The 64434-nt window shown below is 45.0% G+C and overlaps 1 pseudogene; it reads left to right on the top strand.

Annotated features, from left to right (window-relative positions):
- Positions 1-6851: 6851 nt before the first annotated feature.
- LOC138248907 (oocyte zinc finger protein XlCOF6-like) lies at positions 6852-38108 on the top strand (annotated as a pseudogene).
- Positions 38109-64434: the final 26326 nt, after the last annotated feature.

Here is a 64434-nt window from a genome sequence, read left to right as displayed (position 1 = left end):
GAGGTTAATACATGGGGTTATTAATCTGCTTATTTCAACATTACAATTCACTTCTTGTTTGAAACACGTTCCAGTAGGCAGATATGAAAAGCTGGGAGATAGTTGCATCCATGAGGTGTGGGAGCTTCCCTTCTCGTACAAATGCCTCAATGGCATGAAGGAGGTCTTTCTTAGCAGTAGTGAATGTGAGACTTCAGTCAGCCTTTCGATGATCTGTAAGCAGCTGTCCTTGCATGGGGCGTGTAATGCCTCAGTTGCAAACTTTGCTTGCTATCTGAAGGGAGTTCCAGTCCCCTTGATTAAACGCATGTTCCAGGTGCTTCCAAACGGCAGCTACGTCCTTCTCAATAGTGAAGACTGTTGTGGCATGCGGGCCGGTATAGTTTACGTTGTTTCGGTCTCTAAGGTTGTTACATGCTGCAGGAACGTGTTGTTTCCCCCCCACTAAATTAAGGGAGGTAGCTGAAATCTGGCCCCATATTGCTACTTCCAAGGTGAATTTTGACAAGTCGAGTAGACCCGAGGCTTTATTGTTTCAGAAGCATGTGGCCCTTACATCTGCATGCAAGACCTACGCGCTTCAAGTGGCAAGATCGTCGCAGCCAAAATGTATGAGGAATATGGGGAAGATAGGGAAGGCTGTTATTATGAGAACCTTACTGGGTCCCTGGAGCAAAACCTGGTCCATGCACTGGACAGGCTGTTAATGATGCTCTAGTGAGAGCAACTGCTCCTCTGAAGCGCCACCTTTGTGGCTTCACTCAGCAGCAAGGCTGGTTGCCCCCCTCTGCTGGGCTACTAGAGGGCAGCAAGGGGATGTCGAAGAGCACACCAACTCCTAAGCCTAATAAAGGGCCCCACACGAATGCTTTTCATAAACTAGCAGCATCCCTGGTAAACAAGCATGCCTATAGTGCACCTCAGATCCCTCTTTGAACCCAGACAATTCCAGTAACTCCTCAAGCCACAGCTCTGAGTGAGGGCACTGCCCTGACTCGAGAAAGCAGAACAGCAAAATGCATCACACTGTGCCACGTAAACAGCCGGGCCCCTTACTTTAGAGCCAGGGGATATTATCCATCTAAGGTCCTTCACATGGGTTCTACCACAGGAAGTAGAGGACTATGTGAAGGCGCACATTTGCCAATATTTTGACAAAGAAGTACGAGCCCACCTTTGCTCTGAGTGCCCCAGACCTGATTTACCAGGCAGGGTAACAGACATCCCAGGGGTGAACCCCACCATTGTTAACGAACTGGCCTCTTCCGAGTCAGGACCGACTGCTCAGGGCTTCCTTTTTGGAACCCCTTTTCTAAAAGACATATCTAAATTTGTGGCAACGTATACCAACCTAGACAAGGCCCAATGCTCTATTAAGAATATCTTTGACCACTTTATAGCAGGGCCGAACGCTTTAGGAGGCAAGCATTCTCCTGGGGATTCCACTGAGGCCCGCAAAGAGGATACTACCAGAAGGGTAGAGGTCGATACCAGGAGTACAACTCCACCTTCTATCCTTCAAGAACCCAGAACTACAGAGAGCAATTCTAAAATAGGCAATTCAGGGGCTCACAAGGATCTTTCCAAGAATTTAACTCCACAGGTGAGAATGATTCCCTTATCAGAGGTTTCATTGGGGGGTAAGGACAAATCTGTTTGTACAAAACTGTCAGAAAGTGTTGCAAGACCCGTGGGGTCTCAAATCTATACAAGGTTTCAAGCTAGAGGTCTATGAGACACCGTTACAAACAGTCCCCCTCATGCAATGTATTTTTTCCATCTAGATCAGACTTTCATTACTTGAGAAATACAAACGCTCTTACAAAAAGATGCAATAGAGATGACCCCCATTCACCCAAACAGGTTTAGCGGCTGTATATTCCTTGTCAAAAAGAAAGGAGGCAGCACAAGCCTGGTCCTAAATCTTAGAGGATTCAACCAGTGGACACTTTACTGCCATATCAAACTGGTGGGAATCAACCTGTTAAGAGACATCTTTCAGGCAGAGGACGCTATGGTTCAATTAGATCTTAAAGATGCCTATCTGGCCAGTCCTCTTTTACCTCCTCACTGACGTTTCCTCCAATTTCTTTGTTACAAATTCAAGGTCCTCCCGTCCCGACCTTCCTCCGCACCTTGGTGCTTCACAAAAGATCATGAAGCCGGTGGTACAATTTCTGAGGGCGCAAGGAGTCCGCCTCATCTTTTACCTGGATGACATCATTATGTTCCAGTGTCCCCAAAGGACTATAACCCACCCGGAATGGACGATCTTCCTCCTCCAAGATCTCAAATTCATAATCAATGTTCAGATATGGATCCTGAACCTGTCACAATATCTGGAGTTCCTGGGTATCCAGGTAAACTCTCAATCAGCTCACTTGATTCTTCCTCCACAGAAGGTGAATATCAAGAAAGAGTTGAAATCAGTGTTGTCCAGGCAGACTGCATCCTTGAGGACCCTAGCTTGCCTAGTAGACGTACTAGGATCATCCATAGAGGCGATATTTCCAGGCCCCCTCACTTATCAAGCTCTTCAACGCCTGAAGATCGGCATCTGAAAAGGCCTGACTTGCATGGAACAGGTATCCCTATCAGAAGGAGCCAAGACAGAAATTTCTTGGTGGGTAGACCATATGGAGGCTTGGAATGGCAGAGCCATTTTTGGCTTGACGCCAGAGATGATCGGACTACAGCTGCTGGGGTTAGGGAGCCTGTTGTGGTCAGGTCTCCACGCAGGGTCATTGGTCCACGACAGAATTTAATCTCCATATCAACTGCTTGGAACTCCTGGTGGGTTCATTTACAATTCAGAGTTTTTCGCCAGCGAGAGCCAAATGCTGCACTCTCCTCCACATGGACAACATTTTGGCAGTCCAATATGTGAACAAACTTGGTGGAACCAAATACAAATTTCTGATGGAGATAGCCAAGAACTTTTGACATTTTGCCTTCAGAATCACATTTCAGTGATAGAGAAATATCTCACATGCTAACACAGTATCGTGGCAGACTGGCACTCTTGCCATCTGCAGTATTTCAGTGACTGGAGGCTTCACCTAAAAGTCTTCCATGCTCTTCTCCGACGCTGGGGTCCTTGCGAGATAGATTTGTTTGCCTTTTGCCTGAATCATCAACTTCCAAAGTACTTCAGTTGGCACCCATACCCGGGTGCTCGTGCAACTGGTGCATTTCTTCAGGACTGGCAACCTGTCCAGACTTATGCCTTTTATCCATTTATGATTATACTCAGAGTGTTGGCTCAAAAGAGATAGCAGAAAGCGGAGGTGATCTTAGTGACTCTGCTGTGGAGAGCACAGGTTTGGTTTCCAACTCTGCTGGAACTAGCGTGTGCCCATCCGGTTCTACTTATGTGGCGTTGGAATCTCCTAGTAGATCCGTGAGGTCTTCTGCACCCACTGATACAAACTAGACAACTCTTATTGGTGGCCTGGAAGGTTTCAGGAAAAGATGGGAGTCTCGCATGCCTTTCTCGAGAGGATTAGGTCTACATTAGTCAAGCCTCGTCTTCAGGTACTCTTAAAAGATATGCATGAGCGTGGAGACATTGGTGTAGTTGGTTCTGTTCAAGAAGTGCAGATCCCTCTGGAACGGATTACAGTATGATCGTAAATTTCCTATCCTCATTGGCAGCTTCAGGCATGGGATATCAGTCAGTGAACAAATTTAGATCAGCCATTTTCAGCAGACCATTCCCTTATAGATGGCAGACCGGTGGGGGAACACCCCATAGTGTGCACATTTTTAAGAGGTATTCGGATATCAAAACCTCCACATCCGAAATATTCTGTTTTATGGGATGTGAACAAAATATTAAAACTTATAGATTCTGGGACAGAGAATAAAATCTTTCCAGGAAACAGTCATCAGGCAAACTGACTATGCTTTTATGCCTCCTTTCCTGTAAAAGGATGTGTGATGTGAGTGCTTTAGATCTGGCGGGTTAATTTTTCTCTCCCGAAGGGGTTTCATTTACCACCTGTAGAACCAAATGTAATTCCAGGTCAGTATCTTATCCAGCTTTTCCCAATAATCCTAAGCTTTGTGTAGTGCAACGCCTGAAAGCATTTGAGGTAAGTACCGCAGAATTCCGTTTGGACATGAAAGGACAGCTATTGATAGCTCTGCAGAAACCATTTCGCCCTGTTACCTCTGCTAATGTGGCAAGCTGAATGAGTTGGCTCCTGGCAGAGACAGCAATCCACATATCAAAATTTGGTGTTCACTCAGCTCGAGGAGCAAAGGCATAAAAAATCTTTCTCTTTAGAGTCTTGCTCAGAAGATAACCAGAAAGCGGCAGATTAGTCACCGGAAACAACTTTTAAGGCATTTTTATTATAAACCTCATATAGATGTAGCGTCTGTGGTGAAGGGCCAGCCTTAAACAAGCATAATTGGACCCTCCAGTGCCGACGTAGCATATACATTTTTCTAGCATTTGCAACAAGAATTCTCAATTCTGTTAAGGACACGGAGGCAAGGATTATCCCATCCAGATGTTTTTTAATATGATGTACAAGAGTATGTAATGGAATTTGTATTAAATGTATATACGTTGAGCCGTCCCCCCCAAACTGTGACTTTTGAAATTATCTTATTGGACCAGTGTTTACAGCTTTGTTACATTTCTTCTTATAGGAAACGATGACATATGAAGAGCATACTTCTCAACCGCTTTTCAAGTTTTGCTATTGGATCCACAAAGACGTTGGAAGTTTGAGAATCCTCTCAGTTTAATGTCAAGAGGAAGGCTATGTTCTGGGATCGATTCTTCCTATCAGTTTCCCGATGGAGGCTGTGTGTGTTTTCCCAGGTTGGAAGTTATATTGTTGGAGTCTTTGGATTAACTGTCTACCTTCTGGAGCAAAGAAAGGTGCGGTGTTATGGCAGTTTGTGAGACATATAGGGCTGCAGCTGTACAGTTAGACATGTGAATAAAGGGGGTTTGTGGGACATGTAGTGTTTGAATAAACTCTGTTTTCACTGGCTGCTGAAAATAAAGGGTGAAGAAAGAGGAGCATAATCCTTCCTTCCATTTCCTTAATAGAAATGAAAATTCTTCTTGTCAATGATATAGTGTTATGTCCTTACCTAAGTAACACTGATAGAATTTGGTTAATTCTCCCTGATGCCACTAGATGACAGTGCCTAATTGTAGACACTGAAAATGATCATTTAAATGGTACTCGAAGAAAGCAAGTCATAGAACCTGTTATACAAAAATGAAATGGTGATAGTTGCGCTGAAGCGTGTACGAGGTCAACTTTTGTTAATAAATATTCTTGCAGCAGTGGAGCTTCTGATGTCCCCACTGTGTCCAGCAGTTCTGTAAATGTGAGACTAATGCATTTTAGTACAGTCATGCGAACACCTGCACTAAAAAGTATTAGTCTAACCCCTGTTGGGTGCTATACTTGGCAGGGCTGCATAAAAGCCAACATTTTGGAAGAGGAAAGAGGGAGATTTTAGAAAAATAATCTGAAGAATAAATTTTTACTGTTTTCTTCTATGGAGCAGAGGGAATTTCAGGCGGGAGACAGCCAAAATAAACCTATTTTAGGCTTAAAAAATAGTCTCCCACCTGAATCTGGTCAATTGGTCTGTATGGGGCATCAGCACAAAAACATACTAGTCTAACCCAGAAGTCTTCAAACTTTTTAATGCCGCGCCCCCCCCCAGCTGAAAAATAAAAATCTTTGGGCCCCTTCCTCAGAATTTTGCACAATTATTGTATAAAGATGGCAATGTTTAAATATGTCTAGACCTATTTAAACATTGCAGTTAAGTACTGTTACCTTTTTAAAGATGCAAAAACATGCTTCTGCTTAAAACAAAGGCCTGTTATTTGTGTAATGCTTCTTTTGGCAAGAGTCTTGCGCCCCCTCTGTCCCGCCCCCCTAGTTTGAAGACCTCTGGTCTAACCCCTGATGCTTGGTTCATTTTTCTGTGATACACTGCGTGGAGACATTGGAATCCATTGATGAAGTGATTGCTGAACTAATGACCTATACACTAAGGGGCATATTTACAAGAAAGTGGTGCATTAATACTGATGTGCCACTTTTCTTGCGTTGCCTCTGTCCCACTGACAACAGCATCTATGTACAATACGGCGCACCATGGCGGTCGTTAGGACAATAACAGCAACATTTTTGAAGCTATTATGGTGCATTTCTACACTAGCGTCCAAAATGTTGACGCTAGAGTAGCAAAGTGCAAGGAGACCCACAGGTTTCTATGGGTGCGTGATTTTAATGCCTGCTTTGAGCAAGCGTCGGAAATTACGCCAAAAAAGGTGCACTGAAATCTTGTCGTTTTCACCGTGCCATTTTTGTGGCCTCTTAACGCCGGAGCCCCCCGCATACATTACGCCTGGCAGAGCATAATGTGGCGCAAGGGGGGCAAGATGGCGCAATGGATACGTCATTTTCTAAACATGCCGCGACAAAAAGTGCCTCCTTGTGCCACATGAGAGTAAAAAGAGTCGCCGCTGTGGCGCAGGGCCCTGTAAAGACGCCCGGGGGCGCTGCGCTGAACCTGCGCTTGTCCTCTGCGGCCCTGAGGGAGCCACGTGTTTTGCGTAAATCTGTGCCTGTCTCTCACAATGTATACATTGTTTATTTATTGCCAGTGCGACAGGCGGTGGGAGACTCGACGCCATAATAACCCGTCGGTTGGTGTCGGCGCTGCTCCGCTCCTCCGTGGGTTGTTTAAGGGTCTTTGTAGTTTATGTTTCAGCCTCGAGGCTCCGCGGGGTCACTGCAGCCTGTGGGGGTCACTCGTGGTCCTTTGTCTCTTTCGGTGACGCTCAGCTCCGTGGCTTCCTTTTCCGGGTCAGCGAGGGCAGCGGCAGCACCAGCAGCGAAAGACGTCACTTCCGGCCTCTTCTTCCGGCTCCTTCAGCTCTAGGGGTGGGAGGATCCTGTGTCTGTGCGGAGACCCCCTCAGGCCTGGGACTGAGATCTTCCCCCTCCCCGGGCTCTGTGGAGGTAGGAGCCCGACTGTCCACACCACTTCTCCCACTGTCCCACCTCTCCTCTCCCACCACCTTCTGAGGCCGGACACCCCCTCAGGCCTCGGACTGTCATATTCACCGTCCCCGAGGGATGGCACCCGTGTGTGGAGGTACGACTCTGACTGTCCCACCGCTTTTCTCCTCTCCCAGCTCTCCTCGCCCTGCCTGTCCCTCCTCTCCTCGTCCAACACTCCCTGTCCCACCTCTCCTCTCCCACTGTCTCACCTCTCCTCTCCCACCACCTTCTGAGACCAGACACCCCCTCAGGCCTCGGACTGTCTGTGAGCAGGTGTCTCTGGAGGTAGGAGTCTGACTGTCCCACTCCCCCTGTCCCGTGTCTCCTCTCCCCTACCTGTCCCTCCTCTCCCCGGCCCAGAGAGACCCCCTCTCAGCTTGGCCTCCCTGAGGAGGTTCCTGGGGGCAGAGAGTGAGGCCTCAGCTCCCTCCTGGTGGAGGGAAGGGGCTGCTGTAGTCCATGGCTTTACCGGTGTCTGCACCCCCCCCCCTCTGTGACCTACTCCTTGGATTCCCTCACTACCACCGGGCAAAAGTGCCCCTCATCTCTCTACGGCCCCTCTCTCACACACATTTTATTTGTTTTAAAGCGCAGGTGAAGGCTGGCGTTACTAATAAGAATCTATATCTAACCGAACGAACTCTTTAAATATATATATATATATATTAGGAATAGATAATGAAAGACTGGGGAGAAAAATAGCATCCTAACCTATTTTGTGCAGTTTGCAAGCAGCTCTTTGATGACAGTCTGCATCAGTCACTGTTCTATATCAGGGTTGTATCTTATGAACTGCGGTAACAAAAGAATCTCTGTGACAAAAGTAGAAATCCACTCAGCTATCCACATAATATACAGATCTGTGCTTATAGTAGTCAAAACTGCCACTAGACAAATCTCCGATCTCTCTCCAGCAGGAACATTAATCACCAGAATTATCTAGATATTTTATTGCTGCCTGAAAGCTGAATGCATAAGGAATTCTGAAGCGGATCATTTCAAATCATACGCTATTGTTGTAACCAGAGCCCACCCACCCCCACCGAATCAGCATCAGGTGCGGCCATACAAGTCTTACTGCCCATAATCTGTGGCCCTGCTGTATTCTGAAGAGCTGTGTGGGCCTCAGTCCTGCTTCAGCTGCTGCGGTATCTTTCATCCTGACCCTGCCAAGTACCACTCATCAGGGAGTCATAGGTGCAAAGTTTTCAGTTTGCTTATGTGTCACATTTCAATATTCGTATTGTGCTTACGTGTGACATTTTAACATCTTCGGAGTGACACTTTATTGTGAGGGAAACAAAGCAATTATTGTCAGGTAATTAGAATGATTCTAAAAAGTACTTCTCTTTATTCTTTGTAGTCGTCTTAATTGGAGGTTAGAACAGTTGAAACACTCTAACGGTGCTTATGCATGATTTAAAGGGAACAATAATCTGAACCAGCAGAGCATCACTCTAGTTTGTGCACGCTCACCATTTACAGAGCTGAGCTCTTTGCTAGAATAATGGTAATGCTGCTAGGAATAAAAGGCTGGAGCAGATCAGCACCAGCCTAGCTCAGCAGTGGAATTGGATGCCTGCACTAACAGGCAGGCCCACAGCTTAAGGTCACAGCGGTAGGCGAGGTTCTCTGGATATTACAACGTGGAGCCCTGTCCGCTGTCTAGATGACTGTTATACAGATACTTGTTGGAGATTGATACAATTTGAGATTCGCCTAGTTTGTTACTTTCAGCCCTCAGGAAGTTGAAGGCTTATTGCCAATACGACGAAACACGTCTTGGCTGTTTTTGCTACACACTGATGCGGTATGAACCACACGGTGGATCAAAGATGAGACTGTCATGTAAAATACATCCTTGCAGTTTCAAATATATGATGGATCTGGAATAAAGCAACAAACAGCCTTACGAATCTTGAGATTGGACAATGACTTACATTTGAACTCTGAGTGCTCAGAAGTTACTGTATTCACTGTTTATTGACCGTTGTTTTATGGGTTAGGTTTGGGGTTGCAAGGTAGCCAACCATAGCACTGGAAAACCATCATTTTTTATACTAATTGTTTCTCACATTCCCAGATACTGGTGAGCGCCCAGTTCCTGGCCCGGCTACAGTGAGTTTTTCAGTATTCACCCAAAATTGGTTAGTTTAACTTGTCTTGCATGGTACTTGGCAGACCTGGGGGTTAGACTAACACATTTTAGTGCTGGTGTCGTGCTACATTGCATTTACATACCTTCTCAACCAAGTGGCGGAGTCAACATGGCGCTGTGCTGTCATAAAACAACTTATGCACAGTGCTTACTGTGTGCTGCCATGGCGCTCTGCATCAGAATGCCTTCTAGGCAATTCACATTTTAATAGCCTGTTGGCTGGGCTGGGTGAACTCGCTCAGATGTTGCTATGGTACTCCCAGGCCAGCCCCATCGGACTCACTTCTTTGGTACAGTATTTCCGCCACAACGCCGCATGGCAAATGCTTGTCAATACATGGTATCACAATATTACTTTTTGTGGCAGAAATGTCCCCACCCCAGCTAAACCTTCTTTTAGGAGTTGAGGGCTGCATATTTTATTTACTTACTCACTGCATTTCACTTTGTTTTTTTTTCTGTCCCGCCATTTTTAAATGTCACCAGCTACCACTGGTCTGCGGAGTGACCCAGGGCTACAGTGACATATGGGAGTAAAGCCACGTTTCTCCACTGCCATGTGTCAGGTCTACAACAAGGAGGCAACAGGGGAGAGCAAGGATTAAAAACAAAAAGTACCAGGATCGAAACCTGAACCATAGAAGGGCATCAATAAAGCAATTAATCAGAACGTTGTCCATGCTCCATCGAAGGGACAAACACACCAGGAAGAATGTGAAACTGACAGGCACTGACCAATGAGATGCAAGGAAAGATGCAAACAAAAAAATCTTGCAAGCGAATCTCAAGCATAGCCTACAAATGTTGTAGAGGAGCAGCTTGAGACGAGATGGAGATGCGCAGTGATCGATGTAGGCCACAAACACCCCCTCGTGAAAAATGTCAAACACCAATAGTTGCCTCCGTACCAAAACCTAGAATGCTCTTGCCTTAACTGCCCGAGGGTCTGAGACAGATAATGAGACAGACATACTAGGCCAGATGCAAAGACAGACAGACAGACACACACACTCACTATTAAACACATTCGCTGACACAAACACTTAAAAAAAACATACACTGTACCTGGAACAGAGGATTTTGAGGCAAAAAGAGGGTGGGGAATGTAGGTTTGTTTTTGTTCAGTAACACAGGCCAACTACAAGGCTCTCTGAATAATGAAATGTTTTATTGTTCTCCAGTTATCATAAGCTCAAATTCTTTAAAAAGTATGTAAAGTTCCCGACAGGATCGGTTCTTTTATTTTCCTTAGGCTTAGGCCCAGCAGACTACTTCCTAGCGCCAGAGACCGACTAGAGCTCCACCTCCAATTAAAGGAAAAGGTAAGTGTCATTTTAACCCAGATAAAGTAAACAAACAAAAAAAAAATTCTTGGATAGCAGAGTCCTCTCAACATCTCATTTATGGCTGTTCTTCTCAGCTATATTTTTTCCAGCTATGTTCTACTTTCTATGTACTGTTTCACACTCTCTTCTCCTCTCCTATCAAAAGAATAATGCCCTTAGTTAAGCCATCAAGACTTGTTCTAAACGAAAAGGAACCCAGGTGGTATTAGGACTCAACCTGTAAGCAGGATTCTATGAATAATTGTCATTATTTTGCCCTCAGTTGCCACCCAACGGCACTGCACCAGCCTCTATGCCCGCAGATTAGCTGACCTGTTCCTTCCACAGGTTAACCCTGTCTCGCACCTGGTCAGCCATGGTCCTCCCATGAACAAAGGTGGGGTGCAGCGTTTCCAGGAGTGCAGTTTTCCATCTTTGTCGTTTGTCTGTATTTCAAGGTTTGACTCTTGGCTCTCTGGTCCTCTTTCCTTCAATAGCAGCTTCTGAGCTTTGATTCCACTTGGCTGTCATAGGTAATGTAGCTCTTCCTCATGTTCCCTGTGCAGGAGGTATCCTCCTCTGTGAGTCGACTCCTTGTTGGCAGTCCTCCGCTTCCCAGGCCTTGGGGTCAAAGATTGCCATCCTGAGAGAACCTTTTATAGGCCTTTGCTGGTTTTCGATCTCCATGTCTTTCCTCTCTGATGCTCTTTCTGTCTTCTAAGTTTTTTCCTTCTTTCCCTGCTTGTCAGTCTTTCTTTTCTTTCTGCATTTTCTTTTGTTCTTTCTTTGCATGCTCTCGTCCACTCTCAGCATGCTGAGGGAGTCATTAGGACTCTTCCTCCTTAGGTAAGTACTATCATCCACGGTGGGGTAGATGGTAGCCTTGTTTTTTTCCTAATGACCAAAACTGCGAAATCATACATTTTTCTGTTAGCTCTCTGTAACCAAAAATACAACACTGTACTTTACTCTCCAGCCTACTAACAAGACGTTATTAAAACCACATGTTGAAAAACTAGCACATACTCAATCCACAGACTGGAGGCTAGTTTAGTATTTGTTTTACTCGACACACAAAAAACAAAACATGAAACAAATAGATAAGCATTTTCATTGACACTGGGACTAATGACTACATATTTGAGACCCTGCAGGGACTACAAATAGTATACATTGCCTGGACACACATGTACTTTTCTTTCTTCAAGGTTATGTCAAATAGTTAATTGACAACAAATGACTGCCCACAGCTCAGAAACCCTCTTGGGGACACAAATGCTATTTTTTTTTCTCCAAATTATGATACTTTCATTTGTGCTCCTCAGACCCAAAACTAAGATGCTCTGCTTCACTAGCCATACTACTAGCAAGACATAATGAATCCTAAAATTCATTTTGAAACTAAACTTTAACTCAACAAGAGGCTTGGGGCCTCATTACGACCCTAGCGATCTAATAGTCTCCAGGGTTGCAGTGGCAGTCAGACTGCCGCCATATTACGACTGCGGTGGTAGCGCTGTGATTGTCATTAATCGATCTCTTGTCCTACGCCACCTAATTCTCTCACCCTTCCGTCGAAGCATCTACTGTATCTAGTGTCTCCCGTCCATCAACCACCTCTGTCCACTCGGGCGCCATAGATCGGCGTCGGACTCCCTTCACCTCTTCCCTCTGCAATGCCCTTTCTTCTGTTCACGCCCAGCACATAAGATCAATCACCCATGTCTCCACACTAGGTCCTCCTGAGTGCCCTCCAGGCCCTGGACACCCATCGCCTACCTAGGGCCAGAGCCAGGTCAACAAATCTATTCTTCACCTTTTTAGGGTAGGTCTGTTGAAGAGGCCTAACGGGCAAACCACAGGTGTGGTGTCTTTTCAAAGACAGATTAATTCTCAAAACCACCTTGTCCCAGAATCCCATGAGGCTGCAGAATGTTTGGTGGTGGATTTCGCTTTCACTCTGGCTATGCAGAGTCCACAAAGAATCAGGCAGATACTTAGGCAGTGGGACTGTCAGTGGGGGGGTCGTTTGTCCCTATGTGGATGCTGTGCTTGGAACGTTCAGCAGGCCACTTGTATCAGGAAGCCAATTAGTTTACCAACAAATTCAGAATCTTACTTTGAACTAGGTGCTATCAGAGGCATTTCATACACTCCCCAACCCACTACAATCTTCCCGAAAGCATCCAGTGAGGAACTTGAATGCCTAAAGTATGGGCACTCCAATAATCAAGCCTTTTTACAGGAATTTAGACCTAAAAGCTTCACTTAATGCATGCTGCGAGGGAGTATTGCATTGTACCACTTATTATAGAAATAAGCATTGGGAAAGCAAGAGGGTTTTGCCTTTGGGACCCATTGGCTTTGCCAGTGCCTCTTGGCAATGCTATACAGCAGTATCATTTTTTAGGAGCATACATGAATGATGATATGTGCACATACAAGTGTCTTTGCTTGCCCGCTTGTCATTACACGCCTTGTAACTGATACGGGGGCCATTTTCTTTTACCTGTCCAAGATGTCTCAAGAAAGGTAAATAATAAACAGAAATAAAATAGCACAAAAGTGATTTTTCTAGGCAGGAGCTTTAGAAGCAATTTCCCGCCCAGTCCTAGCAATTTTTTTTTTTTTTCCAGGATTGCAACAGAGAGGAAAAGCAGTGTGTGATGGAAAGCAACAGGGTGGGGAGAAGCACACACTTCAGAAAGCAACACGGAGCATGGTGTTTGGGGTAGTTTGTTTGGAAGGAGAAGCACATGAGAGAACTTGCAACATGAGGGAGGCAACAGCACAGAAATACACGAGGGTGTCTGAAAACAAAGATGTACTACAAAGCCACTAACGTGAATAGCTTGTTGAAAATCAATAGTTTCTATCCATGACCACTATATAAAAATCTCCCATACAGCCAATTTTCAGAATCCGAAGAAACTGTAGTGACATTCAGGACTACAAACAGCAAGCAGGGGAACTTGTGGAGAAATTGAGGTCTAGAGAAAGACCTGATCATATTATTACAAAGAGTTGTAAACGAGCCAAGAACCAAAACGGAGAAAGACTTTTAGATCCAATAGAAACTACACCTAAGATCAATCCTCTAACTTGTGTCACCACATATAAAGTTGTCTGATTTACATCAAGAAAATAATTAACAACAATCAGCATATTATCAACTCTGGGTCTTTGAACTTTGAGAGACATAGGTTTGTCCACAAAAGAGGCCGGATCATTTGGTCCACACCCAACCCTACACACCACCCACCAACCCTACACACCACCCACCAACCCTACACACCACCCACTAGGATAAAGACTGTATTACAACTTTGGAGTTTACAACCAGTCGTGGCGCATTTTCCTTCCAGCTCCTATAATTTGTGTCATCTGACTAGCCCCACTAAGGCCATTGATCTAGGCCTGCATAAGCAATGAGAGCTGAGAAGACACACCAATTGTCTACACTCAGTCATGTCTAATAAGATCCACTAAAGGTGGATTGAACACACCACTTTAGCATATATGACCTTGAACAAGGTAATTTAGCTGTACTTGATCATATTTGCATGGTAAAAAGAAACCTGTGTAAATAGGATATTCATAAACAGCTGAGAACATTCTCTCAACTGTTCGGTTAAACGCACTCATGAACGTCTGTATCAGTACATTGTTCAGAAGGCAAAAGGGACTATGCGAGCTTGCTAATTAATTAAACAGGGGTTTAAACATATGCTTGCCACACCTCAGACATGAGGAGGCTGTAAATACCAAAAGGATTAAGACCTCATAAACGGAGATGATGATTTGGATGGTCATAGACAAGTAGTTCCCTTGTTATGCCTCTGAAATGTTAACCCACAAACATTGGGATATATCCTGCTCTTTGGATTCTAGCATTATAAGATGGCTCCTAAGTAGGAGCGCTGAAGAAGGAAAGGTTTTCATGTTTTATGTATACGTTGGGAGATGTCACTTGGAATTTTGTCCTGAAAAAAGGTGGTACTATCTGCATACTCCACTGAAAAGAGTCGATGGATACTTTGGACTAAATCTGCTGAAGTTTGGGATGCAATAAATGATTACTACTTGAAAACAGCATGCATCTCGAATCATGATTCAAACAGACTAGTAGTGGATAAAGGCATATGTGGGTTATCTTTTGTGTTTCTCCCCTTGTATGTTTTTAATTATTTGTTTTTCAATATTTTTCATTGTTTGCACCGTATTTTGCTTATGTTTTTTATTTATGCGGGGGGGCGTGGCCTGCGGCCGATGAAGCTGCACGCTTAGCGTGGCGCTCCGGTGCTGTGAACGGGGCCCGGCTGAAATAATAGCACTTCCAAACCCCGAAAATGATCGGCAAGATAGGCCGCGGTGAGCGGAGTCCCGTCCGATAAATGCGGAGTAAACTCTGGCGAGAAAAGAATAGCGGCTGAGGAGGTGAACGGCGTCTCGCCCGACGACCTCGAGGAACCAAGATGGCGGCAGCCTCTGGACCCTGGCCCGGCTGAGTTCGGACCCCAGAGCGGAGAGACCAAAAACCTGACTGAAGCGAGGTGAGATCACCCGCGCCCCTGGAGCGACCCAACGGCTACCCCCCCCCCCACCTAAAATACGAAAGGTCGACGGGGCCCTAACCACATGGTAGTGTACACCGATCGGGACGACTAGACCTTCCCTCTGCCGGGAGTGGTGACTTGATAAACACAGCCCTGGTCCCCGGCAGATACAGCTACCCGCCTGTGCAGGCACTGAGTAACAAGGATGGGGAAGCCCAAGAAACGCGAGGGGCAGGCCCTAGAAGACACAGATGGCACCCAAACTGCAGGACGGCCCCAGAGAATAGACCCCCGAGATGGCACGGCTGACCAGGAAACAACTTTGTGTACTACGCTCCATGCCATCAGAGAATCTCGAGAAGCACTAGAGCAAAAAATAGATAACCTGACTGTAGACCTCTCCCTACTGCGAGATGATCATCGTAGGCTAACGGAGAGAGTGGGATCGAATGAAAAGGGGATTAAGCTCGTGGCCACAACCCAGAAGTCTTCTTCTAAAGAACTCTTGGAAATTACCTTTCGTGTAAAAGCGCTAGAAGCAAGAGCGGAAGACGCTGAAAACCGTGCCTGCAGGAGCAACATAAGGCTGATTGGCGTACCGGAAGGAGCGGAGACTGCGGCGGTAAATATGGAATCCTTCCTGGAACACTGGATCAAAGAAACAATACCTCCTGAAGGTCTATCAACATTTTTTGCCATAGAAAGAGCCCATAGGGTGCCTAGCAGGCCTCCTCCCCCAGAAGCAAGAGCTTGACCAATAGTGGCAAAACTCCTGCACTTTAAAGACAGGGATTACATTCTGTCACAAACGCAACTGAAAGGTGAAATAGCACTAAATAATCAGCGTGTTATGCTCTTTCTGGATTTCACCAAAGGAACTCAGGAGCAAAGGGCCTCCTTCAACAATCCCAAACGAATCCTCTGTGAAAATGGGATAAAATACGGCATGCTCTTCCCGGCCAAACTCAGAGTGGAATATGAAGGGAAAGTACATTTCTTTACATCCCCACAGGTAATCGACAAATGGGTGGAAGCCAAGAATATCACAGCCCTGGGCCCCCACCACGGAATTAGTAGCAAAACCCCCAGAAAGCGCAGCAGATCCTCCAAACGGAATAAAGAGATTGCTCCTCCAAGGCACCAAGCTCTCCAAGAAATGCGCGAGGCTTTGGACGCGGCTGCGGCACTGGGCCGGGGCTCTTTCCCCTCCTCCCAGAATTCTGGACACCCCTCGGACCACGAATCGTGCAGTGGAGACTCATTGAGCTCGTCGCGGGATACCCTCACCAGCCTACCAAAAGTGACTCTGAGATCCTCGGAAGAAATCATTTGACTCTTCATTGTTAGAATGGTTACTAAAGGAACACTGAGAAGCATCAAATAAGTATGGTCTAGATAGCAGAAGAACAACTCTCCGGAATATCCACACTCAACATGCCCTGCGCAACACCTTAATGGGTAGCTAAATATAATCTCGCTGGGTCCCGGAACCGGCCTGGAGCTCTTGGTCGCTGACATGCCACCCTCCTATAGGATTTTAAGACAAGTTATAATAGTTTGGACGGGAATAGTTCTTACCACCGGTCCTGGGGAGTGGGAGTTGGGAGTTGAGTTTACCAAGTTAGTATTAAGGGATAATCTAGCACTTACCATTTATGAAGCTGACAGCTCACACATTGAAATCACGCCGCCACAGTATAATCCTATACACAGTAATTTCCTCATCCTCCCTAGTTTCTACAAGGTTAGCAACCAAAATGGAAACCACAAAGTATAAGATAATAACCTGGAACGTTAGAGGTCTAAACAATATGTCCAAACGTTATAAAGTATACAATTACTTAAAGGGCAGGGGGATTCTCATTGCTCTACTACAGGAAACGCACCTGGTAGAACAGGAAGTTAACTCCCTTAAGAAACGGTGGAGAGGTCAAATAATCGCAACTAGTTACTCAGCTTTTGCAAGGGGAGTATTGATCTGGATCCGACCGGGGGTGCTCTTTCAGCTTCTTCACAAGCACATAGACAGGGACGGGAGATATGTAGTTGCCTCAGGGAGACTGGGAGGAAGAGATGTAACATTAAGCGGGATATATGCACCCAACCAGGACCAGGGGAAATTCCTCGATAAATTGTCCCTTGAAATAGGCCCACTCTTGACAGGTCCTAATATAATCGGAGGGGATTTCAACTGCATAGCTAACGTTTGCCTGGACAGATCACACACCCCCATTTCACAGTCCCCTACTCTAAAAATTGCTAAATCATTTGCAGAGTGGCAAAAACACTGGCACCTGGGAGACTGTTGGAGGCAGCTTAACCCTCATACTCAGGACTTTTCATATTACTCGGCGGTACACGACCTACATGTCAGACTAGACACTTTTTTAGCCTCTCCTGAAATTCAAATGGACGTAATCTCCGCTGAATATCTGTGCCGTACAATATCTGACCATAACCCTCTGATTCTATCGCTATCCTGGGGAAGGGAAAGAACGACTATTCCAACATGGCGTCTGAGGGCTGAAATGCTTGAGGATGAGGCACTCAAACATCTTTTGCATTCAACCATAGTTGATTTCTTTAAACACAACGCACAAACTGCGTCCTCCAGATCCATTGAATGGGAAACATTCAACATAGTTATAAGAGGCACCTGTATCAGTGAGAACATAGGGGCCCGGAAATCTATGGAAAACAAGCTCGGTAGCCTGGAGGATTCCCTCAGAGACCTTGAGCGCAGACGCCCTACACAACATGATCTGGCCCCCCTCCTGAAAGACCAAAAATAAAATAACAGAAGTAAACAATAGGCTATCACAATATGATTACAAGCAGCACATAATCAAACAACACTCAGAGGGGGATAAGCCTGGTGCCCTACTGGCGTGGCTGGCTAACCCACCTAAACAACAAACTGTCATAGTGGAAATAGAAGACACCCCAGGTACCAGCGTATATAGCCAAAAAGAGATTACCTCTAGCTTTAGCAACTACTATTCAACACTATATGCACCCCCCACCCCCCACGGTTGCTATATTCAAATCCCACTGCTAGGGTGAGAATAAGTAACACCATATCTGATTCATTTTTGATGGGCAGAGGAACTAGACAGGGTTGCCCACTATCCCCTCTCCTTTTTGCAATAGCAGTGGAGCCCCTGGCCCAAATGGCTAGAACCGGGCAGCACTTCCAAGGCATTTCAATCAACGACTGGACACATTATATCGCCCTTTATGCCGACGATATGGTGCTTTTTCTCCGTAACCTAGGAGATGATCTACTAAGTGTAATAACCATGCTTGAGAAATACGGAATGGCCCCCAGACTTCGGATCAACTGGAGGAAGTCCACTATATTCCCCATGTCAAGTAGCACACCATAACCGAATGAGACGAGAGGGTTACCCTGGTCTCCTAACACTTTTAAATATCTAGGAGTAAACATATACCATACTACAGAAGACCTCCTAGAAGGAAATATTCATAGAGCAATCAGAGGAGTCAGAACTAGCATGCGCTTCTGGGAGACTCTACCATTAACAGTGTCCGGCAGAATTGCCCTACTTAAAATGATAGTGCTACCCCGAATGCTATACTACTTCTCTACCATCTCATTGGTAATCCCGAAAGCAGTATTCAGAAGCACTGACTCTATGATCGTGAGCTTTATATGGGGTCCTAGCAGGCACAGAATCGCACTAAATTCATTGCAGAGACCCACTGCAGAAGGGGGCCTTGCTGCCCCAGACCTAGAAATCTATTACTGGGCAGGTCAACTACAATGGCTAGCAAAACTTATCAGCGAACCCCCAGGTGCGACAGACTTACAGATTCCACTGAACTGTCCATCTAAAAAGATACTAGGGATAGTACTGACTCCTAGGAAATCTAGATTACAATTACCAGTGGAATAGGAATCAACTAGACACTGCTGGGAGCAATTCCTAAGAAGAACCCGTACAAAAACCCCATACACACCTGAGGCTCCCCTGGGATGCTTGACTTATGCTTTGGGAGACCACACTCTTAGAGGTCCCAATAAGTTGGAAGAACACAACATCACAAAACTAGGTGATATTTACAATAACAGGAGACTCCGCACTTACTCGGAGCTCCAAGATCAATTTAATCTCCCATCAGGTTTGTTCCTTACATATAACGCAGTCACCAGACCCGCACAAAAAATTTGGGGGTCAGCAGCTTTCGAACCTCCAACTCACAGTGGCTGTAACATCCTCTGCACAATAGGAGAAAGGAAAGGAATGATCTCAGAAATATATAAATCATTACAAAGCAGTTCACACACACCCCTAAAAAAACTCAGAGACAAGTGGCAGACTGATTTAAACACAACAATTGAAGATGAGCAATGGACAAAGATCACCTCCCATACTTACTCCGTATCTAGAAACGCCAGATTCAAATTAATAAATCTTTACATTTATCATAGGGCCTACTTAACCCCGCAAATGATAACTAAAATATACAATACAAACGAAGCGAGATGCCCTAGATGTACGGAAACAGCTGCAGGTCTGGTACACATGCTGTGGAGCTGTTCACAACTCAAATCATATTGGTCAGAGATATTTACGAGAATCTCCGACAGCACTAGCAGGAAGATCACCCTGTCCCCACTAGTGGCCCTAGTAGGAGACTCCCCTCGCTTTACTGCCCACAAAATGTCCAATAAATTTATTGACTTGGCTCTGGTCCTGGCCAAAAGAGAAATCACCTCACACTGGAAAGACTCAGTAGGCCCGCAAGTTAAGAAGTGGCAAGAAGCGCTAGAAAAATGGGCAGAAGTGGAGGGTTCTGTGCTGCTAAAAGAAGCGCTACAGGGCCGGAGGCCGAGAGAGGGTGCTACACAATGGGACTCAATACTGGAAAGTTTGAAAAACTTAGACTCCCCGACACCTGGAAAGGATCAGACGACCTCAGACTCCGAACCAGAAGCACTCCCCACACCCACGACATAGAACTTTGGTAGCGATTGATACTCTGCTTAAACCATCAAGAACTGTCAGCTCAGGAATATAATGTGTTGATTTAAGTGCAATATGGGGGGTAGGGGGTTTAACAGCGAGAAATTGGGGATTTACTGTTCATGGTTAAAAATCAATAAAAGATATCTAAAAAATAAATGAAATGTTTTTTATTTATGCCAAAATAGGTGGAAAAGAATAGCAATTCTCCTAGTGAAGACACGGAGGCTTCTATTATGCATATATTCCTTTAATGCCACCCCACCCAGCACTTCAAAGAAGATAACATAAATGAAATATTCCAGAACAGAACACTAAGTGTACATATCAACTTCATGGAGACCGTATTCTGCCTCTTTTAAATGCTTTATCCAGATAAGTAGCTCAACAAGAAATCAGCCAAAAGCAACAACAGTGTAAGACGTCTACCAGCAGTTTGGCCATGTAATAGTCTTGTTCCTCTTCCATTCATCAAACAAGTAGAACACCAGTGGATCTACGCCATTCACTAAAGTAAAGTGTATTACTGCAAATTATCTGCAAACAACGAAAATTGTTATATATTGCACTAATAGACAAATTAGACAAACTACAAATGATTAGTATAGTCAAGCAAAATTTAACACACTTCAAATATTTTTCTGTTGGGTAAGACAAATATTTCTTATATAAACTGTTTAGTTGTTTTTCTTTTCTTTCTTTTTAACATCAGATAAACTATATGGGAGGGTTAGAAAGCGTGACTTTTAATGAAATTCAGATTCTCTTGGCATTTCATTAGGAGAATTACTATATCAAATGCTACCATAATGCATGTTGGTAGCCCTTGAGAACTACATCAGACTTATGTTCAATTGGTTTAAAATAATGTTTTGCAAAAGTAGTGGAGTTAAACTAATCGGCTGCTCTCTAAATATCCTCTAACCTGTTACCTTTGTAAAAGGACTGACTGCCATAGCACCTCTCATAGAATGTGCTTGAAATTACTGTAAGTTGATGCCAGCTGATTGCATAGTCCATTTAACCCATCTAGCAGTCGTGGCTCTAGTAATCGCCTTAAAAGGCTTAACAAAAGAAATCAATAGTTGGCCAGTACCACCCGGTCGAAATCCATTCATTCTTCAATCATATTCTTTCATACAGTTCACCACACAAAGTGTTTTGCATGAATCAAAGCGTGGATAAAAGATTGATTCAGACATAGTCTTGGTTCTTTTTGTAATCTCAAAGGTAACCCCAAGAGCATCATAAACTCTGTGACTTACCTCCAAGACTTTAACGTCTGACACTCTTCGACAACAAATTAAACAGAGTAAAGAGGCCAACTTCATGGAAATCTTTTGAGGTCCAAATACTGATTGCAAGGCCAAGATGAAAACATAGAGAGAACCAAATTAACATCCCATAGAGAACTATACCTAGATCTACGAGGTCTTCTTAGTCTAGTGCTTTTAAGCACCTTGCAAACCAAAACGTTCTTTCCAACCGATCTGTCATTAATGAGTCTGTGTCCCGCAGAAATTGCGTACCTATAACAGTTTAATGTCCTACAACTAGGACCTTTATCACACTGTTCTACTAAGACGTTCACAACCTCCACTGCAGGGGGCTCCACGGGATCCAAGTCCCTTTCCAAGCACCAACATACCCAAACCTTCCATATTCCTTTATACCTACGGTGAGTACACGGTGCCCATGATTCATCCAAGAGTTCTCCAACTCTACCCAAAAGATCTGACATTTCTCTGGATCACCTGACACTTTCCATGCAATAAGGTTCAAGGTCCTATTCAGAACTACAGGATGTTCTTCTCCATATGCGTTTTTAAAAGGTCTTGAACTACAGACATCAAGAAGGGGATGTCACAAGCTAGATCAAGGTACCTCAGAAACCAAATCTGAGAGATCCAAAATGGAGGTCTCAGGACAAGAGAGCACCTCTCTTGTCTGACCTTTTGAAGGACTCTCGGTATCATTGGGAAAGTAGGAAACGCATAAGTCTGGAGGAAGGCATTCACTGCCAGAGCACCTGAATCTGGGTTCCAACTGAAGTATCTCTCCAGTTGAAACGTCAGTCTGCTAGAGAAAAGATCTAATTGAAGAGGGCCCTAGACATGGGATAGACTTCTGCAAAAATCTGGATTGAGTTTCCAATGGCTGAAATCACTTACAAATCTTGAATTCCAATCTACACTGACATTTGCCCTCCCATGAAAATGTTCTGCCTTTAGTTTGATCTTGTGCTCCAAACAAACCAACTAAAGCTTTTTTTGCTAAAGAAGACAGATCTGAAGATTTTTTTCCACCTAGTCGATTGGTATATGCTACTGCAGAAACACTGTCCATCTTTAGCAGTACTACGCTGCCCTTCAAACATTTTGTGGACCTCATAAGAGCTTAGAGCCCTGTTGTCAACTCTAAACAGTTTATATGTTGTTTCTTCTCTAAATGTGACCACAAACCACCAGTGTCATGTGTGCCTAGGCGTGCACCCCAACCAGTAGATGTCGCGCCCCACTCCAAAATGAAGTCTGGAGAACAACCAAAAATTGCTCTGCGATTCCATTCTCCAGCCACCAGGAAAGTTCTATTCTGGCATCCCCATCTAGGATTACCCTGTCTCCATATCATAAGCCTTCCCGAAGAGCTTTCGCTTTTATTCTCTACATTGCTCGGTAATGTAACGGGCCTGGGAAGATGGCCTGGTTGGGTGAAGATAAAAGACCTAAGAGTCTGGATAGCTCTGTCAGTGTTATAGACTCCATTTTGATGAGTAAAACAGATTTCGTTCCGTATTCTTGTGATATTTTTTTAAAGGAAGTTGGAGAACTACATTTACAGTATCAATGGTGAAACCCAAGAACTCTAGTCCTGGACAGGGTAAGAACAGACTTACCTTTGTTTACAATAAAGCCTATATTCTGTAAAAGGGAAATAGTCATAACTGGATCCTTCAGAATCTGCGACTGGCATTGAGACATGATGAGGATGTCGTCCAGATAGATGATCATCCGTATGCCTCTCTCTCAGAGATAGGAAGCTCCTGGCCTCAGACCCTTGGTAAAAACCAAGATGCTGACGACTGGCCAAAAGGAAGTGCACGGAATTGGTAAAGGCGACTCTTCCAGATGAACTGAAGTTAAGATTGGTATTCCTTGGCCATTGGATTCGTAAAATAAGCATTCTTCAGGTCTAATTTCACGAGCCAATCCTCTTTCACCAACATATCTCTTAGAAGATGGATACCTTCCATCTTGAAGTGTCTGTAGACTAGGAATTTGTTTAGACTTAGATTTATTACAGGCCTCCTCCCCTTGTCGGGAACAACTTGTTTTCTAGGGGCACTTGTAGGATGGCTCCTTTTCATAACATAGTACCTACCTCTTCCTCTACAATAACTTCCTGTGAGGATGATAAATTCAGTTCTCTTGAGCAAAAGGACTGGAAGGGTTCTTTCCAGAAATCTATTTTGAATCCTTGAATGGTTTGTAAGACCCATGGGCCTTGTGTAACTGTTTCCTAAACATGGAAAAAGAACCTGGGATGACCTCCCATCTTTATCGGGAAAGAAGGAAAATTTGATGTACTCACCCTGGTATCCTGACGAGGTTTGACTGCATTCTTTGTTGCCTCTTCCACAGAAAGGGCGTCCTCTCTGAGAGAAGTTTCTGCCTTGGTATCCTCTGTAGACTCCTCTTGGTTGTCTATAGCTGGAAAAGTGGGACCTTTGTATGCCCTACCCGGCAGAAAGTCCCCTTCTGCCAGCCTGTCTAAAAACACCTGGACTAAACACTTTACACATGTATTTTGTGCTTTGTCTAGGGCGGTAAAGATTGCAACATACTTACAAGTTTTGATCACGTCCTCCCCATTGAAAGGACCCTTAGGATTTCCTCTGCAAGGTCCCCAAGTTTATTGACTAATAAGTCAATATTCCTTGCCAGAGGTCCTAACACATCCAGAAGACGATCCTGGACGGATTTGCGCGATCTCTCAAGGCCACACCTAGGGTCTCTAACCAGTTTTAAAAGAAATGTTATTAACTCTTGGTGAAGGTTAGGTGTAAGTAAGGTCTTATCGTGTTTGACCTGCCGATAAACTGTGTTTATCATCGTTTTGTTATTAAAGAGGTGGGGCCATGGGGGATGACGGGGAGTGCACTGTGCACTCCCCTCAGTGCGCATGTATGTTTGGCAGGCTTTCTCAGGCTGGCCAAACACACATGCGCACTGTGCTCTCTCTAGCCTGGCACTGTGTTACCGAGCTTGAGAGAGCAGGCACAGGCTCCCAGTCAGCCTGGGAGCGCCCTGGCTGGGCACTCCAGCCAATCCTAACGCTGCTCTGAGCAGCGTCAGGAGCTGCTGCAGGGCAGGCTGGGAGCCTGTGCCTGCAGTGAGGAGGGAAAAAGGAGCGGCACGGAAGCAGGTTAGTTTTTATTTTTTATTTATTAAGTGTTCTGGTTTCCAACACACCACCCCACCGGCCGCGTGCCTCCCTGCCCTTTTAGAGCACAGCGAGCCGCAACTGTTCCTAACTCTCCTCTCAAGGAGGTTACAAATCCATCTCTTGGTGAATTTTGCCATGTGTTCCTGTGGGTGCCATTCTGCACTCTTTGGGTGCTAGATATTATCGGGGAGAACACTTCTTCACCTAGTGGATCTCTAATTACATCCTTTGAGGAGGATGGGAGGTCTTCCTCCATAAGGAATTTGTCTTGATGGAATTCATCATTGTTCAAATCTAGGATATATTCATCTAAGGGGTTCTCATTAAAAGATTCAACTTCATTTGCATCGTTGGGGACATCAGAGTCCACTGTGCCATGAGGGTCACTATTCAATTTTGCGTTGCATAGTATGCCCAATCTTTGTGAGGTGCTTGGACCTCCAATTCTCCTTGAGGTGCATAAGACCTCCATTCTATGCAAGGTGCTTAGACCTACTTTTTTATTTTTTTATAGGCTTCAATCCCTTTTTCAGTGTTATCGAGATGCGTAGTTTTCCTTTACGCTTACCCGTTTGTACTTTGAGCCGTCCTCTCCAAGGTAATAGGAAGAGAATCCCCTCCATCATCATCTGAGTCACTCAAGCATGAATTGGTCTAGTGTCTCTTGAAACAGGACCGCATTTCATGTTGAATTAGTTTTCATTAATTCTGCCCTGCCAACTTTCAGATGTGTGGCCATCTATGTCTGATGTGTGGCCTCCTATGTCAGACATTTTACAGGCTCAAAACGAGTTTGGCTAGTGAAGCAGATTAGTAACAAAACAGCTTTTAGGTAGATAAATCAGAATTCAGCAAATATAGTAATTAAGGTAAATTGTTAAATGAAGTAGAAACTGCAAAAGGGTGCCCATTCTTCTTGGGAAGTCATTTGGAAGGTGGATACAGTTGCCAAACCAAGTGGAGATTGAAACTGTCAAGTTGATGCATCAAGAGTTCCATACGATCCCATATAAAACAAATGGAAGGACATAGTCCCAAAGAAAAATGGAGGTTAAAATCTCAAGCTGATAGACCGTTCCCCATTCCATTCCTCTAACCTCTAATGGTGTACTCAAGGAAGAAACTCTGGCCGCCTCTGTTAGAATGCAGCCTGTTCGTCGAACTTACTAGGTTACGGCCCAGAAGTGAAACCGCTGCTGGTTATAGGGAGCGGCTTGCTCGCCGAAGAAAAGTACTTCAGAGTAAAGAGCGATTCTGAAAGGCTACAGCTCAGAAGTTAAACCGCTGTTGATGTGGAATAGAGATGTGACCTCGTTGGTCGCCTTCAAGGAAGTGGCCTCGGAGGGTGCACCCGAAGGCCGCCTTCAAGGAAGCTGCCTTGGAGGGTGCACCCGATCTTTTGAAATAGGATTGGTTATACCGCTCTTGTAGCAAAACGGAGACCGAGGCGTCTGAGGAGTCACCTGGGCGGGAACAACAGAAGCGGGATGAATACTCCCAGTTAGGAAAACAAAAGCCCTGCAGAGGAAGGTCAATGTTCATTCATTAACAGTAACCCTAGTAAGGAAAAAGTTCCTTAAATTGGAACCTCACATAATTCACTTAAAGGTTCTAACAAGTAATGAGAAAGAGAAAGATACTTATCTGCAGGGAGCAGCATTTAAAAGAGGCAGAATACTGTTTCCATGGAATTGATATGTATACTGCGGGCCTCATTAAGAGTCTGGTGGGCAGCGGAGGCCGCCTGCCAAACTCTCTAGGACGGAAGACTGCCAGTCCGGTCGTCCGCCCAGTGGCCCTATTAAGAGTTTCCCTCTGGGCCAGCAGGCGACTCACAACAACATTGAGGTCGGCTTGTGATCAAGCTCGCGGCAATGTTGTTGTGCAACAAGAGCACCCGTCGCGCTCTTCAGGCAGTGAAAAGCGCAACGGGGCTGTCCATGGGGGCCTCTGCGCTGCCGATGCCAAGTACATAGGCAGTGCAAGGGCCCTCATGGGGCCCCCGGCACCCTGTTTCCGCCAGCCTTTGTTGAAACCGCCATGCAAAGGCTGGTTTACACGGGCGTCATAATCCCCAGGGCAGCACTGCCCTGTCGGATTAAGGCCGCCGGCACCTCCATGCTGTCAACCTGCTGCAACCTGGCGGTGCCGGCGGTCGGACCGTGGAGCTTTCGCCACGGTCAAAATGTGGAGGCCGGACCGCCACATTGGCAGTGATAGGATCTCCACGCAGCCCTGGCGGTCTCATGACCACCAGGATCGTAATAACTGCCTGAGTGTTCTGTTCTGGAATATTTTATTTATGATGTTATCTTCTTTGCATTGAGTGGCATTGAAGGAATATATGTATAATATTAGCTTCTGGTCTTGTAATTAAATTAATCAGTTGACAGCTAGATGATGAACATTTTGTCATTGTCCATCTATGGTATAACTGGATATGTTTTGGCATATGTGGTATTAACCCCTTGGGTGCCCAGGACGAGCTGGTCTCCTCCTCTGCACCGGGAGGACGAAACTAGTTGGCCGAGCACCACCCTCCCCTGGGCAGAGATGAAAGGGGAATCGCTTCCCCTTCAAACCGTGACCCCCATGTGGCATCTGATGACGTCAGCGCTTTTTCGTGCGCTGTCCTCATAGGCCTTTCCTCCGGCGCTGGAAGCTCAGCTTCCAGCGCCTGATCGAAGGAGAAATGCAAAAGCATTTCTCCTCCGATCACGTGGAGGGGGAGGAGAGGCATGAAAGGAGAGGAAAGGCATTTCCTCTCCTTTCATGTCTCTCTGAGCATTTCTGCTGCCCGACACCAGGGCAAATTTTATTTATTTTTTTATGTTTGGAGAGCGACCCCCTTGGGCAAGGGTCGCTCCGGGGGTGGGAGAGGGGGGAGGCATTATAATTAGGCCATTTTGGCTCCCCCTAGGGGCAGATCAGCCTTACGATCTTCCCCCGTGGGGGCAGAAACTATTAGACACCAGGGAATATTTTTTTTGTGAGCTATTTCAAGTAAGGGCAGCGGCCCCTTGGGCAAGGGCCACTTCTCCGGGGGGGGGGATTATTTCTAGGCCATTGGACTACACACCAGGGATAATTTATTTTGGTTTACTTTTATTTTTTTATGTTTGGGGAGCAACCCCTTAGGCAGGGGGGGGAATTATTATTAGGCCCCATTTCTGTCCCCCCTGGGGCCAGAAACCACAAGGCACCAGGGATTTTTTTTTTTAATACTAATGCATAAGGGGAGCGGCCCCTTTGGCAAGGGCCACTCCCCGGGGGGGAGGGGGCAGAATATTTTTAGGCCTTTTCTGCCACCCCCCTTTCCCCCTCTCCCCCCCCCCCCCCGGAGTCAGATCGGCGTAATATAATTAGGCCCCAGGAGATATATATATATTTTTTATTTACTTTATGTTTTTATGTAAGGGGGGCGACCCCTTAGACAAGGGTCGCTCCCCTGGGGGGGCAAATTGTATTTAGGTCATTTCTGCCACCCTTGGGGGCAGATCAGCCTATTTGTGTTAGGCCAATCTGCCCCCAAAGGGGACAGAAACCTCTAGACACCATGGATTGGTGTGTGTGAATGTGTGTGTTTTGTTTGGAGGGGGCAGCCCCTTGGGCAAGGGTCTCTCCCCATGGGGGCACATTACTGTTGGCCATAACTGCCCCCCTTGGGGGCAGATGGGCCTATTTTGGAAGGCCCTTCTGCCCCCAAATGGGGCAGAAAGCCCACCAGAGACCAGGGAAGATTTTTTTTCTTCAAAATAAGAGGTTGGGGGTATGTCCATACCCCCACCCCAAATAAATGGGGCCAAAGTTGTTCTGTCCACCAGTGGGCAGATTGGGCAGTTACCCCCGATCCACACCCCAGGGGGACAGAAAGTCTACTAGATGCCAGGGAATAAAAAAAAAAAAAGAAAATAGTGGGGTGGTGGCTACCAACCAGTATGGGCCTGGTTATGCCCCCACCCAAACTGAAGGAGCTAACAGTCTTTCAGCTCTCTCCCGCACACTAAAACATGTTATCCCATGGCAAGCAAGAGGACATTTGATTATTTTTGGTTTTTGATTCACATTTGGGCCATGAGAGCTTGGTAACTCTCAAAAACGTCCCACTTGGAATGGTGAGGGCTGCACTTTTTTTTTTTTACTTTGGGACGCTGCCATGTAGAAAAATCCACAAGACCTAGACACATCTGAAAACTAAACATCTAGTTGATTCCAGGGTGGTGTGCTTCACATGCACCCCATACCATTTCCTTACCCACAATGCCCTGCAAACCTGCAACTTTGCTGGAAAGCACAAATGTTTCCCACATTTTTGTGATGGAACCTTCCGTAATCTGCAATAATCCACAAAATTCCTACCACCCAGCATTGTCTCATCTATACCAATGAAATTTCTGCTGCACTTGCCAGCCTAAAAATGTTTTTTTTCAAACTGCCCTTTTGGACCCAATTGGTTCCCCCTCATTTTCGATGTGTTTTTGGCTCTTCCCTGTCACAAACACCTGGCCCACCTACACAAGTGAGGGATCATTTTTACTGGGAGACTGAAGGGAACATTGGGTGGTAGGAAATTTGTCCCGATGCAGTGATCCCACACAGATATGTGGGAAAAATTAGATTTTATTTTTTTAAGCTAAATTTGAGGTTTGCTGAGGATTCTGGGTAAGAAAATATTGGGGGATCCACGCAAGTCACACCTCACTTGACTCCCTCGGGTGTCTAGTTTTCAGAAATGTCTGGGTTTGGTAGGTTCCCCTTGATGGCTGCTGAGCCCAGGACCAAAAACGCCGGTGCCCCCGCAAAAACAGGTAGTTTTCTATTTGATAAATTTGATGTGTCCAGATAGTGTTTTGGGGCATTTCCTGTTGCGTGCACAAGGCCTACCCACACAAGTGAGGTACCATTTTTATCGGGAGACTTGGAGGAACGGTGGATGGAAGGAATTTTGTGGCTCCTCTCAGATTCCAGAACTTTCTGTCACCGAAATGTGAGGAAAGAGTATTTTGTTAGCCACATTTTGAGGTTTGCAAAGGATTTTGGGTAACAGAACCTGGTGAGAGCCCCACAATTCACCCCCATCTTGGATTCCCCTAGGTCTCTAGTTTTAAAAAATGCACAGGTTTGGTAGGTTTCCCTAGGTGGCGGCTGAGCTAGAGGCCATAATCCACAGGTAGGCACTTTGCAAAAAACAGCTCTGTTTTCTTTGAGAAAATGTGATGTGTCCACTTTGTGTTTTGGGGCATTTCCTGTCGTGGGCACCAGGCCTTCCCACACAAGTGAGGTACCATTTTTATCGGGAGACTTGGGGGAATGCTGGGTGGAAGGAAATTTGTGGTTCCTCTCAGATTCCAGAACTTTCTGTCACCGAAATGTGAGGACAAGTGTTTTTTTAACCACATTTTGAGGTTTGCAAAGGATTCTGGGTAAGAGAACCTGGTGAGAGCCTGACAAGTCACCCCGTCTTGGATTCCCCTAGGTCTCTAGTTTTCAAAAATGCACAGGTTTGGTAGGTTTCCCTAGGTGGCGGCTGAGCTAGAGGCCAAAATCCACAGGTAGGCACTTTGCAAAAAACAGCTCTGTTTTCTTTGAGAAAATGTGATGTGTCCACTTTGTGTTTTGGGGCATTTCCTGTCACGGGCACTAGGCCACCCACACAAGTGAGGTACCATTTTTATCGGGAGACTTGGGGGAACATAGAATAGCAAAACATGTGCTATTGCCCCTTGTCTTTCTCTACATTTTTTCCTTCCAAATATAAGACCGTGTGTAAAAAAGAGTAACCTGACCCATTTCTAGAAGTTTGGGCCAAATTCCATCTTCCTCATAATGCCGAATAAGATGGGCCATTCCACTGAATCGTACACCTTATTGGTGTTCAGTGAGGCTACCACCAATGGAGCCCCAGATCTTTTGCTGCAGCAATGTTGTTATAAATACGTCAAAGGTTAAGTTTGGTCGATCAGTGTGGCATAATCTCATTCTGGTCAGGGTGTATCAAATCCGAGATTACCCCTCTCATTCAATTTGCCAGTACTATAGCCAGTATTTTGGTATCCATATTAAGAAGAGATATCAGCCTATAGGAGTCCCACGTCTCTGCAGGTTTCCCAGCCTTGGGTATAAGGACAGTGGTTGCTGTGCACATATCGTCAGGGAGCATAATTGCCGTGGCAACATAAAAGGATGATGGACGGAGTACTGAAACTTTGCAAACACTCACTCCCAGTCACAGATCCGGGTTTAATCCATCATTATTTTGCTCACCATGCCACCCAAGTTTGGACTCAGCTATATACAAATCAGTCTTGACCCTGTTCCTCGTGGGAGCAGTCCAGCCCGAACAGCCAACCCTGGTCCTCCCTGAAGTGGAAACAAGCACCCTGGGATCGGTTTCAGGTATCACCCCTCATCAGCCTGGCTAGCTTGAATCCAGTGGCACAGTGAGCAAGGGACCCACGTCTGGGCATCCTGTGGCCTCTTAGGACAACTTTAGCAACACAAAAGGATGATGGATGGAGTGCTGAAACCTTTTAAACATTCACCCCCCAGTCACAGATCTGGGTTCAACCCATTGTTCATTTGCTCGCCGTGCCACCCCTGTTTGGACCCAGATATATGCAAATCAGCCTTGACCCTGTTCCTCATGGAAACAGTCCTGCCGGAACTACCAGACCAGGTCCTCCCTGGACTGGAAACAAGCATCCTGGGACCGGTTTCGGGGGTATCACCCCTCACCAGGCAGGCTAGCTTGAATCCAGTGGCACAGTGTTGTGTTGCTAAAGCGTGATTGCTGTGCACATATCATCATGGAGCACCCCTCTCTGCCGATAAAGCTATTGTTAATGTACTGATTTTCAGAGCAGAATGTACAGTTAAATGGGCTGCAGTTTACTTCATTACAAAGCTACCTGAAATTACCTAATACAGAGCATTTATGTGTTAGTATGGTTTGTACAGACAAGAATAATACCACTTTCTTTTACAAAATGTTTTATTTTAGCATTATTGCAAAACATTTAATTTATGCTAGTTCTATTGAAACAGAAATCTATTAATGCGTTTTTTGCTCAAACGAAAAATTTGTTTGGGGAGTATTTTTGAGAAGTGAATTTCTTTATAGGCTTATGGATTTCACTAGCATTTCGCCCCTTGTTTACGTTTATTGTGTAAATAACCACACCCCAACAATACGATGCAGTGTATGGACACATCTTATTAATGACTGCCATATGACTAGGAGCAGGGAATACTGGGCATAACATAGCAAAGACTAGCACATGATGGATATGATAAGTTTTGAAGGTTTTGTACAGTGTGGCATAAAGCAATTAAACTGCCTTTTAATGCAGAGTATAATGAATGTGATATTGCATTGTTTCCCAGTTCTTATATCCTAACCTTAAAACAGCGTCTTCCACTTGATGCTCATCGCAGTACTGCTATTTTTACTTCAGCTTTTTATCTTTTTTGGCCCAAAGTTATTTTGTCCTTTAACCAGTGCCTGTTGCCGTCTGCCCTGTTGTGATCTGTCTCAGAGCATGTCTTGGAGGGTTGCATCTTGAACCTCACATCACCCCATGCATTTTAGGTTATGTTTGGTTTGTGGTTTGAGCTGGTTGTGTTGGTGCTGCTGGGTCTGCAGGTTACTATTCAAATGTAGTATGCTGCCCTTTGGTTTGTATGGTGATCAGTGTCTGTGGTGTCATTGTGGTAAGTTGTTATACCTCTTCTCGCTCGCTGCTGCAGATTTTGTGAGTAACAATAGAGTTGGAGGTTGAGTTAGGAGAAGTCCGTAGTTAGCAATACATTTTCTAGGTTATAGTTTTAGTTGCACTGAATGCACCTGTTAGAAGGTGCTTGGTTCCCTTAAAGTACTATAAGTTTCTTTAAGTATTCTGAGTTTTGTTTGACGATCTCTAAACTCCCAGTTTCTGGTGCATTGACACATTTTTGTATTATGTTTGTTTTAATGATCTTTAAATACAAGCAGCAAACAGTATGAGGTGGATGATCTACCAAACTAATAAGTCATCAATTATAACCTAATACATACTTACAATGTGTAATAGTTCCAAATCAGTAACCCTAATTGTCTACAAGGGTACTCTATAGAAAGACACACAAGGATATATCCAAGCTCTATTGTGTTTCATGAAGGCAACTTTTCTTAGGCATACATCACATTACACAGCATTTTATATCATCTTCCCAGGTGCTCTTTATCTTTAGGGTAATTCCCTATGTGCTGCAGGTGAATTGTTTTCAGCAACACCCCAGTGAGTGTCAGCTTTCAGCCACTTGCTGAACCTTATCATCTAATCAGTGCATGGCTATTCTTATCTTACTGATATCAAGGTAAATACAGAAATTGTTGTTGTCTCTTTAAACGCCATTCAATAGATGTACTGTTTTCTCACATAGAGTACTAGTAATCAGCACAACCACAATATGGGGATAAAAAGCTGCTCTACGATTTTCCATACCTGGTACAGAATATCTCATGTAGCTACCTGGGAGCCAAGTAGACTGTGTGTCATTTTAAATCTGGCACTTCCAGAACTTGTTTTAACTTGTGCATGAGCCCTGTTCCAGTCAGCTTCCGTTTGTCCTACACATCTTACTTGCATCTGATTAGCAGATCAGGTTGCTGCCTGTCTGATCTCCGAGTCGCATGTATAATGCCAAAATCTAATGCCCCCTCCCCCATATGGGTAACAGAAGTTTGTTCAAGACTGTTGACTGTTTTGACAGAAATTTGCACATGTCAACTTAGTTGCCTAGGATAAGGCTGCAAACACCAAGAACTGCCCTCACTCTAAACTATTCATATTGAAGCAAATAAACACACTATTATAAAACACATGGCCAATCTTTGTGCATTCAACAGGAAACATTAACACACTGAAATGTGGCCGCCCCTCTAATAGCACTCTGGGATGATATATGACATTGCCTGACCACTGTCTTTGGCAGTGAACGTATTGACATCATACACTGTGACATGACACCCAATTCTCATTTCCCCTCTAGGATTTGATTTTTGTCCTAAAATGATTCCATTTTTCAGTGGATTTGTTGTGTTTTATTTTCATGGTGACGTTATTCTTTCCTAAACTATGAACACAGTGAAGTGGAATGCATTATTTAATTGTCTTGCTGTGCCATAGGACTGAAGCCACTCATTGCCACAGGCCAATAAGGTCACTACCACTATGTGTGGTTGCTTATGTTCAAATGAACGTGGACTCTGGCACACACTGGGCTGTTTCTTTTTGAAGCAGGATCAGTGCCGATTTCCATGAGAATGATTATTGTCTATAGTGGCACAGTGAGATAAAAATATGGACTCCATTGCTCATTGCTACCTATAGTAATTACCAGTGGCTGGGTTTTATTCAAGGGTTTTAGTTTTTTTACATTTCTTCTGAGGCATATTCTACACATTGCTGCCTGTAGATTTCGACATTACACGTATTTTTTTTATCCACAGTGTGGAGATTCTGGAACACATAATAAGATGAAGAGTAATGAAGAAAATATGACAATACTGGAAAGCTATCTGATACTCGAGAAGAACCATGAATAATGCTTAACAATAATTCAAAATAGAACAACTCAGGAGGAAGCAGAGAATCTTGTACATTAACAGACGAATCCTGCAAGAACATAAAGTGCAATCCGGCGGCTTCAAGAGGCTGAGGACGTCCATGGTGCCAGACTTAAAACATCTAAATAAATTAAAATCAGAAACATTAGCTGGCACTTCACATCCAGTGTTAAAACATGCCAGATACCACCCTTTATCCTAGATAATTATCAGGCAGTTACAACAATGCTTCCCTCTCTGATACGATAATATAATTGCTGTGGTGTTAGTCCATCATAAACACTGTTTTGGCTGGACCTTACAATCAGTGGAAAGAGACCATAGATATACAAAACATGAATCGTGAAGCAGACAGCTTTAGTTTCAAAGAAAGAAGTGTTCGGCTACTTGCATGCATAACGTTATTCTAGAACAGAAAGACCTGGTAATGAGTTTGATTCTTTGTGTACATATTTCATAAATTATTAGCCAAGAAAACCAGTTTAGATAAGTTGTGAGTTTTATTCTTTGCACTTATACGTGAAAGTTATTAACGCAGGTTGCAGACAGCCTGATAGAAAGACCTTACATATGTTATCAGTCTTGCAAGAATTCCAGTAACTCTTCCATATTATTATTATGAACTGATACACTGCAAATACTACACATATGTACAAATATTAAAATGTAGTTAGTGGTTCAGGAACCACAGTTGTCAGTCAGCAAACATATTAACAGAATTTATGGCAAAATCCAACCAATGTTTAGACTCTAAACTCCAAAGAAAAAACAATACAGATAGCGTAAGACAAGCTTTGGCTTCTCTTCAGTACTAAAGTAGTATCAACAAACATGCAAGGGGAAAACACATGAGTACAGAGTGACAGTGATGAGAGTGTTCATTAGCCATCACAACTAAGATTTCATTAGCAAACAAAAAACAGAAGATATAAAATAAAGTTTCTGTGTATGTGAGAACAGTTTGAATCCATCCTCATCCCTACACTGCCACCAGTAGCAACTCAACACAAAACTTATTTAGGTGTAATGAATTTAGGATGACTTTTAATGAGTCATCGGCTCTGTGGGGCAAATATCAAACACATACAGCAGAAAGCACAGATGTATGTAGTGAAAATGGAAAGAGCTTTACTTTCTCAGGAAAACTGAAGATCCATCAGCGAACACACACCAGCGAAAAAATATATCCTTGCAGTGAATGTAGCAAGTACTTTACTGATTTATCAAAACTAAAGGTTCATCAGCGAACACACACACAGGGAAATCCATACACATGCAGTGAATGTGGTAAGGGCTTTACTTATGCATCAGAGCTAACCAGCCATCTGCGACGGCATACAGGAGAAAAGCCATACACTTGCCAAGAATGTGGAAAGAGCTTTACTTGTTCATCAACTGTAAAGATCCACCAGCGAAAGCATACAGGAGAAAAACCTTACGCTTGCAGTGAATGTGGAAAGAGCTTTAGTACAGCTGCGCATTTAAAGGGGCACCAGCTAACACACACAGGGGAAAAACCATACACATGCAGTGAATGTGGAAAGAGCTTTAGAACAGCTACGCATTTAAAGGGTCACCAGCTAACACACACAGGGGAAAAACCATACACATGCAGTGAATGTGGAAAGAGCTTTACTAATGGATCACACCTATCCAGGCATCGACAAAGGCATACAGGTGAAAAAACATACACATGCAGTGAATGTGAAAAGAGCTTTAGTCAGTTATCATCTTTAAAGAACCACCAGCGTATGCACACAGGAGAAAACCTATACACTTGCAGTGAATGTGGAAAGAGCTTTAATAGATATGCAAAACTAAAACGCCACCATCTGACACACACGGGGGAAAAACCACACACATGCAGTGAATGTGAAAAGAGCTTTAGACGTTTATCAACTTTAAAGGTCCACCAGCGTATGCACACAGGGGAAAAACCATACACTTGCACTGAATGTGGAAAAAGCTTTAGTAAATCCACATCTCTAAAGAGCCACTGGTTCACACACACAGGAGAAAAACCATACACATGCAGTGAATGTGGAAAGGGCTTTACTCATGCATCACGCCTAACCATCCATCTGCGATGGCATACAGGAGAAAAACCATACACTTGCAGTGAATGTGAAAAGTCCTTTAGACTGTTACCAACTTTAAAGAACCACCAGCGTATGCACACAGGGGAAAAACCATACACATGCAGTGAATGTGAAAAGAGCTTTACTGAAGCATCAGCCCTAACTGTCCATCTGCGATGGCATACAGGAGAAAAGCCATACAATTGCAGTGAATGTGGAAAGGGCTTTACTCATGCATCACACTTAACTGTCCATCTGCGAAGGCATACTGGAGAAAAACCATACAGGTGCAGTGAATGTGGAAAGAGCTTTACTGACGCATCAGCTGTAAAGAGCCACCAGCGAATGCACAGGGGAAAAACCTTACATATGCAATGAATGTAGAAAGGGCTTTAGTTGATCTACATATGTGAAGTGCTACCACCTAACACATAAAGGAAAATCTATACAAATGCAGTGACTGTGTAAGGAGCTTTACTTGTTTATCATCTATAAAGATCCACCAGCGTATACTCACAGGAAAAACATACACATGTAGTGAACGTGGAAATGTCTTCACTGGAGCAACATTCCTAACCATCCATCTGCAAAGACATGTAGGAGAAAAACGATACTCTAGCAGCGAATGTGGAAAGAGCTTTAGTAAATCCAGAAATCCAGACATCCAAAGAGTCACCATTTAACACACACAGGAAAAACCATGCAGTGAATGTTGAAAGAGCTTCACTCAAGTATCCGACCTAACCATCTGTCTGCAATAGCATACAGAAGAATAAACATACAAATGCAGTGAGTGTTGAAAACGTTTTCGTAAATCCAAACAAATGGAAAACACACACATGCAGTGGATGTGGAAAGAGCTTTACTCAAGCATCAGTCTTAACCATCCATCTGTTAAGGCATCCAGAAAAAAACATACAAATACAACAAAGGTGGGATGGGCTTTGGTAGCTAAACAAACCTAACATCCCAGCAGCAATCACACACAGAAAAAACAACATAAAATATGTAGGATGTTTCAGTCCCACAGATGTAGTAAATGAGGGAAGAGCTTTAATGATTTATTATGCCTAGTGGTCAATCAGTGGACACACACAAGTGGAAAAAACATTCTGTTGTAATGGACGTGGTAAGATCTTCCATGCTTTTTTGCAACTACATTTGCATCTGCAAATATACACACAGGAAAACTCATGCATAATTATTGAATAGGGTGTGTTTCAATCTGTCATGAAATCACAAGTCGCTGTCAGCAACATATCCAAGAAAATAATTTTGGCTACAGTAATTGGGGGACGGTTTCATTCACTTTTGAGCATGCAGAGTTGTAAGATTTATGATAAAACAGAGACTGGACCGTGCCAATGTCAGGTAAGATTCAGTTACTGCACTTTCTAGCTTTGGAAAAACACAATATGTTGAAACTACCCTCCCACTGTGGAAGCTGCCTTGTTCATGCTATAAGAAGAGATAGCTCTTTGATCCTGTTACTCAATATTTTGGTAACCTTTGACATTGTTGACCATGGGGCACATTTTTCTATTTCTTTCATGCACATGGGGATGGTGGATGCCTTTATGAATTATGTAAAGATTAAGGTCCAGGTATATTTCGATTTATAACCTTTGTTATTTTTGTAGGATAATAATAGGTAACCATGTATTATGGTCCTACATTTCCATGGCAGAAGGCCATGTGGTTTGTAAATATCACCAGATCCCTTAGATAGGAATGTAGGGTCATGTTATAAATGTTAGCCAGTTTGTATTTTTTATATTACATGATTATTTTGTGTCAGTTGGCTTGAAAAATGTATTAATTTTCAAAAGGGAATGTTTACTAAAAGCTGTAAGTGGAGTCTGCATAATGCTGAGTTTGTTAATGCCATTCTCCACATTCATTTGTTAAAATCAGAATGGTCAGGTATTCATTTTCATGATTAGAATATTGAATCCACAAAACGCAGTAGTCAAACTTGGTTTGAGGCTACTTACTTGCTAATAAAACTTGTAATTCATAGGGACCCATGAAATGTGTCCAGAACCCCACAAGGTCATTATAGGAATATATGACAGGATGACATGCTATGTTTTTTTTCTTCTTTTAAATTATGATGTTATTTCATTGCTCTGATCTAGAAATTATGTATGCTTGTACATAGAGGAGTGCCATGTGTTAAGGACAGGATACAGCAATCTTTTTATGTATATATATTTTTATTTTATTTTTTAGTAATTATGATGTGTAGGGTGACCAGCTGACACCATCTTGCGGGAACTTTTCAAGTCTTGGACTTCTTTTATCAATCATTTTTATGAGATCTGTTAGTTTCTATTGAAAACCAACCATGATTACAATACCTGCAATGTACTAATACAGTGTTTCCTAGCCTGTGGTCCGGGGGCCCCTGGGAGTCTGCGAAGCCTCCTCAGGGTGTCCGCGACTGCTCAGAAAATTAAATAATAGTACCAGATTAGGTCCCCAACTTTCAGTAATGACTCACTGGTGGTCCCTGGATTCCAGTAATGATTCAGTGGGGGTCCCCGGGTCCCCATAATGATAAAGTGGGGGTCCACAGAAGTCAAAAGGTTGGGAACCACTGCACTAATATATTAAATAAATGAAATCCAGACCTGTCAAGCAGCATCTATGTGACATTGAATCATCTGGCCATCCTCATGGTGTCCCACTATTTATAGTTAATAGACAAAATAATTAAGAATGCATTTTTTTTTACTTTTTAAAAATGTTTGATTTCACTAACTGTTGGTCAGCTTGTCAATCTGTAAACAACAATCCAGTTTAGAACATGTTTCACTACTTTGTGCAAAGATTACACTGAAGCATAGATATTGTCTTCTATCTGCTGTATTGGACAACATTGCTTAAATAATTTCATGTTAATAAATTTTTGCCTTATTAAACAGCAGTTTTTACTTTCATGGCACTCAGTCTGTAGTGCACACTTTGGCACAACAATGCTCTCTGGGACATACATGTGTTTCTTTTATTTCTGATAAGCTCTGGGAGAGCTTATTTTTTTAGAAAAGCAGAACATGCTATGGAAAGCTGTAGATAATTTATACCACTTCCTAAGCATTTGACTTTCTTTGAAAAATGCTTAACTAAATATGAAAGTATGCATCATTCACACCGTGATGTTCCATGCTAACTTGATACAGTCTATACACTCAGTTGACATTAATTTGTAGGCACCGAATGAGGCTCCAGTATGAAGATCTTGCTTACTGTCTGACACACTGGAGAGCTTAACTTTTTCTGGATGGACCATTATAATGTACAAGTAATTTCTTTTTTTTTCATTGTATTTATTTAGTTAACAAAGCTATGTTATACGGTAAATGTTTCATGGTGATGAGTTCTTCTTTCTGAAATATGGCTTCTGAAACTAATGCTAAATGGTAAATAAAAAGTCAAAATCATCTCTCTAAATGAAACAGTGTGTATGTTGATGCCCAGAATGTAAATTGTTGTGAATGTTGAAAAGGGGCCATGACTTTGGAGTAGGGAAATCTTAAGTTATTCATCCATCAGCCAAGTTAATAAGTAGCAAATTACGCTCAGCAGCTTTGCATTTTATGATTTGTCATGCTGTAGTCTCATGTGGATTAGTTATTGGGGAATTCATTTAACCATAACCAAAGCACAAGAGGTTAAATCTGTGCAGTGGGGAGGGGTGGGAGGTTGGAAGAGAGCTGCTAGCCAAGGTGGCCACGCTGCATTAATCTTCTGCAGGCAGAGTCTAAAATCCACCTCCATCCGACAGCCAACCTCTCAAAAACACCAAACAGTGGCATACCTAAATAGTGGGTCATCTACTGATTCCAGAGAACAGTAAATCTGCTGCCTGGATTGACAGGTGGACCTGGATCCCTGCTGTCCCAATGTGACTGGTGCATGCTGACGCTGAGGCCACGGAGGGTACTTGGCATGACCGTGGAGCTGGGCAGAGTACGGGATGCCTCAAGTCAGTCCTGCCCTGGTCGCTTATACCAGCTGCGAGGTCTAATGCAGACAAGAGGACAATGCATTAACTCCATTTGGCAACAATACACCACCGCTTACTGGGAGCCCTAATTCTAGCTGCATATCACAAAACCAGATTCTGACAACAGCGGATTTGCATATGTCCTCCCTTTGCAAGTGCTAATGAGTACAATTACATATTTTACCTGTCAGAGTAACAGCACATTGCTGAGCCTGTGTCCATGGTGCTGAGGCTTGGCTCCAGTATGAGGACTGGCTGTGGGACATAGGGATCACAACACGCCTAGACAGAAGCAAGATCGAACTGCTGAACCCAATATCACCACACTCTTGGGGGTTGTGTTTAGCATCAGTATCAACTAAGAGACTCAAAGCCTGGTTACAAGTGGGTTGGTTAATTCCAACCCATATATAAACCTGTTTATGCATGGGATGGAATTCAGAGTTGAAAGCCTCTTCACACATTCAATAATTATCGGACGTGTTAAATACCTCAACTATTGTTAAATTTTTGCAGATCAAACCTGTCAAAATTTAACCGGGGAAATATATACGTTATTTATGATATCACGTCGATTTTTATGCATTAAACACAAAAATCTGCATGTTGTTCTCCACAAAATCTTAATAGGTGCTACTTAATTCACCAGACAAATAACGCACACCGTAGTATCATTTATCAGGAGCGCTAAGTAGCACCTACACTTGTCACCAGGGCCTTAGAATGTTAATATCGACCTGTACATTCACAATCATAATGGCGTTGTTCTCCATGGTCACGAACGAGCAACATCTTACTTGAACATTACAAACAGAATCTGAGGACTGGGGAGCCATAACATTCACAAACCCGCTGCTCCCAGGAAAACGACTCCCACACCCCACTAACAGCTGCGTGCAGTAGGGGGGTAGCAGATTTCCATCTGATCCAACATGGGTGAACCAGATCAGTGCCAACCCAAACTGTCCTACAAGCAAAAGATTGTGATGAAACAAGAAAACACAGATGCAGGGGTGTGGGTTACAGCCCTGGATGGCGAACTGGACACTGCTGATATTAAAACTCTACTATTGGACCTGAAAGCTGGACTATCCATCCTGGATGGAAACAACGACTCATTGACTGTACGCACAGACCAACTAAAGGAGAGAATGGACAAACAGGTAGAGAGAATTTATATGGTGGAGCGTGGGATAACTGATTGTGAGGACAAAGTGGTGGCACATGACATCCAACTAACAAAAGCTAGTAAAGAACTGGCTAAAATCAAAATTAAAAACGAAGATTTGGAAGCCCACTCAGGAAGAAACATCCCACTGTCACTGGGCATCCCCAAGACCATGAATACGTGCAAAATAGAAACTTTTGTGAAGATGATACTGGGGGAATTATTCAACAAATGTGCTTTTTTCAGAGGTCTTCATTGTGGAACATGCACATGTGCTATTTTTGTGTGCATCTTAAACTGTTGTGACGGGGACACTGCACTTCGCATGGCCCAAGAAAAGAAGGGACTCATATACCAGAACTATCCAGTATTGTTTCCTGACCTTACTCTTTCTGCCACGCCTAATCTGTTAGATTGCAACTGTGTGCATAATCACGTCAGCGAAAATGGGATAGTTTGGATATAATGTTAAATTGCAATCATTTGTTAGTTGTTTCCGATCCACCTAACTAGACTCCAGGGATGTGGGAAAGGTCATAGGGCTGCAGTAACAGAAAGCCCCCAAGCATGCACGCCTTTTTGTTCTTTCTTATGGCTTTCTTAGGTGATTAAGATAGTTCATTGCCTAATTAGAAGTGATGTGGGTCGGGGGAGTGATGACTTGGGCATTTTTTAGTTTTATTCAGTAAACTGAATGTACCATAGCAGATTGCGAAGTATGCCACTATGACCAACAGGGGATTACAACACTCGTACATAGTATCCATATTCACCCGCCAATGATAGTGTGGTGTGCAAAACAGTCCTATACAGCTGGTATAAAGCTCCTGTCAGGGACTGTTAGGGGGGCTCATCTGACAGAGACTTATAGCTGCAAATTCCTTATCTTAAAATTATTCCAACTTTCAGACAACTTTTTTCCGCATTTTGTCACCCCTTTTCAAGACTTGTTTCCCAATGTGTGTATGGATGCCCCCCAAACAACTGGTGTGGATTAACCCCTGTTGTCCGTCTGTGACAGACCCCTACCTGGTTTCTCTTTGGTGCTTTGATAAGACCATGACTCCAAGACTAGTGAGGACTCTCTCTTATGACCTCTAAAGCGCAGAGGAAGCATTCTCTGAAACTTGATGTTTCTGGTCACTCAATGCCAGTTGCCTCCACAATGTTCCTGATCATGATGAAGGACACTGAACTGTTTGCTGAGCCTTTCCGGGTGCTCATCATCGCTCTAGAAGTCATCAGGTAAGTACCATAAGAAGTCCAAAAAGTAAAAGAAGTGTAATCTCTCTTCGACTTCACTGAGCTGGTCCAAATCTTCAGATGAGAGTCGTGAACAAAATCACTGTAGGCCCCTCTCATGTGGAGACTGCCTCTGGGTCCGGTCCATGTCTTCTCGAGTTTTCTGGAGCTGGAGCGCCCCTGCCCAACTAGGTTTTTATGATACCATGCATCTCATTTTTGGGTGGGTCAACCCCTCTGGAGCACTTTTGGGACTCATTGGTTTGGTGCCAGTCAGGCCCCTTGGATCTGGTTCTGGATCCAAAACACCTCCCATCATAACATCTCAACCTTCCCCGGAACCTGCTCCAGCGATGCTGTTCCTGCGCCCGCAGACCCCATAATCATACATGACACAGAGCTAGATCGGAGTCGCCTGACGGCGACTCTGGCACCGGACGGAACTCAACCTTCTGAATCTGAGCCAGGGTGTGCTTTTTTTGGGGGGAAGGGTGTCAGGCATGGGGAGGATCCTTATGGGTACACCAACCCCCTTGATGAGGCTGGTGATAACTGGTACGAGGAACTGGCGGATACCAGTGTTCTGGACACTTAACCAAATACTGACCTGGTCTCTCCTCCTAGTGGGACTATGGAGAAAGGGGCTTCCTTTACTATGATGGTGAGAAGGGTGGCTGATGTCCTGAATCTGCGCTGCCATCTGTGGCAGTCAAGACAAACATCTTGAAGGAGATGCTTCAACTGGGAAATGGCAACTCAGAACATCTCCTACCTTTTAACAAGGCTCTCACAGATGTCCTGTTCGGAGCCTGGGCCAAGCCCTGTTTAGGGGTATCTGTGTACAGGACAGTTGCCTGCCATCACCCCGCTTCTGGGGAGCCAGCTTTCCCCATCCGGCACCCCACCCCAGGAGTTGGGTTGTCAAGGCCTCCACAATCAAGGTCATCTCTGGCACGTTCCCTACCACACCTCAAGATAGGGTATCCAAGAGGCTGGACACCTTTGGCAGGAGGATGTTCTCTTCTACCAGCCTTGCACTGTGGGCGGTGAACACTGCATTTCTTTTGGGCTGATACGCCCACATGATTTGGGATTCATTTGCAGATGTGCTACCCCTAGACCCACAAGGCCCGAGGCACACAGACTATTGCCAATGGCAGAAAGTTCACCATTTTGCTGTGGACTAGGTATGTCTGATTTGCTAGGCAGAGCGATTGTGTCATCAGTGGCACTCAAACACCATTCCTGGCTGAGGTCTACTGGCTTTTCGGGAGATGTCCGTGATGTCCAGGTATCCCTTATATACATGCTCTTCAATGGCACCTTCCTCTTCGGCAACAAGGCAGATTCAGCACTGGAGCAGTTTAAGGAAACTGGGCTACTGCCATGTCCTTGGGCCTCTCCATGCCCAATGCCTACCCCATTCTGCAATATGCCCCTTTTGTGGATGCGGTAGGGGTACCAGTCACATCCATTCCCACCCAGACACCGAGGCCAACAGGCTCCCTAGTCCTTTTATGACCTTGTGGGACACACAACCATATGTCTGCCCCCTCCATCCCCCCTCCGCTCCCCAAGCAGCAACAGCTTCCAAACTACTTTAGTTTGCCCTCGTGCCATGATGGGCAGAAAGTTGGCAGCAGGATCCAACCTCGCCTGCTCCGCTGGCAGTCTATAACATCGGACAAGTGGGTACTTCAGATTGTTCAGCAGGGTTACTCTATCTCCTTGTTAGAAGCCCAGCCACCAATGCCACCATCTTTGGAACAGCTGACAGAAGACAACCTTTACGTGCTCCTTAAGTTAAGGCTCTTTTGGCCAAAAGAGCCATCGAAAGGGTGCTGGCATCAGAAGTAGGTTGTGGTTTCTGTTTCCGCTACTTTCTGGTGCCCATGAAGGATGAAAGCTTCCACCATATTTTAGACTTGTTCCCTCTCAATTTCTTCCTGATTATGGAGAATTGCAGGCTGCTCACACAATGTTCTGTCTGTCTTAGATCCTGGAGACTGGATGATAGCTCTGGACTTGCAGAACACCAACGTTCATATTCCTGTCCTGCCTACCCAGACGATATCTGCGGTTCATCGCGGGCCACAAGCATTACAAGCGCCTCTTGGGTGCTCACCAAGTTGATGGCAGTTTTCAAGGTGTCGGAGAGGCATTTAGTCTTGAGTGGAGCTCAGGCCCCCTATACACCTTTCCACCGATCCCACTGCCCAGAGTTATCAAGAAGATCAGAAACAACTGGGACCAAGTCATTTTTGTGGCTCTGGATTGGGCACAGGGAGTATGGTATTCCAAACTCCTGATCGTGAGCAAAGCTCCTCCGATCAGGCTGCCTCTTCTGGAGAATTCACTGTTGCAGCAGCAGGGCAAGGTTTTGCAGCTGAAGGTTCACACGCTGTGCCTTCATGGATGTAGAATGAGAATCAAAGCATATCTTCACCAAACAGTACTACCTGGGCAGTCAGGTCCATAGTGATGGGCACTTTGCCCGACTGTCCTACAGGACTTCCTGATCTCAGCAGGCCCACCTCCAGGGAGGTATTGCTTGGGTATCTATTCTAAGATAAGGAATCAGCGGCTTAAGTCTGTGTCAGATGAACAAGTTACTGACTTTCAGTAATGCCTTATCTGGTAGAGACTTTATCTAGCTGCAGATTCCGTACTGATCCTCCCTGCTCAACAAATGGATTTCTCCATATAGGATAACTCAATGAGGTCGTCAGTGTTTGAACACTGGTACATCAGCAACCTTTGTGGGTCTGCTGTCCTGTCGTGGAAAGGTTTTGAAAAGTAAATGATGTCAGCGCACTGGGATGGTGCCTATATAGGCATCGCACACATCACATAATGACGATAACGCAGAGCCACTCAATGCATTTATGAGCACACAGATGTACTGCTCAAAATGTTTTCAGACCCAACCTAACATTTGGGATGTATGCTAAGGCAAGGAATCTGTAGCTAGTGTCAACCAAACAAGGCGTTACTGAAGGAAAGTAACTTGCCCAACAATGCCTTTAAGACCAGGTAGATGCTGGCGTATATTGCTAGGCATAATGTACACATATGACTTTTAAAGCCAACATTCTTAACCCCAAACATGGAGAGAAGATTTGCGTCCCAATGGAGCACTCACTGGTTTTTTGCTTCTTATGCTAGGTAAACAGGGATATTATGAATGGTACTTATTTCATACTGGAAGTGGTCCTTAAAGATCCTGAGGATCTCTACCTGGTAGTACATGGTCTAATTGAGAAAAGACCTGTTAATATTATCAATGTCTACAACCAAATACAGATTCCCTTACAATTGTTCTGAACATAGAGGACAGCTTATGCCAGAGGGTGGTTGCTGTGGGGTGGAGATTTCAACTTGGTACTGGACTTCCAGATCAACAGAACTTCAGATGCTAAATATGCTGTACCACTGGTTGCAAGGGCACTACAACAAATGAGAACACATTTCCATCTCACTGACCTCTGAAGGTGCCATGACCCACACAGAACGAAAAATACAAATATTACACAGCACGCTGATAGGGCGAGGGTGAGCGCCGAGCAGGTCACCAGTTTTCCTGATGCGTGGGCCATGGGCAGCTTCTGACATTATTAACTTAAGGTCACTCAGTCTGAGATCGCAACAGAATCACAGGCAATTGTAGAGGCCTTTCAGGGTTTTTACGAAGTGTTATTCACAACCACAAATGCACTCCACCAGCTTACTCTGGACAACTATTCAAATGAGAGAGTGCTGCTTATCTCACCAGAGAGAATATTTAGTATGCACCATTATTGAAGAAGAAATAATCTCCACAACTTGTAACATGGCGAGCGGTAAAACCTCTGGCAACGATGGTTTGCCGGTCGACTTTTACAAATATGCAACCCTTACAGTCCATATCTTACTAAAGTATACCGATAAGCGTTTGGTAAAGATCCCTCTCATTGTGACTCCTACAGACCGCGATCTCTAATCAACGCAGACAGTAAAATTCTGGCAAAAATATTGGCCAGCCTCGCACTCCCCCTTGAACTCAATATTCTACCGCTGGAACAGATGAGCTTCGTACTGGGGAGTTCCACCTCTTTTAACCTCCGTACAATTTTCCCTCTTTTACACCAACTAAATCCTGAGACGCGCTGACCCAGTACTGGTAGATGCTGTCAGAGCATTCGACAATAGAATGGCCATACTTATTTCAGACCCTTGCCCACCTGGGCATAGGTCGACCTTTTGCCTGCATTCTCCATCAACACCATGCACATAGAGGTGTTGACTTCAGAGTGCATTGCATTGTCATATAATTGTGCTCAGACGCTATTGCCCTCTAGGAAATAGACCCCAAATTAACCCTAATACCTATTTTGATAACAATTACACAAGTTGGTTCTGTATCTGGGATAAACATTAACTGGAGCAAACCACTGTGTTTCCTTAACAGAAGTCAGGCCTGGCCATCAAGAATACCCATATAATTGGTCTACAGGTTCAGGAAATACCTGGACACATATCTCCACACAGCAATTGAAGTGGTCATGAAATAGACCTATGCAAAGCCTTTGCATTTGTAACTGAGTAAGTAGATCAGTGGTTTATAGTTTCACTATGATCAGCAGGATCCCTCTATTAAAGATGGTCACCATGCGTACATTTCTCCACCTTTTCCGTAATATTCCTAAATGCCCAAACCATGCACTTTTTCCACACACCCAAGTCACCATTAACTGAACTAATCTGGGCAGGCAAACAGCCCCAAATAAAATGGGACATGCTAACTCTCCCATAACATGATGAGGAATTGAGGTTCCCAGCCCTATATTGTACTATGCCTTTCCAGGGGTGCAGTTTGTATTCTACCAGTGCAGCATGGCACTCCCCCTACACCACTTGGGTGTGGAGTCCAGTACTGCTGACCCGTCCCCGTTACCTGTGACCCTGTGTCAGAAGATACCCTGTGATCCGGAAGGGAATCAATTCTGTTGTGACACCATCCATGGGTGGCAGTGCCCGCCAAGCTATTCCAGACCCCCCGTGTACTCAGAGTTCACAGCTTATAGTGGCACCAGGGTCCAAACAAATTGTTTGAAAACTACATAAAATGTCCATGCTTGCCAAACCAAAGCACCAGTTAAAGGTAAGCAGAGGTGGCAGAGGTCTCTTGGTAAAGAGCTGATAGATGAACAATGGAAGTACTGTTTCCATCAAACACAAAACCATTCTATAAATGGCTGCCACAGAGCTATCCAGTACAAATTCTTACACGTGGCTTACTTCACCCCAGCCAGGCAGGGCATCTGCAACTGTGCGCAAAGACATCTTCTAGACCAGGGATACTCAAAGTACGGCCTCATGTGGCCCCTCTGACCTTTGCATGCGGGCCCTGGGGCAACAGGAGCACTGGGCAGCTGTTTGCTCAACTCCGCACTAACAAAAATATTAAATACACACACAATCATTTACTTCAAACTTAATTGGTGCTAAAGGAAGGAAGTAACTAGGGACTTCTGCACTTAACTTTAGAAACGCCTTCATTTTTAAAGACATCTTCCAGCATAAGTGTAAAACTAAGATAGTCTCTTCAAAATTAATTAAGTGTATTTAGTTAACATGCAGAACCTTTTCGCCTTCATACAATTTATTTTATCAGTGCATTGAGATGCATTCCTATTAAACATAAATTTGGAAACATTAAGTTCGATGGCATCTGTCGCTGTAGATACGCATGTTTTGCAATAGCTCGCCATCTGGTGTTGGGCCGGAGTGTTACAAGTTGTTTTTCTTCGAAGAAGTCTTTCGAGTCACGGGACCGAGTGACTCCTCCTTTTGTCTCCATTGCGCATGGGCGTCGACTCCATCTTCGATTGTTTTTTTTTCCGCCATCGGGTTCGGACGTGTTCCTGTCGCTCCGAGTTTCGGAACGGAAAGATAGCTAATTTCGGAAGATTTTCGTCGGTATTGTTGCGTTCGGGATCGGCGTAGTTAGATTCAACACCGCGTCGAAGGATCGAAGAGCTCCGGTGCCCTTCGGGGTAGTTTTTCGATCCCCCATCGGGGCCTGGTCGGCCCGACCGCGTGCTGAAGAACGCCGATGGAACGGACCCCGTTCCGTTTCTGCCCCAAATGCCACAATAAATACCCCTATACAGACCAACACTTGGTCTGTAACCTGTGCCTGTCACCTGAGCACAGTGAAGACACCTGCGAGGCCTGTCGTGCGTTCCGGTCCCGAAAGACACTCCGAGACCGTCGAGCCAGAAGACTTCAAATGGCGTCCGCGCCGACAGCCCACCGAGAGTTCGAGGAACAAGAAGAGGAGGAAACCTTTTCGATCCAAGAATCGGACTCCGAAGGATTCGACGATACACAAACCGTGAGTAAGACGTCGAAAACCACTCAGAAGAAGATTTACAAGGCCCAGGGGACGCCACTGCCACCAGGCCATGGCTCGACCCATAAATTCAGTGACCGACCGTCGGCACCGAAAAAGGCCCAAACAGTGCCGAGATCGTCCGACTCCGGTCGAGACACCGGCACGCAGCCTTCTCGGGACCGAGAAAGTGCTGGAGACAAGCATCGACACAGAGATACCGGTGTAGACACGGCTCGACGCCGAGACAGCGGCACCGAAGAAGATCGACGGCGAGAGGTTTCGGCCCCGAAAAAGAAAAAAGTCACCTCGGAGCCAAAAAAGGACGCAAACAGGGTTTCGGTTCCGAAACAAACTGCAACCGACCCAGCTTCAGGCTCTTATACAGAAGAGCACTCGCTAACCTCCCAAATGCAAAAGCACAGGTTTGAGGAAGAGCTACAATCAACTGATGTGGACCATACGCAAAAGCGTATTTTCATACAGCAGGGGACAGGAAAAATAAGCACCCTTCCCCCTATTAGAAGAAAGAGAAGGTTGGAGTTCCAAACTGAACAGACACCACAACCAAAAGTGGTGAAAAGAGTTACCCCACCACCCTCTCCTCCGCACGTGGTTGACGTCTCACCAGCACAAACTCCATCACACTCCCCAGCTCACACCACCATGAGCCAGGGTGACCAAGATCAAGACGCATGGGACCTATACGACGCCCCAGTGTCAGATAACAGTCCGGAGGCATACCCTACGAAGCCATCTCCACCAGAGGACAGCACCGCGTATTCTCAAGTGGTGGCTAGAGCAGCACAATTTCACAACGTAAGCCTCCACTCAGAACAGGTCGAGGATGATTTTTTATTCAACACACTCTCCTCCACCCACAGCTCATACCAAAGCCTGCCTATGCTCCCTGGTATGCTCCGGCACGCAAAAGAAATCTTTAAGGAGCCGGTCAAAAGTAGGGCAATCACACCAAGGGTGGAAAAAAAGTACAAGGCGCCTCCTACAGACCCGGTTTTCATCCCTACACAGCTGCCACCAGACTCTGTCGTTGTAGGAGCAGCTAGGAAAAGGGCCAACTCCCACACATCTGGAGATGCACCACCCCCAGATAAAGAAAGCCGCAAGTTCGATGCAGCTGGTAAGAGAGTCGCAGCACAAGCTGCAAACCAGTGGCGCATCGCGAACTCCCAGGCACTACTTGCGCGCTATGACAGAGCCCATTGGGACGAGATGCAACATCTCATTGAACATTTGCCCAAGGACTTACAAAATAGGGCAAAACAAGTGGTTGAGGAGGGACAGACCATTTCCAACAACCAGATCCGCTCCTCCATGGACGCTGCAGATACAGCTGCACGGACAATTAATACATCAGTAACTATCAGAAGGCATGCATGGCTCCGAACGTCTGGATTTAAACCAGAGATTCAACAAGCAGTTCTCAATATGCCTTTTAACGAAAAAGAACTGTTCGGTCCAGAAGTGGACACAGCGATTGAGAAACTCAAAAAAGATACGGACACTGCCAAAGCCATGGGCGCACTCTACTCCCCGCAGAGCAGAGGGAATTACAGCACATTCCGTAAAACACCCTTTAGAGGGGGGTTTCGGGGTCAGAGCACACAAGCCAGCACCTCACAAGCAACACCGTCCAGTTACCAGGGACAGTATAGAGGAGGTTTTCGGGGACAATATAGAGGAGGGCAATTCCCTAGGAATAGGGGAAGATTTCAGAGCCCCAAAACCCCTACTACTAAACAGTGACTCACATGTCACTCACCCCCTCCACACAACACCAGTGGGGGGAAGAATAAGTCAGTATTACAAAGCATGGGAAGAAATCACTACAGACACTTGGTTCTAGCAATTATCCAACATGGTTATTGCATAGAATTTCTACAATTCCCTCCAAACATACCACCAAGAGCACAAAATTTGACAAAACATCATTCCAATCTCCTGGAGATAGAAGTACAGGCACTATTGCAAAAGAATGCAATAGAATTAGTGCCAAACACACAAATAAACACAGGAGTTTATTCACTGTACTTTCTGATACCAAAGAAGGACAAAACGCTGAGACCAATCCTAGACCTCAGAGTAGTGAACACTTTCATCAAATCAGACCATTTTCACATGGTCACACTACAAGAAGTATTGCCATTGCTAAGACTACACGACTACATGGCAACTTTAGACCTCAAGGATGCTTATTTCCATATACCAATACACCCATCGCACAGGAAATACCTAAGGTTTGTATTCAAGGGAATACATTACCAATTCAAGGTACTGCCTTTCGGATTAACAACCGCACCAAGAGTCTTTACCAAATGTCTAGCGGTAGTCGCTGCACACATAAGAAGGCAGCAAATACATGTGTTCCCATATCTAGACGACTGGCTAATCAAGGCCCATTCGTTAATAGAGTGCTCAAATCACACAAATCATATCATACAAACCCTCTTCAAACTAGGGTTCACCGTCAACTTCACAAAATCCCAAATTCTGCCGCGCAAGGTACAACAATACCTAGGAGCCATAATAGACACATCAAAAGGAGTAGCCACTCCAAGTCCACAAAGAATTCGAAATTTCAACACCATCATACAACGCATGTATCCAACACAAAGGATACAAGCAAAGATGGTACTACAACTCCTAGGCATGATGTCTTCATGCATAGCCATTGTCCCAAACGCAAGACTGCACATGAGGCCCTTACAACAGTGCCTAGCATCACAGTGGTCTCAAGCACAGGGTCATCTTCTAGATCTGGTGTTAATAGACCGCCAAACTTACCTCTCGCTTCTGTGGTGGAACAACATAAATTTAAACAAAGGGCGGCCTTTCCAAGACCCAGTGCCACAATACGTAATAACAACAGATGCTTCCATGACAGGGTGGGGAGCACACCTCGATCACCACAGCATACAAGGACAATGGAACGTACATCAAACAAGACTGCATATAAATCACCTAGAACTTCTAGCAGTTTTTCAAGCACTAAAAGCTTTCCAACCAATAATAGTTCACAAATACATTCTCGTCAAAACAGACAACATGACAACAATGTATTATCTAAACAAGCAAGGGGGGACGCACTCCACGCAGTTAAGCCTGCTAGCACAAAAGATTTGGCGTTGGGCAATTCACAACCAAATTCGCCTAATAGCACAATTTATACCAGGGATCCAAAATCAACTCGCAGACAATCTCTCTCGAGATCACCAACAGGTCCACGAATGGGAAATTCACCCCCAAATTCTGAACACTTATTTCAAACTCTGGGGAACACCTCAGATAGACTTGTTTGCGACAAAGGAGAACGCAAAATGCCAAAACTTTGCATCCAGATACCCACACAAACAGTCCCAAGGCAATGCCCTATGGATGAACTGGTCAGGGATATTTGCTTACGCTTTTCCTCCTCTCCCTCTCCTTCCTTACCTGGTAAACAAACTCAGTCAAAACAAACTCAAACTCATATTAATAGCACCAACTTGGGCAAGACAACCATGGTACACAACGCTGCTAGACCTATCAGTAGTACCCTGCATCAAATTGCCCAACAGGCCAGATCTGTTGACACAACACAACCAAAAGATCAGACACCCAGATCCAGCATCGCTGAATCTAGCAATCTGGCTCCTGAAATCCTAGAATTCGGACACTTGCAACTTTCCCAAGAATGTATGGAAGTCATAAAACAAGCCAGAAGGCCATCCACCAGGCACTGCTATGCAAGTAAATGGAAGAGGTTTGTTTGCTACTGCCATATTAATCAAATACAACCATTACACACAACTCCAGAACATGTAGTGGGTTACTTGCTTCACTTACAAAAATCTAACCTGGCTTTCTCGTCCATTAAAATACACCTGGCAGCAATATCTGCATACCTGCAGACTACCTATTCAACTTCCCTATATAAGATACCAGTCATTAAAGCATTCATAGAGGGCCTTAGGAGAATTATACCACCAAGAACACCACCTGTTCCTTCATGGAACCTAAATGTTGTCCTAACTAGACTTATGGGTCCACCTTTTGAACCCATGCACTCCTGCGAAATACAGTTCCTAACTTGGAAGGTGGCATTTCTCATCGCCATTACTTCCCTAAGAAGAGTAAGCGAGATTCAGGCGTTTACAATACAGGAACCTTTTATTCAACTACACAAGAATAAGGTCGTCCTAAGGACCAATCCTAAATTTTTGCCAAAGGTTATTTCACCGTTCCATCTAAATCAATCAGTGGAACTTCCAGTGTTCTTTCCACAGCCAGATACCGTAGCTGAAAGGGCACTACATACATTAGATGTTAAAAGAGCATTAATGTATTACATTGACAGAACAAAGAACATCAGAAAGACTAAACAACTATTTATTGCATTTCAAAAACCTCATGCAGGAAACCCAATATCAAATCAAGGTATAGCCAGATGGATAGTCAAATGCATCCAAATCTGCTACCTTAAAGCTAAACGACAGCTGCCCATTACACCAAGGGCACACTCAACCAGAAAGAAAGGTGCTACCATGGCCTTTCTGGGAAACATCCCAATGCAAGAAATATGTAAGGCAGCCACATGGTCTACGCCTCACACATTCACCAAGCACTACTGTGTAGACGTGTTATCCGCACAACAAGCCACACTAGGTCAAGCCGTATTAAGAACATTATTTCAGACTACTTCCACTCCTACAGGCTGATCCACCGCTTTTTGGGGAGATAACTGCTTACTAGTCTATGCAAAACATGCGTATCTACAGCGACAGATGCCATCGAACTGAAAATGTCACTTACCCAGTGTACATCTGTTCGTGGCATCAGTCGCAGTAGATTCGCATGTGCCCACCCGCCTCCCCGGGAGCCTGTAGCAGTTTAGAAGTTACCTTCAACTATTTGTATATGTATCATCTCAACCTTAAATAGGTACATATTAGATGTATATCCTTTGCTTCCCCTACACCTACCTTGCCACCAATCCACCTAGTCACCCCACCAGACCGCCACCGCCCTGGCATCAATGCGGCCCCCAGGCACGTCACAGACCAAACTTTTTGGCCCCTGGGAAAATGTTTGCAAGTACCCATGTTCTAGACGATGCAGCCACCCGGAGATAAACTTCTTCCACTTGGCATGGAACTGTCTGAATACATTTGCAATACTCAAAGAAAATCTTTAAAGATTTATCCATCATGATAGATTTGAAGTTGGCACTGGACACTCTGCTGGTGCTTCTGGGGGATGTTAAATCTTTACCAAAACTTGTAAGTTCCTAGCCTTAGCATTACAACGAGCCAAAAAAGATGTATTTACTGTAACAAAAATAACCGAATTAGAAGACAACTCCAGCTTCCCAGCACTCGCCCTCGAGACCTTTGGCACCCAGTACGCCATTTTATGGCTAAGAGGATATGACCATAGAACAGAGATGCTGCATGAACTCTGTGATGTGCTCAGCTGGGTCCTAAGCTTCACCAGCAGTGCAGGTGTTCACTGAATATTGGTACGTAGGCCTGCCCATGTTTCTCAACGACGACACAATATAAGCCCGTGTACCATGACCAGCAGCATTTGTGTATTGGGCATAAATGTGCAAATGTAACTCTATGATTTATCTGAAAGTTACTCCCTTATGTCGCCCAATTTGTGTTATTGGACTGTTTGACGGGATGCCTGAATGGGCAGACAGCTATTCTGATATGTTTCAGGATTTTTTAAGTCTCTTTTCCTTTTTGTTGTTACCAAAAAGGCTAAAAATTGTTTTAAAATAAATAAATCTGTGCAATGATGAAGAGTTAGTGTAAATAGGCCTTGTGTGAGGGCCCCGGTGACTTATTTTGTAAAAGGATTTTAGAATGAACTCTCCGAAGCATTAAGCATTGATTGCTCAGTACAGTAAAACTATAATATGGCTACATAATTTGCCTTTTTTGCACATACTTTAGATAACCGTGCCACACAGTTTAGTCATCCATTCTTCCCAGAGCCCTAGTAGCCCTGATAATAATAATGCTCTGCAGGGTAGTTTGTGGGCTGTCATTATGTTGATGTAACCTACATTTCACAGACAAAAATGAAACATTTTATGTATTTCACAGTTCCCTGTGACATATTGAGTTTCATAGCATTGCATTTCATGCAGAGAAAGCACTCAAACGTGTGAGGCATCAGTAGTAATAAATCAATGTTAGTGAGGTATCAGTTACAATATTAACACCTGTCGCATACATAGTGAGATTGAGTATGTGCTTTAGGTGATACTTCGGAATCTTTTTGATATTTGTAGATGTTATGCATTGTAGGCTATGTTCCCTGTAGATTACTCACCGTGCAGAGTTTCTTAGGTAGTGAATACATTACACTAAGTGAAAAGTACATTACTCAGCTGCCTATTTCTTGAATCGATCGGCGCAAAAAAAAACACTTTCTCTTTTGGTGGCAGGGCTTAATAAGTGTAGGCATAGGACCATACACAGGCCTGTGATGGTTTCAGGAGCTCTTGAGGTCAGAACAGGTGCCTCTATAACCCATAGAGGACCATAAATTACAGGAACCCCTTGGTGCCCTTCAATGGCCCTGTGTTGGTTTCAGGTGCTCTCAAGCTCAGAACAGGTGTCTCTTTAAACAACAGAGGAACATACATTACAGGAACACCTAGGTGCCCTTCAATGGCCTTGTGATGGTCGCAGGTGCTCTCAAGGTCAGAACAGGTGTCTCTTTAAACAACAGAGGAACATACATTACAGGAACACCTAGGTGCCCTTCAATATCTCTGTGATGGTCGCAGGTGCTCTCAAAGTCAGAACATGTGTCCCTATAAACAATAGAGGACCATACATTACAGGAACCCCTAGGTGCCCTTCAATGGCCCTGTGATGGTCGCAGGTGCTGTCGAGGTCAGAACAGGTGTCTTTGTAAACAATAGAGGACCATACATTACAGGAACAAGTAGATGCCCTTCAATGGCCTTGTGATGGTCGCAGGTGCTCTCAAAGTCAGAACAGGTGTGTCTATAAACAATAGAGGACCATACATTACAGGAACCCCTAGTTGTTCTTCAGTGGCCCTGTGATGGTCGCAGGTGCTCTCAAGGTCAAACGAGACATCTCTGTAAACAATAGAGGACCATACATTACAGGAACGCCTAGGTGCCCTTCAATGGCCCTGTGATGGTTTCCGGTGCTCTCAAGGTCAAACGAGACATCTCTGTAAACAATAGAGGACCATACATTACAGGAACGCCTAGGTGCCCTTCAATGGCCCTGTGATGGTTTCCGGTGCTCTCAAGGTCAAACGAGACATCTCTGTAAACAATAGAGGACCATACATTACAGGAACGCCTAGGTGCCCTTCAATGGCCCTGTGATGGTTTCCGGTGCTCTCAAGGTCAAACGAGACATCTCTGTAAACAATAGAGGACCATACATTACAGGAACACCTAGGTGCCCTTCAATATCTCTGTGATGGTCGCAGGTGCTCTCAAAGTCAGAACATGTGTCCCTATAAACAATAGAGGACCATACATTACAGGAACCCCTAGGTGCCCTTCAATGGCCCTGTGATGGTCGCAGGTGCTGTCGAGGTCAGAACAGGTGTATTTGTAAACAATAGAGGACCATACATTACAGGAACAAGTAGATGCCCTTCAATGGCCTTGTGATGGTCGCAGGTGCTCTCAAAGACAGAACAGGTGTGTCTATAAACAATAGAGGACCATACATTACAGGAACCCCTAGTTGTTCTTCAGTGGCCCTGTGATGGTCGCAGGGGCTCTCAAGGTCAGAACATGTGTGTCTGTAAACAATAAAGGACCATACATTACAGGAACGCCTAGGTGCCCTTCAATGGCCCTGTGATGGTTTCCGGTGCTCTCAAGGTCAAACGAGACATCTCTGTAAACAATAGAGGACCATACATTACAGGAACGCCTAGGTGCCCTTCAATGGCCCTGTGATGGTTTCCGGTGCTCTCAAGGTCAAACGAGACATCTCTGTAAACAATAGAGGACCATACATTACAGGAACGCCTAGGTGCCCTTCAATGGCCTTGTGATGGTTTCAGGTGCTCTCAAGTTCAGAAGAGGCGTCTCTGTAAAGAGTGCAGGGCCAGGAGGAGTTTGGACACACTGGGAGGAGGCCTGGGTGGCGGGGTAAGGAGGGTCTGCACCCTGGGCCTCTGCTGCTGGTCGTGAGCCTGGAGAGCTGACCAAGTTGGGTGATCGTAGGCTGCGGCGTCTTCCAAGTAAGTGCCAACCTCTTGTCTGACAAAGCGCTTTGTGTGAAAATATTCATATTTCATTGCAAACTCCACTGTGACTGCTGGAGCTGCAAACAATGGCTGTACTCTCATGGTCAGGCAGTCCGATATGTCATTTCATAACACCCCTGTTCTCATTGGCAAAGTCAATACAACTTCAAATATTTCAGAAGGCATTCATGTAAAAAACTCTTTTCAAAGATTGCTGAGCGTTTCTTCCTGAAATAAGATAAGGATATTTTCATAATACAAATTAAGAAAATGAAGATAGCATTTTTGAATCCCTTTGCTGGTCTCCACTCTCTGTGGGTAAGTAGCATGCTCACACTCGGGCTCAGGCGCACCGTATGTTCCTGGGCACGGCCCTGCACAGGTCTCGCTTACCCCTGCCACTTTCAGTGTGTGTGTCCCAAGCAGACTCTGCCACAAGCACGGCTCATTCACTCCGTATCACCTACAGACGTACCTTGTTCTCTTGGTCAGCTTGGCTCTCATGCATGTGTTGGCATATGTGCCTACAGTACTTTTAATGTATGAACTAAATCCCACCTGTGCCTCATTTCCTTATTTATCCAGGTAAATGTGAGTGCCTTGAGGCAACTTAGTTTGATGCTCCTGCTACACAAGAACGTCTGTACATATTAAGCTCTGACAGGACTTTCACTTAGCCACCACATGCATACAATGTACGCATGCATTTGTTTTTGACTCTCTGTGAGAGTCAAGCTGACTAAGGTCACAAGATATGTCAGTAGATGACATGAGGTAAAGCAGGCTTGAGAAAGGCTGCCCAGGACCACACTGTGTCAGTGGCACAAGCTGAGCCGGGCTTATTGAGAAGGTCGCTCAGACAGCAGAGGTTACATTCTTTAACATGTTTTACACAGGCTAGACAATAGACCAAAACGTCTCTATGATTGTTTAGTCGTTCTCGCAGTGGCTGGCAGGACCACATACGTGCTACCCTGTGTGGACTACACATTAGGTGTATTCCCTTTTAATCCTGGTGGACTAAACTCCAAGGCCACTGACATATGGTCTCCCCCTGTTGAGGTTTGTCTGGGAGTGTGAAGTGTGATGAAGGTGCAGAATGCGCAATACATTTATAGTCAGTTTGATGTTAGATACATTTCTACCACTTGGAGCCTTCAGCTTAGAAACGCTCTCAATGTCTTGGCATATGGCCATTGTCTTGCGAAATACACGGTTTTTACTGCACAAATACTTCTAGTGAGCATTATTATTTTTTCCAATACACAAATGCTCATGTCTTATTTTGAGCACTCCAACATCCCAGTGAAAAAATGAGTTATGTTCTCTTTCTGTTGATGAAACAGTGCACATATTTATTTATAATTTATGTTACAGTCTCGAGAAAAATGCTCAAGCAATGAAAGAGGTGGAGTTTCAAAATTAGTGAACATCATGTTTGTGGTTTTTGCACCCAAAGCTGTGAGGTGGTTCAGCTGGCAGCATTTAGAAGTATATTTTAATGGGGGCATGGCCCCCTGTAATGACACATTAAAGAAGGGCACTTGACCAATTATTACAAAGAATGCATGCAAAGAGACGATTCATAAATTGCAATCAATATTTGCAATTGGTCTATTTTTAAATCAGGACCTTAATCTAAAAACTTTAGTGTTTTAAGAAATAACTAAAACAAGGGCCCACGTTTGTGCCTCAGTGAGCTATCAGTTTTCACTTAGTGTCCTTCATTGGTTTCAATTACTCAACTCAAATATATATATTCTTTTTAACAAAAGGAGGCAAGTTTGTGGGAATAATTCTTACCAGAAACAAATCAGCAATACATCATACTGCAACTGCAATCAGTCCACACTGGGGGGAAAAAGACAACGTTTACACACATAATTTAGTAGTTGCAAAGTTGTGTCTATTCATAATATTTACAATAATCAATGTCTATTCTTTATCAACAGTAAGCATGTTGATCTACATATGTGGCCCAGAAATAAAGATTCAATTTATAATGGCCAAGACTCTACATAGGAGGCCATAATTTTGGCGATCATGCCTGGTCCCAGTCCAATCTTGCCCAGGATTGTTCACAAGAAGGTCCAACTTACCCGTCCGAATATGGTTCGTGCCCTGTCTGTTACGAATAAATCCCACATGGTCGTGGTCAATACAGCCAGATAAGAACCGCTCTGAGTGGCCAGAATCTTCATAAAAATATTAGCATCAGTGTTCAGGCGTACAATGTGCTGGTAAGAGGAGCAGCAGGCGGGATCTTTCACTGGTTTGGGTATAAGTACAATCTCCGCTGCCGCCATAGCGGGAGTGAGGCCAGTGTCCTGAGCAAAGTAGTTGAAGAGCTCCAATGGGCAGTCTTGCAGATCAGGAAGGAACATCTGTTAGAAGGCAACAGGGAGCCCATCGGCATCTGGCACCTTCCCAAGCGGTAGGGTCTGGTCTGTTTGGTGCAACTCCTATAGAGTGATGGGACCATCAAGGAGTTCTGCATGGCGAGGTTCGATGGGATCCCAATCACAGTCCGTAAATAAGTGTTTATAAGGCTCAGTGGAATCTCATCCCAGATGTATAAGGTTTCATAGTAATCTTGGAAGGCCCTTTACTTATCGGGTTCAGTGGTCGCCCAAGTCTCCGCCCCAATCCAGAATTTGGCTCTGTGCCTTGGCTTGGCAGAGCTTACAAGCAAACTGTACCTACTTTGTCTCCCCCCCTTGTAACAGAGAGCGCTCAGCCTTGTTATTCCTATGCATCCACAGTTAGCCTCTGAGAATCGCCAGCTAGCGTTTATTGCACTTGGTGGCGGTCATATAGTACCTTCTTTCTAGGGCTTTGATCTCGACCGTCAAGTCTGATTCTATCAACTTAAACTCTTGCACTCTAGCAATACTTGAAATCACCCCTCTCCCCCCTGTATAGTTGCTTGAACTTGTCCCAAAGCGTGTGTAAAGAAGTGTCTGTTTGGAAATTGAGTGCAAAATAGTCCACAATGCTCTTGTGGATGTCAGCTACGTCTACCAAGTCTCAAAGTAGGTGCGGGGGGGAGGCGCCAGCGCAGTGGTCCCTTGGGGAGCGCATGTTGCTGGTCCACACCAGCTTTACATGGTCTGAGATAGAAATATCTGAGATGGCTACAGTGTCCAAATCTCTAAGGAGGGATTGAGTGAGGAACAGGTAATCAATGCACGAATATGAGGCATGCACATAAGAGTACAATGAATAGTCATTTACGTCTGGATGCCTATAGCGCCATGTGTTTACTAAACCCAGATCCAAGATATCTTGTTTAAGGTGAGCAGACATTGCCCCATACCCTGATAAAATGTGCTCCTATTTATGTCAGGATCAGATCCCCATCCACAATGGCATCCCCCTCCACCAAAGGCAGCTGGTCCTGCAAGACCTGCTAGCGGTAAGCATCCTGAGCCTGGTTAGGTGCATAGATATTAACTAGCATAAGGGAGTGGTGACCCAGCAGGACATGTAGTGTTAGGAAGCAACTTTCTTTGTCCTTAACTAATTTCTGGACTTTAGAACAGAAACCCGCCTTACAGAGGATGCCCACTCCCAGAGTTTTAATGGGGGCATGCACCCAAAAGCAGTAAAGGTATTTCGGGTGGCCCAACCAGTAGATATCCACCCCAAGGAGGTGAGTCTCCTGAAGGGGAATGACATCTGGATCTTGATGTAGGAGGTACCGCCAGATTTGTTTGTGCTTGCTAGGCGAGTTTAGCTCATGGATGTTTAAAGAAAGCAACTTAGTGTGTGAAACCTTCCCCACACATCAAAGGAGGTCTTAGCGCAAGCTGACATGCAGTGTGCCGCAGGGTCAGGCATTGGAAACTAGGGGCATGGGCATAAGACTGCAGGTGCAACCCCCCAAGAAGCGCTGAACCTAAAACAAAAGAAAACGTGATAGAACCAAACAATCATGGGCCAACGAGCACAAACATAGTTCTCCACGCCCCGCGGAGTTCAGCTTGTAAGCAAACATGATCCCGTCAGAGGTGTTACCCTCCGTGGTGTAGAGTGGAGTGGACAAGATGCAGGAAAGTAAGCTTGTGGCTGCAGAGCGTGAAGTCACAATATCCAGGAAAAAAGGCCCCACGACCATCAGGCCCACAACAGGTGGGATGATGGAAGGTCAGTCTGGAAGTGCACAGCCTTTGCCAGGTCCCAAGGGAGCATTAGTAGCAGCAGACGAAGAGGGGTTCCTCCCCATATTTTGGAGGTGGGTAATGATATCCTGCTTGGTCTCCTGGGATTCGGAGTCTGATTTAGAAATTGGTGGATGGGGTTATTCCGTCACAAACGTGACAGATATCCCGCCCACTGTATTACGCTCCCACTATATCCTACGGGAATATAGCTGACTGGATATCTGTCATGTTTTTGACAGAGTAACGCATCCGCCAAACTCAATCAGGCCCTCGGTTTCTTTTTGCCGCTTGTTATGGTGGTGGCACTGTACTGTGAACCAGATAGGATGCAGTCCATCTCTGGCTGCCCCGTGGGTGGCGATGACCCTCTTCCACACCAAGGGCCTGATTTAGAGTTTGGCAGTTGTGTTACTCTGTCACAAACGTGCCGGATATTCCGTCCACCTTTTCACAATTTCCGCAAGATATAATAGAATCCTAATACGGCTGATGGGGTATCAGTCATCTTTGTGATGGAGTAAGCTCATCCGCCAAACTCTAAATCAGTCCCCAAGTCCGCTTTGCCCCTGGTAGCCCGCAGAATGGATTTTGTTTCGGTGAAGAAGTGGACCTGCATCGAGATATCAGGTGTTGAGTTGGGGTGACCAGTTTCTGGGGCCACCCGGTGCTCCCTGTCAAGAGCCAGTGGTGAAGAGTCATCATCCCCCTGGATCGCGTGCAGCATGTCGGCTGTGAAAACAATGATGTGCTTCACGTGGGACGCTTCGTATACGGATGTTGTTCCTGCTACTTCTATTGCCAAGGTGTTCTTGCTTGGCTTCCAGTTTGACCTGCTGCTCCTCAAGTGTCGCCACTCTATGCCACAGCATCTCCTGGTCCTGTGTGTGCGCATCTACCGTCCTCTCCAAGTCCTCTAAACGTCCCCCAATTTCAGAGACTTCTTTGCGAATGTCCTGCAGGCACAATTTAATGTCTATCTTAATCAAGCTTATGTCATAGCGTATCTCCTTAAAGAAGCGGTCCATATATTCCTGAGGTATGGGCACTGGTGCAAAGCCACTAGGTGTTTCCGAGGACATGCTCTCCCGGGGGGTGGGGGGTCACCTTTGCCACAGGCGCTTTGCTCCAGAGCGAGGTCACAGAGGGTTCTTTAGCGGACTTGAGACGTGGCATAGTGAAGCACTCAGATTGTGCAGGTGCTGGGTCCCCTGGACAATGCCTGTGAAGTCACACCTTGCAGCCGTACAAATGGTAAGGGTAGCCGGTAACAGAAGGGCAGGGGAAAGACAGGCTTGCACCCACACTCCCATGGGCCTGATGCCTCAGTGTGCTGCACCGGTGCTTTCCAAGGAGGCCCCGAGGGGATCGCGGGTCACAAGTTGGAGCCTGCAATGGGCATCCAAAATGTGCAGCGTGGCCTGCGGTGTCCAATGACCCCTGATGACGATCCCACTGAGTCTGCCCAACAGGGCCAGGATGATGAGGCAGAGATCAAGGTGATGATCTGGCGAGGCAAGCCCCAGGCTGCGGATCTTTGTGTGGGGCTGCAGAAAAAGTCAGCAAGGGTTCCCTTCAGGGTCACAGGAGGTCTCTTCTGTAAGACAGGCACAATTCAAGCAGGAAGGAGACGGTAGCATAGGTGGGCCAGCCCCTCCATCACTGCGATACACAGGTCTGGGGTGCAAGTTATGGTTCCTCCCCAAATGAGGTCCCCAGAGAGGTCACAGTACACACTTCAGGGCCCCACTGGTCTGTCTCAGATTGTTGTTTTTCCAGCAGCACCAGACTGTAGCTTTTCTAGGTCACCCAATGCTGTCCATAAGGGCCAGCATAGCTAGGCCCAACTCAAGATGGCGGCCCGGCACATCGGTCCCTGGCCTCGGTGTGTTGATGTGTGGGAAGTCGGTCACCAATGAACTCCCCACAGAGCCCTGGGAAGTCACTCCAGCACAGCAGACGCATGTCAGCAGGGATGGAAAGGAGGCAATGGCGGGTATGCTCCACCGCAGCAATATCTCCTGTGCACGGTGTGGAAGTGTGTGGTTCTTCTTAGTAGCCCTGTAGGGTGCTCTCAATTGAATTGGGCCCCTAGAGCAGGCCCAACATACCAGCAGGCCAGGCAGTGGTCTGTGCAGGAGTTGTATTCATTCTCCAGCGGCAAGGCAGCAGGCAAGATGGCCCTCCGTGATGCCGACTCAGGCCGCAGAATATCATACATCGGGATCATGGGCCACCTCCCGGGCTTGAAGTCATTTCATCACGAACTCCACATGGGCACAGAAACGGCGCTCGGAGGTCCAGGAGCCACTATGTAGGTCCAATGGGGATCCAGAGCTGAGGCAAGATGCATCGCACCCCATTCCCGCCCCAGCCACACCCGACCATCATGCACAGTACTGTTCCAAAACCATAGCCCGGTAAATATCTCACTAGTGGTCATCTCGACACGGAACTGCACTCCGTGCATCGATCTAAGATGGCCTGCATTGCTTCTAAATGTGGCAGCCTTCTTGGAGGCTTAAAACTTTGAAAAACCATAGAGATTTTTTGGGGAAATTTTATTGGTTTTATGCAAGGTATGCAAACATCCATAACAGAGTAAAGCTCCCATTCCCCCTCACCATGATACCGATCATATTTATTCAGATAATCAGAGGAAATCAGCTCCATTGCGTCCAGTATAGTGGCCCCAGCCTATGTCCCAAACATCACCCGGTCCAACCCAAACTCCCTACCAGTATCCACATGGTGGTGAACTATAGTCATTTTATTTTATTTATTATTACAAATTGCCATTGTGGTTTTAAGCATTTTCCGTGCAGGAAACAAAACTTACAGGAAAAGGGAGAAAGAAAGAACGTCCAGGTGGTCTGTTACCATCCTTCTCATCCTTATTTTAAGCATGCACTAATTTGTCCAAGGTTCCTGTAATAGGTCTTTTACGTAATCCTCACGTTTCCTCTTTACGGAGCACTTTGTCTTCTACTTCGACCCAGTGCACCACTTC

The sequence above is a fragment of the Pleurodeles waltl genome, chromosome 8 (genome assembly GCF_031143425.1).
Source record: "Pleurodeles waltl isolate 20211129_DDA chromosome 8, aPleWal1.hap1.20221129, whole genome shotgun sequence".
In the NCBI taxonomy this organism is placed as follows: domain Eukaryota; kingdom Metazoa; phylum Chordata; class Amphibia; order Caudata; family Salamandridae; genus Pleurodeles; species Pleurodeles waltl.
Note: the sequence above shows the minus strand (reverse complement) of the source record. Positions and strands in the feature narration are given on the sequence as shown.